Here is a 72,089-nt window from a genome sequence, read left to right on the forward strand (position 1 = left end):
TGACAGGTATTGACATCCAGGACAATGCTGAATTGATGCAAGGTGCCGGCGGAGATAGCGAATTGGACGCGGCTCGTATTGCTGAACAAATCAGAAACAAGATCATGGACTACCAAGAGACATTCTTTGTTCTAGAAAAGGTAATTCAGCTTTAACCCTAAAAAGACTGGGGGGGGCCTAAAAGGCCCCCCCCTCGACATTTCGCGCGATTACTCTGCAACACGCAATGCTCTCGCCGCTTTGCTCTATGACTTTTTTCTTTCAAGTTTCCCGCACATTTTGACACCAAATTTGTGACGCCCGGGGGTACGATTCTGAAGTTACATAACATTTTGTACATGCATGTGAGGCCGAAAATGGCTCAAAAATGTGATTTTGTGTACAAAGTCAATGCAAATTGAGTTTTTTCACATGGTTCATATAAATATGCTTATTTTTACTCTCAATGGCTAAAATCAATTTGTTTTAGGAGTATTATGCTTCAAAAAGTGTCTGCCACAAATTTTGTTTAAAAAACAAAAACAAAAGGTCAAAAAAACAAAGAAATACATAAGAAATTCATGAAACAATAAAATAGATAAGAAATTAATTTTGATACCGAATTTTTTTTCAAGTGCATTTGCTAAGAATGCCACAAAGAATAATTAGACCAAAAATGAGCACTTTTGGAGCTTTATTTACTGATTTAGATCAAAGAGTCTGATTTCTCGCGTAAATTAGCAGAATTAATCAAAATAAAATAAAAGAAGACTATTTTGGAAAATTTGAATATACTATCTTGTAGATTACATCGCACACTACCATTGTGCAAATTTTCGCGGCGAAATCTTAAGGGGGGGCCCTTTAGGCCCCCCCCCCCCCCCCCCAGTCTTTCGAGCTACCAAAATAGCCCAGTCTTTTTAGGGTTAAAGGGACTTTACAGTACTGGTTGAGGTAAGGATTCAGGTTTATAACATTCCTAAGTGAAATAATGAGAAACCTCTTATGAAGTATGAAAGAGCATGTAATTTTAAGAAAGATTCAATGTTTATTTGATGAAAATTGGTTTTTAAATGGCTGAGATATCCAAAAAAGTGATAATAATAAAAGGCGACAGGCCACGCCTTTTATTAGGATCTCTTTGTTTCACCTTGTTTTTGGATATCTCAGCCATTCCAAAACCGATTTTCATCAAATAAACTTTTGATACCCCTTAGAATTGCATGCTCTTTGACATCTCATAGAGTGGTTTCTGAATATCTCGCAAAACGTTTAAAGCTAAATCCTCACCTCAACCAGAACTGTACAGCCCCTTTAAGCAGCCCTAAGGTAATCCAGGTTTCATTGGAGATCACTGTGGTCAATATGATTATGTATTGGAAGTTATGAATTGCAGATGTTGCAGGCCAGAATGCCCCAGACACTTTAATTTCACATACTGTGGTATTTGTTGGAATCTGATTGATGTATGTTGAATGTCTGTAGATCAGCCAAACATTTTTGCGAAAGTTGCCTGATTTTTTTGTTCTGTTTTATTTTATTTATTTTTTTGCACAATTTTGAGAGGAGTACGACTGCCAAAGTTTTGTGTGAATATGCATTCGTACTTCTTTCATACTATCTATACCCATTGTGGTGAACTCAACAGACTTTCATGTGCATCTCTCGCGTTGTTGCAATAAAGAGAATAGATCAGGTGAATAACCTGACTTTTGTTGCCTTCGTTAATCTCTTGTGGTATTCAAACGGACAAATTCAACAACAGTGTCGGTTACCCTGTAGACGAAACAGACAAGAAAGGCATTCATGAAATAACACAAATACTGTAGAATGCTACACGAATAAACATACTCAACTTCTTCACCTCTACTGATGAATGACAAAAATAAGTTTCTTCTCTCATTTTTTATACTGATGCTTTCCACAATGTATTTACAGTGTATAATACAGTGTATTTATAGTCAAAGTTGTCTCTACAACAAAGAGAGTAAAACCAGAAATGCTTTGAGATTGAGGTGTGATATGAAAAATATAGATTTTCCATTTTGCATGTGCATGTAAAGAAAGAATAACAGATTATACCAGTGTGATGTTTTACTTCAAACATTGTTAGCCTTTCTACACTCTGTCTGAGATGCTGAGATTTATCAGTGAAAATAAACTCAAACAATGAGCTGAATTAATAGCAATTCAGATATAAACCAACTCTCCATTCGAACAGTTCTGAACGTTACTTCAACATATGTATGTGTCATTATGAGATACTCTATGTGATACTAATAGCACTATCGTGACAATACTGTCAAACTCCTAACTTCAAGTCTACGCATGTGCCTCATCACCAGGAATGTTGGTTAAAATGTCACTCCGCCACTGGCATTGTGCGCGGAACCGTTTCTATGACATCAAGCAAACATTAATGTAGTTCCTACTAGAACGTACCTTATTTTTGGTGACCTATGTACGGTAAACAGCAATGTACCTCCAACCAAATCATACACATTATTGTGCTACAACCTTCATCATCCTGATAACCTTTCACACTAAATCAAACTTGTTTTCAATTTGAGAATAACAGCACTTGAATTCTCACATTCACCTCCATGTCAATCATCCACTAACTGAACAACATGTATAAATCTACGCTCGCTGCACTACTACTGACTGCACTATGTTCTGTAAGTCAATGTGCCAACTATGATACAATAACCAGTGAATAATTATCATCTTATCAGTGTGATAAAAACATTCCACAAGCTTTCATACTGCAGTTGTATTACCTTAAAGTGTAGGGTGAAATCCTCAGGAATCTATGGAATCTGAAAGTCATATCGAGCGAAAAACTGCTACGGACAACTCTGTCAATTAGCAAACTGCTGTCAGACAATCATGTGTGCGACTCATGAATGATTCTACTCGCTTTTTTCTTGACCAGTCGCTCTATTAAGTCAATTACAATGTGTATCGTACCCACAATAAAAAAGACCTGGTATCGCAAATGAAAGTGTCATATCATGACACCCATTAAAAGAAAATGTGACGTTTGGAGATGCCATGGGAAATTTTTTGTACAGCTTCATTTCACATGACTGAAGCGAAGAATCTGTGATGTGACATGCTCACAAATTTGTTTAGACAAAATGTTTGACAAAAGACCAACATCTTTAGACATGTTATTGTATGGTCATTTCGACAATATGCAAAATATGTGTGTCTACTCTGCAGTGCCCCAAACCGGTGATTGCAGCTGTACACGGTGGGTGTCTCGGAGGAGGCATGTGTATGATTTCAGGCTGTGACATCAGGGTGTGTACAGAAGATGCATGGTTCCAAGTAAAGGTCAGTGCACTTTCCCTCAACCATTCATTCCCATTAAAACAACAATATTGATGCTCATTACTTCAGGCTTTTCCACAAAAAAAAAAGAAGAAGTTTTGTGTGTTTGTTTGTTTTAATGATAATCATAGCAGTGAAGTAGAAGCAATTAGTACAAAGGTTGAAATAGATAAATAAAAAGTAACTTCAATTGCTTGTACATGCTTCAATTGTGCAAATTAATGCCAAGCAAATGGCATCAAAGATATGACTGTTTCATCTGCACTTAACAAGTCAAATATGATGTCACTCTGGGATAGTCAAAATTTCTTTGTTTTTGTTATCTTAATTATATGTCAGAGTAACTTTTGCATTTGATGGATAAACAGATGTCACTGTCAACTTAAGCATGATTCCCAACGTGTGTGTGGGTGTGTTCATTTGTGTAATCTATGGCAGGAGACTGACTTAGGCCTTGCAGCTGATGTAGGCGTCCTTCAGTGGCTTCCTCACAAGACGGGCAATGACAGTCTCCTGAGGGAGCTGTGCTTTACGGCTCGGAGGTTTGACGCCAAGGAGGCCCGGGAGATCGGCCTCGTCAGGTGAGGAAAGGATGCCCCAAAGGTCACTGCTCTTATTATAATGTTACCACTACTTTCACTAAAGCCTTCTAAACATGAAAAGCTGTACAGTGCACTCCCCTTATAGCAAACACGGTTATAATGAAATTTTGTTACAGTAGAATAAAAATTCGGGTTCCAAAATTACTACCTATATAATATCGTTACACACTATATTTCTTCAGTTATAACCAAATATCAGTGTTTTGATTTTGAAAAAAAACTACAATGTCACAAAGACTTTGTTATGATGCGAGTCAACTGGGAGACATTGCTGACAGCTGTGGGCTGGCAAGTCGTTGAAAGGGACAATGAAATCAATCAATGCTCAGTACAGGGGAAGGTGCAATCCATTTTCATTTGTTGATTATATTAGTATTTTATTAATGATTGACTAATGATTTCACAGGCAGAATCTTGTTGTTGCAAAATCAAAGTGTCCTCAAAGGGTTTAATATATCCAAGTAATTTCAAGGAAACTAGTAGAAAGAGTATTATATGATATGGCACATATTTAGATATGTTCATTTGGCCACATTTATGTTGAGGGTATTATGAATGAACACAAGTCAACATGCATTCTCATTGCATAGTTCCTGTACGCAGAATGATGTAACATGCACCATGAAGAAGGTCAGAATGAGAGTGACATATATTCAAGTAATTTCTGGTTTTGAAAGGGATGATTATGCAAAGTAATTAAAGGGATGGCATGGTATTTGTTCAGATGAGGATTCAGCTTTTGATTTTTTTTGTGAGGTATGTATAAACTACTTATGAAATGTTAAGGCACATACAACTCTTAGAGGAATTCAAAGTTTATTTTATGAAAATGGGTTTTAAAACGGTTGAGATATCCAAAACCAAAGTATAACAGTGCTACTCCACCTTTAGAATCGCTTTGCTTTCGGATATCACAGCCATTTCAAGACCGATTTTTCATGAAATAAACTTTGAATTCCTCTTAGAATTGAGAGGTTTCTCATTCTCTCACAAACAGTTGGAAACCTGAAGCTTCATCTCAACCAAAGTTATACCATTCCTTTAATTTTTTATTATTATTATTATTTGTTTTTTTGCAACAGTTTGACTGACAGTTTCATGTAGTTAGGGTGCTGAGAAAGTGAAGTGCATGAGTGATAAACATGAAATACAGGTTATGGATGATTTTGTTCCATTCTGTGTAGTCGTGTGTACTCGGACCATGAGGCAATGCTGGGTGGGGCCATGGAGTTAGCTGCAGACATTGCCAGCAAGAGCCCGGTTGCTGTGCAGGGTACAAAGGTCAACCTGAACTACAGCCGTGATCACAGCATCGCAGACAGCTTTGACTATGCAGTGAGTTTGTCATTCGTGAACAGTACCGCTTTACACTGGAACATCAAGTGCTGTATACTGTATACACCATATATTTCGCTAGTCTGAATTTTCGCGAACCAAGACTTCCCGACAATTTCGCGAGTGGTTAAATTCACAATCGTGGAGTATAGTACTGAACAGAGAAATGTATACGTGCTTGTCACATTCATATTAGACCCGTTTACAGTGCGGGACTGGGCCGCGGCCGAGCCCGCTTTCATTTCAGTGTAAACGCGCAAAAGGCCAAATGCGGGCCAAAATTGGCCGCGCATTTGGCCACGCTCTGCAGGTGGTCTCGTGGCCGCGATTTTTCCTTCGGCAAAGGCCTTTGCCCGAATGGCGACTTTGTCGCCACGGAATCCAGTTGGCAAAGGGTCTGAAAACCAGACTATACCAAATTGCGTTTGTTAACAAGCAGAGCGCCACTACGACAAAATATTGAAAGGTTATATATGTTTATTGTAGAAAATGTATAAAATACCATTATTGCATCAAAATACCTCTTTTTAGCCCTCAAAATACTGCACTGTTGTTTACAAAGTTGGAATCTCTGTGTTTGCTCTATTGTTGATTTTGAAACCTTTTTGGAAGTTGATATTAGTTGAATATCAATGTGAATGAAGCAAGGCACGTGTTGATTGACATTCAACTCCTATACATCACCTGTTAGATTTAGAGGAATGTTAGAACATGTGGTCCTCAGGAGTGTTAGATTTTATGACATTCCTTCTCCCCCCCCCCCCCCCCCATCTCCCATCCCAGGAAAAAAAAAACAGAGAAAAAGAAATCCACAAAGGCAGACCATTATTATAATTTCCTTTGTATGCCTGTGATCTCAGACATCATATGTTATGTCAGATTGTGCAGTGACATTAATGTGAATGTCACGTCTTGTTGGAGCCTTCAAATCTGTGTTTTTCAAATCACTTAACTGTCACCTTAAAATTCTTGTGTGCTGTAACATTTTAGAGAAACTGGTTTGAATAGGCAATTATAAAAATGCGAGTGAGTTGTGGATTGTGTGCCGTAAAGGCTTGCTGCAAACATTCAGATTTGAAAGGGGTATGTTGAAAGTGGAACATTTTGTTATACTGAAGACCTGGACAATATGATGCGGAAATGTGGCATCTAGTCCTCTTTTATCTTATTTTATTTTCTCTTTTTCATTTACAGGCAACTTGGAATGCTGCCAGACTTCAGACCAACGATATTATGAAGGGCGTGATGGCAAGCATGACGAAATCAAAGGCAGAATTTTCCAAGTTGTAATATTATCCATGCAACTGAAATATCAAAATTATCTGTTTTCCATTGAAGAGCCTATCATTCATCATTTGTAAACCTCTTGACAGTTTGCAAGGGAAAGTTTCATTGAGTAGGTTTTATGTGTGTATATAAGTAATGCTGGTCCATTCCACAGTGCTCTGTTTGTCTTAAAAGGTACACAGACCAGGGATTCTGGAGGGCGCTGTTGAATAGTGTGATTGTTGCCTCCATCTTCATTATGAAAATCATTGATGTAATGCTAGCTAACTGTAAATCAAAACAGATCACATTTTGCAAGCAGGTTTCTACTGCTTGTTAGCAAGCAAACTGTCTTTGAAGGATCTCTATGTAGCAGGTGGAACCAGCCAAGGAAAACCAGTCAAACAAGAGATAACAAACTGAGATTGATATTAGTTCGGCCATTTTCGACATACAGTAGGGATTGGTTTATTCTGACGTTGAAAATATGCCAGATGCGTAAGCATGGCTCCATACAACAGTGCCCTCCTGAATCCTGAATCTGTATATCCCTAAAGTTACACACATGGGACTTATTCCTGCATGGTGAGATCGAGATTGCTTGAGCTCTTGTAGGAAAGACATGGAGAAAGAGAGAGAGAGAGAGAGAGAGAGTGAGTGAGTGAGAAAGAGATTGTTCGGACAAATAGAAGGAAGCCTGGAAGGCTTGGCGTTAAAGAAACAAAAAAACCCTGTGTGAAGTCGATTTCAGACATAGAAATTCATTTTTAGACAACAGAAGTCCGTAATCAATATACGAAGATTGCAAATCTTTCTCCATACCAGTATTTGGTGAATTGGAAAAGTGTAGTACGAAAAGGATATGTGTTTTGCATTAAAACCCTCATGAAAATTAACCTCATACTTGATTGCATTCAGGGCATACAAGTGGGCATTAAAAAAAAAGAAGTGCTTTATATTTGTAGACTGACATTGTATTAGTTTCAGGAATAAAGTGACTAAGAGTCACTTGAAGCTTCAAGGATTTTAAAGGGTGTGTACAGTTCTGGTCGAGGTGAGGATTTAGCTTTTAACGTTTTCCGAGATATTCAGAAACCACTCTATAAGATGTCAAAGAGCATGCAATTCTAAAGGATATCCAAAAACAAGGTGAAACAAAGAGATCCTAATAAAGTTGTGGCCTGTCGCCTTTTATTGTTATCACTTTTTTGGATATCTCAGCCATTTGAAAACCAAATTTCATCAAATAAACGTTGAATCCTTCTTAAAATTACATGCTCTTTCATATTTCATAAGAGGTTTCTCATTATCTCACTTAAGAATGTTCAAAACATGAATCCCCACCTCAACCAGTACTGTACAGTCCCTTTAAGCTCATTTCCAATGGATAAAAGATTTCCATGTCCATTGTAAGTCCCTGTCTTGTAAAATGCAGATGCATGTATTCAAACGATTTCTTATATCTCAAATGCAAAGGGCCACTGGTAAAGAAGGCAAAGTAATTACCGAGATACATGGGTGACTTTTGTTTTATTTCATTTTATTTTATCTTATTTCATTTTAACACTGAGTGTCCAATGCATACAACAGATGCCTGCTCTTCCATTACATTTGTCTGACAGTCAACTGTAACTGTATAGGTTGCATGGAGCAAGCTTGTACATGTAGGACATGTATTATGAGCTTACTCTGTGAATATTTCTTATACCATCATAAACTATGGATTTCATTTTTCTGTTGAGGTTGTTTATGGCTTCGGTCAATCTGATATGCATGTTGATGAGAGAGAATGGGATTTATATCGATTGAGATGATCACAGTAAAATACTGAAACAGCCGTTGGAAGATAATGTCATTTCAGGCAATTCTCTCTTACAGCAAATTAATATGTGTACCAGCTGATTGAGATATGATAGGTATGGCCTCTGTGATGGATGGCAGTCAAACGTGTTACAGTACAAGTGTATTGATTCAGTGCAATGCTGCTTGAATGTTATTCAAAGATGAAATCTAATAAAATTCATTAAAAAAAAACCAACAAGTTATTCACTAGTTTTGACTCATGGACTGTCTACATAAGTGTGTAGTATGCTGGTTGTAGTGGGGATGTGAGTTGCATAAGAGTACCGACATTCATCCTTCATCCTCGGGGGAAATGAATGAAAGCGGTAAAAGTTCAGTTGATATACATGTACAATTTTGTGTATGTGTTAAGTTCATAGCGGCCACGAAAAAAGTGGCTGATGTAGACAAGTGGCCAGCTATTGACCGATTCTGTGACGCGCTAAGTGTATTTTTAGCATAGGCGCAGCCATAGTGGGTGTATCAGCAGACCCCCCCCCCTCCGCACTCCCCCACCCCTCTCCCTACATTAGCACGCGCGCAGAATGAAAAACTGCTTTAGCCAATGGGCGTCTCATACTGAGTGCGCGAATGCTTGCTAAGTGCGCGAACCTTTGTTACAAGTGCGTGATAAACATGTTGCCCCGGGGTGGGGGAGAGCAGGGGGGGTCGCTGATACACCCACTATGGCTGCGCCCTGTGCCGTAAAATGTCTGCTGCCCTCAACGAACCCGAATCAGTCAATAGACAGGGTTGTTAACATGGCTTTTCTCGGGGGGATTGTGCTTAGTGGCCACATATGGCAGGTGGTTGCTATAGTCGGGTTTGATATGATAATGACCATTTGATTACCTTTGACTTCCCAACTGTGGTAATACGTGTATGTGGACTCCAACTTGAAAGTCATTTGAATATGAGTTTACCTATCTTCTACATGTTGCTCCCATTATAACGAACATGGATATCATGAAATCTGGTTACAATGAAGTAAAATTCAGACTTCAACATTATCCGCTCTATGTATTTTTACTGTTTATTTATTCGGTTATGACGAAATTTCGATATAACGAAAGAAAACTGCCGGTCCCAAGGACGCAAGTTATAATGGGAGACCACTGTACATGTAGAACTTTTTGAACTTGAGCCTAATGTAGCTCAAGTGTTTATTCCTACCATCTATTAAATATTTTGTTTAACATAATAGTGGTCATCCAAGCCAAGACTATACAACAAAGAAAATTATTATCACAATGATTGTCCACAGATTTGTTTTGTCCTGTAAGATGCCATCTCCCAAATTTCCCGATTTGTTTCAACAGCAAAAAAAAAAAAAAAAATGAAGAAGAAAAAAAAAAGAATCCCTTGTACATACATTTATCATTGATTCAGAAAGATAAGGATGTTAACACCTTAGGGTGAGTGTAGCCTTAACACCCTATCTTTCTCAACCTATGACATATTCAAAGTGTTTACAAAATGTAAATTGTAGTGTTTCATACCAGCAATTGACACTTGACACACGGAAAAATTCATATCATAATCATTTTATTTATATTATGTACAAATAAAACATACACATACTGCCATGTAATAGAGAATTTTCAGATATTTTGACTAAAATAGACATTAAGGTTTTACTACAACCTCAATATGAATGTTCCTTCCTAAGTGCAAATTTATAGCTGATGACATTTTCCCACAATCACAAAAGCCTTAGTTAGATGCTTGTGTGTGTGTGCCAGTGTGTGTGTGTTCACAAAGTACACAATGATTATGACAGTGTGTGTCGGGGCAAGGTTACACCACAACCAAGATAGTATACATGTACTGTGAAGGTTACTGTGTGCGCATACACACACACACACACACTCACACACAGTGAATGATAAATATTTGTAAATCGACTTGAAAGATCTGTTGCTTCATGGTGCAGTCTTAAGGTGCTACCATCAAGGAACTGCTCCTTACAGCTTTGGGAACATGCTGTATGTATATCCAGTCATGAAATAATTCACTTGTTCCATTTTTGGCAGCACTACTCTCTCGCATTACTTCAGTACAATGCAGTGAAAAAAAAAAGAAATCTGTCCATAGTATCAACTGCAATCGTCCTTTCCCTGCTGTCCAACAGACTGATGCACATGGTCATTGGTAGTTGCTGGCTTAGAATGCACTGCCACTGGTGAGTGCGGGAGTTTCATTACGCTCCATCGTCAATGGCCATTACCGATGCATAGTCCTTGTACAAGATGTATCCTTTCTCGGGATCCACAGCAGCTGACAGCATTTCTTCCAACTCCTCTTGGGTGAATGGCTCCCCTGAAAAAAAGAGTTCCACATAGTTTTAAAAACTTGACCTTAATAACATGGCCATTCAATTATCACAGTGGTAGAGGGTATCAGAGGAACTACCAATAGGTACAATGTAAAACATTAAACACTTTGAAAAAATGTAGCTTTCACGGTCCAAGATGCTAAGAAAATACAGAGGGAATACAAGCCTGTTTCTGTTTCGACATCTAATGAAGTTTAAACTCTAGAAACAAGAGCAGCCAATATATTGCATTTTAAAAGCTAAACATTCCCAAAAAGGACAAAAATAAAACAATATCGAAAGAAATGGTGGCCACTTCATTTGTACATAATGTAATTGATAATCGAATAGCTGTCTTGCAAAGTAAATATGCTATCCAAACACTTTTTGGCGGGGCTCTGTGGCAAATATGAAGTACCGGTAATGGGAAACTCTCCAAACTTTATTTGACTGTTTCTTTAAACTGCACTCCAGCTGAAATTTCTTCACAAGAATATATTTAGTCAGCAGCATTCATGATCAGCAGGGGCATAAGTCCAAGGGTATGTTCACGGAGAGTTACTGTTACACAACTCCTTTACAGATTCTGAAGAGAGCTCAACCCTCAAATGAGTCATTGATAGTTCTAACTTTGAAATTGATCCATTCACTATCAACAAACCTTCTTCTGACATCAGCTTGTTCATCTCATCTACCGTCAGGTGACCCTTCTTCTCCACATCCAGAACTTCAAAAGCCTTGATCAGCTGATCCTCTGGAGCTGGCTTGAACCTTTGAACAGAGAGAGCCAGAGATATCATATGAATATGAAACAACATTCTTGAAAGTCATCCCACATGGTGGGCTCACCTCATTTGTATTCTCCGTTATGAAAGTACAAGTACATGTATTAGCAGCCACTGTGTTGTGGAATCATCGACAGGGAATCTATGGATGAATGCCAATTTACTTCAACAAAATGAAGAATTAGGACATAATGTGGATTTAAACAAATTAACCTTGGGCTTAGGTGGAAGGGAAAATCACGATTCTTATTCATTCCTCAGGATTTTTTGTTAACTCCAGCAAATTAGCTGATTAGTAGAAAAAATATTGATATGGTATGCAGTTTCAAATGTAACAGGAAAAATGTGAAGTTGCATTACAGAGAATATTCTATTGCACACAACTAAATGCTACAAAGATATTGTCATGTACAGCTGTATGTCACAGCACACATTTCTTCATTGTTTGTGGGATTTTGGCAAGATCACCACAGCGGCCTTCTACACACATTCCACTCGCAAAAGAGAATGTAATCAGTACAATAGCTGATAGGATTGAGTTACTGACAACATTGTTACCTTACATCTGGATCCTCAAAAGAAAAAATATGGTACATTTCATAATTTGTTTAATATTGATATGTGACTGATGCAGCTTTGCTAAAGGCAAGATGAGATCTAAGATGAAGTCAATGTAAAATGCATGTAATCTTATTCCTTTTCATCAGAGTAAATGGAAGAAGCTGCTCTTAAAACTATGTTCCATTTACTCACTTCCTCTCCATGAGAACTGTTGTCATAATCGGCTTGAACCGGTCAAACCTGATGTACCCCGTGGGCTCTTCCTCCTCCATTTCTGCTAAGAGGTCATGAAGCTCTCCTTCACTTGGACAACAGCCCAGAGACCTGATTATCGTCCCTATCTCCCTGTGAACATATAAGGAATAAACACATTCAATCATAATTCATCAGTTTGTAAAAAATAAATAGTCTTGAGTAAAAACAAAAATTATAAAAATGTCTCAAATTGCAAAATGTCAAGAGTTTGATACTCAGAAACTGATAACGCCACAATGCCCTTCCTACTAACACAGTTCTATTACCACCTTGTAACACAGTTCAAAGATTGTTTCATAGCAAAATGAAATAAAAATTTCTCTAGCTACAAAATATGACATGTACCAGGTATGACTTTTACTATCTTAATCAGCATGGCATACACAGGCCTAGAAAAATAATGTATTTGTTCATTATCACAATAAGTCTTTTTTAAAATTTTGTTCACAAATTGCAAACTTCATAACATAAAACAAGATAAATCAAGCGCAATCAATGGTACAGTGTACTGAAGAAATATATATTATCAAAGTTACAATGTGTCAAGTAATTTCATTCATTCTGTCTCTTGCAAGAAGCAAGTAGCTAGGAAAATTTGCTATAAATGTCAATTCAGGTGATCTAGAATTATTTACCTGACATCCACTGTCTTGTTGGACTCGTGATCAAAGATATCGAATGCATCTGTTATCTTTTTTTGAATGTCTGCTAACAAGGATTCTGTAGAGGGTAAAGACACATATAGATAAGAGAGATACTCAAACATGAATTTTCAAACAGGTTTTTCTTCCAAACACATGAGAAATCAGTGGATATTTATATGCATCAATAATCTTGACGTGATGAAAAGCCAGTGTTTGTGAAAAATCTACAGATCATTTTCTACAAAGCTACATGTATACGTATAGAATGTTGGACACCAAAAGCTTGTGAATCCACCCAAAATCCAACAAGGTCCTCCTAAAGGGCACATGCATACAGTTCAAAGATATGCCATTTTTTTTTCAGTTTTCACAGGCAAAAAAAGAAAAAAGAAAAAAATGCACTCAATATGAAAATTGATACTGTGTATGAGGACCCGCTATACACACATGCGTACCCATACCATATGATATACTGTACATACAGTTAAACTCGCATAAGTCGATCTTCTCGGAACTGAGCAAAACACATCGACTTAGGCGAGTTTCGACTTGTGCGAAGTCGAAAAAATCGACTTACAGTTACACCACGCATACACGTGTATAATGTACAAAGTACATGTATGTTGTCTACTTTGGAGCTGAGAGCTGGAGCGGTGTGCCCGATATTTGCCCTTCAGCAAGACGCTTTATCCACATTGAATATTACCATTATTCATTTCCAAAATTAAGAGCAAACATCTGACATTTATTCTAGCATCTTATGGAGCCGATTGTTACCGCTGTTCATTTCCAAAACTGAAGGCAAACATCGGGCTTTTTTGTTGTTATTGGCACGGCATGCTTTTTTGGTGACCCCGGTCGCATATTAACCATTCGCGAAATCGTGATACGATTCGCGAAAAGACTCCGCTAAGTATATAAGGCATATAGATCGCTACACTCGGCAGAGGCGATACGTCGTCCTTTCACCAGGTCTGGGTAACGGAAACCAAAATCTCGCGTGAGTTCTTGCGTTACTATCGTTAATGTCAACGAAACATCGTTAATTTGCGCTTGGGATCGTTACTCATCGTTACTACAAACGTTAATTTTCCCGATCGTTAGTTTGCGTTAATAACGATTCAGGTGAAACCGCTTGCGTAAATGAAACGTTAATGTTCTTAACGCAAAGTTTCTTTTGGTATATACTGTATGTGAACAAAAACTGACGTCTCATGATTTTGACAATGATTTATTACACAATAAAATCTTATTCGACTTAGGCAAGGTGAATTCAATGGTTTTTCCGTGAAAGTGTTCTTGGAATTTCATCGACTTAGGCGAGTATTCGACTTAAAAAATTCGACTTGTGAGTGAATTAATACACGTAAGTCAATGGGAAAAATCGGGACTTTTTAAAATCTTTGACTTGCGCGATTATTCGACATATGCGACGTCGACTTAGGCGAGTTTAACTGTATTTTAAAGGACTAGTCCTACTTCAAATAAGGCGTTAATATAATAATTCAAAATACTGTTGCCTTTCTTCAAAAACGAAACATTATAGAGGGTAGAATTTCTACTTCTAGTGTAGAATTTTCCCCTCCCTGGTGTTACTACACTCCATATATTGTCTAGGCCCACTGCAGTAAGTCTTCTACTCATCGACCACCTATTTTTAGATCAACCACCCTCGGGCAATGGCTTTCTTGCATATAAAATCAAAAGTACAAGTGGGACGGGTTGCAATATGCTGAAATATACGACCATAAACTACAAATCAACAGAAATGAGGAGAGTTCATGTAGATAACCATAGGAAACAGGAGGAAAAAGAATTGAAGAAAATCCTCATTATTTTATAAATTATAGCCCCTACACATAACAGTGATGTCAACATGTCTTTGGGCTTCACTAGATTTACGTGCTTCATCAAATATGGAAAAAAGACGGTCGGTTGAAATGATAAACTTATACCGACGCACAGTAAAAAATGTCACTTGCGTTTGTCACCGAGAATTCCGCCTGTACGATACCAGTCAACAATGAATCTGAGCCTGTGATATGAATCTGGGGTGTCGCTATTTATACAGCGACTGGGCTGTGTATAAAATCTATGAAAATCTATGGAAGATTCTGAACGCAGGCTGAGCCTCTGTATTCAGATCCAGGTTTAGTCCTTGAGATGAGCTGGGTCATGACCAGGTGGCGTGGCGTCGAACTTAAATTTAATGGGTTCATTGTCCCAGAATTTATCCAAACCAACTTCAAAACTGAAGACACTGGGTGCATCTATTAAATTTCTTGGTAAACTATTCCACGGTTTCCTGATACGCATGTAAAATGTGTTTTTTCTTAGTGAAATTAGTGAAATGAAATTAAGGTGAAACTGAGGAATATTTTCAAAGATACAACCTTACAAGGACAAGGTATTTAAAAAGCAGTCGATGAGTAGGTCCAACCAGACTCTCTAGTTAGACTTAGACCCTATTGGGACGTTACCTAGAGCTCTATCTTGATTACTACAGTACAGTAATGACAATCCACAGTGATGAAAGCTCTTCCATTAACTAGATTGGGGTAAATTACAGAATACCGGCAACCAATCACGGAGATTTATAATGTGAAACTGTGGTTACAGCATGTCTCACTTTTCTCAGCACAACACACTCACTACATCACTGTCGATTCTAGTAAGTGGGGGGATTCTACTGTACCAAACTGCAAAAGAGCGAGCGACTACATCACTGTCGATTCTAGAAAATGGGGGGATTCTACTGTATTAGTGCCTATGTAGTATTACCAAACTGCAAAAGAGTTTGACCGAAAGATCAGTCTGTATCTGTCCGTCGGGGAATGTTCCGCGGAGACTGCGTCTGGCTTCACGGATCCCCTCCGTATACGGAGGACAGCGTTAGTGGCAAAATATAAATGAGTCCTCCGGACAGACGGATCTTTCTGTCTACAAAAGAGTGAGCGATAACACTAATTAACAGCTACAGTCATCACCTAAAATTACGCATAACCATACATCGACGTATAGTTTAACTCCTTCATTTGGAAATGCACATTTGGGTGATGGTAGGGGAGAAAATATAACAATACAGTATGTATTCAATTTGGCAGAAAATAGCATGCTTACCAGCACTTTCCTTCTCATCTGCTTGCGAAGCCATGATTGTTGACAGTCGTTGCTTAGCGCGTACCGCCTGTACATATGTGTGTACAGTAACGGAGTGGGTATGCAAGATCAAGATGTAGTGATCCCAGGCAGCAGAGCGGTGTATGCTGCCCTCATGTGTTTAGAGGGGTGGAGCGTGATATTCCAAGAATATCAACGTAACACATGATGATTGAGAATACAGGGCCCGCGAAACGTTTTTCAGTGTGTGTGTGTGTGTGTGTGTGTGTGTGGGGGGGGGGGGGGGGGGGGGGGGGGGGGGGGTTGGGGGTGGAGGTGGGGGGAGGTGTCAAGGTCAAGACCCCCCCCCCCCCCCCGGAATCTTTGGAAATTCAAAATCATGGATGTTGTGATTTTTTTCCCCGATTTTTTTCTCATCGTTTGTTTTTTTTTTACGAACCAAAAGTGTGTGTGTGGGTGTGTGTGTGTGGGGGGGGGGGGGGGGGCGGCGGCTGCAGCCCCCTCTGCGGCCCCTGTTGTATACCAAAATTAAGTTGACAAGTCACTGCTCGTATATAATACAATGTATTTAGATATATTAATCCCACTGAGCAGATATTACAGAAGTAGGCAATGGGTGAATCTCTTGTAGCGATAAAAAAGGAAACATTGTAGCATTGTTTGATGTATACAGTGAGTTGAAAAATATACATATATAAATATATATATGAGTTGCCAGTAGGCAGAATATTAAAATGCAGCTGTACTTGTCAATAATCTAGATAAGCCAAATATACTAGTAGAGCTCTGTCAATTTACTTTCCTCAAAATTAGAGTTCAAAATCAATCAACAATTTTACCTAAATAACTTCACCAGCGGCAAGCGATTCATCAGTCAGAAGACACTATCATGGGGGTCTTACTGAGGAGATACATTGTAACAGAATAAGATAATGGGCAAATTAATCTAATGGTTTTTTTTTTCATGTAACATACAACAAGAGAGAGAAGAAAATACATCAGCCAGTTTCACCAGGGAATGACCTCAAACCTTGAGTGACAGTAATTATGAAAAGAAAAGACCATTGGATAACAACAGTGCGTCTTTCCGCTTTTTATGTAGAAATTTTATTGAAATCGGGCCAGGATGCACTAGACCTTCAATAACATTTAGTCCATCAGTCAAAACCACAAACAAAAATGATTTATGGGGCAGTCTAATCTATGAACTAAGGACAGTCATGTTAGATAGACAGGTTTGGAGGTGCAACTTTGTTTATGGACCCCGAGTTGGCATAGGCCGAAGCTAATATACATGCCCTCGAATTAGTAAGTAATCTATAGGCAAAGAAAAATATTGTATATATATCTTAAACCTAAAACAGGTTATTTTATTAAAATGACTCTCCCCAATTTATATCTCGCGCCGTCAGTCTGTACCCATTGCATTATTACGGAGCAGCAGATGCTATTCATTATTACTGAGTAGTTCTTTCTATAAACGCGAACCAGATTATAAATGATTTGTATTAAAATGTATTTGTGACGCTCATACTATAGCAATATGAATCTTAGGAGGGGTGCAGGATTGTACCTGCTAGGCCTATATATTAAAGGAAATAATTATGATATTTAGAATTTTGTTTGTGCACAAACCATCAGTTGAAGATCTGAGAGTCTCACATACCATACATTGACAGTATAACCTCAGCTATTATATTTCCGATACCAGCTTAGTTGCAGCTGTATCACCAGTGGATGTAAACATGTACATTTTGATCCCATATATTTTATTCTTCTACAGGCCCTGTGTCAGATCATTGTCAAACTTCTGTTTCTCTGTTCATCTATAAAGAATCATAGAATGCCATGCTCAGTTACTTGGAATGCGTGATTCACTCTGCTTCTCCATCATCTCGTATGCCTTTCTTCAATCTTCTCATCGCCCTGCTACATATTTATCCCGATTAATTTTCTTTTCTGAGTCCACTTTATCGTGCGTAGGACGTCCCCGGTTGTAGTCATGGAAGATCTTTGATAGGACACAAATAAAATTAGGAATATCATAATCTGTCCATTTAAACTATTATTGGCATAGGTCATTACTGTCAATGTCATGACAATATCAGATCGGCGCACAATGTCTTTGTCATAAAAAAAAAAACTAAACTAGAAAAGCACTCTGAGAGCAGACCTCCGCAGAGCAGCTACTTTCCACTGATGATCTTGCTCTTCCAAAAGAGATTTTTCTCCTCTCCACCACTGGGGAATTTGAAGCTCTTTGGGCTCTTCCATAGAGATCAGTGATTTCCACCCATAGGTATACAGTACATGCTGAAATATTTCCCAATATAGAAGCTTTTGTTACGTCATAAACCCTCAGCTGCGCGGCGCGCCTCGCCCTCGCAGAAACTAGAACACGCACTTTAGTGCGCGTTTGAAAACCTCAAAAATGCACAGCTTGAACTCCAAAGTTCAATTGACCCCACCTGTCAAAATATCAAAAATCCTTCATAAATTCCCCCAAAATTATCGGATCACTACCAAAATTTAATAATTTGTTATTTGTGTCATTCTCAACCTTTCCCGTAAATCATTCATCCAAATCCGTTAAAGGGTGTGTACAGTTCTGGTCGAGGTGAGGATTTAGCTTTTAACGTTTTGCGAGATGTCAGAAACGCACTCTTTACACTCGATCTGTGAAACAGGAGACTACCAACCTGTGGCAGGCCCCGGGAGTGGATGGATGGTTGTCGGCCCCCTTCTCTCAGGAGGAGTTAGCTAATGCTTTAGCCCTACTTAGGAGTGGAAAGGCCCAAGGTCCGGACAACATCCCACCGGAATTCCTTATTCATTGCGGGATCATCCTTATTCATTGCGGGATCAAATGTCAGAAGTGGTTAACAGATTTCTATTCTTGCTGTTTCACCAACCAAGTCATCCCTAAGATATGGAGAAAAGCCACTGTAATTGCTCTCCCAAAACCAAACAAACCAGTTGATGACCCCAAGAGCTACAGACCAATCTCCCTTCTCTGTGTCCCTTACAAGCTTCTGGAACGTCTCCTTCTGGCAAGGATAGAACCTGTGGTTGACCAACAATTACCAGATGAACAAGCGGGCTTCCGCCATGGTCGGAGTACAGTCCACCAAATTGTCAAGCCGACCAATGACATCGAAGACAGCTTCGAGAAGAATCACAAAGCCGGCGCCATCTTTGTCGACCTCACTGCAGCCTATGACACTGTGTGGCACCAGGGTCTGACTCTGAAATTATTAAAGACAATCCCTGATCGCCACATGGTGAGGTTCCTCTGCAACATGCCTATGACACTGTGTGGCACCAGGGTCTGACTCTGAAATTATTAAAGACAATCCCTGATCGCCACATGGTGAGGTTCCTCTGCAACATTCTAGCCAACAGGAGGTTCGTTCTGAAGACTAGTGATGGACAGTCCAGCAGACCACGCCAACTGCGGAATGGAGTTCCTCAAGGCTCTGTACTATCCCCCTTGCTCTTCAACATATACATCAGTGACATCCCCTTCACACCCTCACGACAGTATGGCTATGCAGATGACCTTGCCCTTCTTCACTCTGACAGAGCCTGGTCAAATGTAGAGAATACCTTCACTGCAGATATGTCGCAAATCGCGAAGTACTTCAGGATCTGGAGACTCAAGATTAGCATGTCCAAGACAACGGTAACAGCCTTCCACCTGAACACCAAGGAGGCTAATCGGCAACTCAGTGTCATTCTTGATGGAACACCTCTTCCATACAATGTTACACATTTTACCTTGGAGTGGAGTTGGATATATAGGCAGCTGACCTACAAGGAACAACTCAAGGCCATAAGTGGAAAAGTGTCTTCACGGAACAACCTCCTTCGCCGACTTGCAGGCTCAAAATAGGGTGCCAGTGCAACCACTCTCCGCACTAGTGTGCTAGCACTGGTATACAGTGCCGCGGAATACGCCTCCCCTGCGTGGTGTGGGAGCTCTCACACCAAGAAACTTAACTCAGTTCTGAATGACACCATGAGATTAATTACAGGATGTCTCCGGCCTACACCAACAGAATTCCTACCTGTTCTCTCAGGCATCGCTCCCGCTCCCATGCGCCGAGAACATCACGCACATAGGCTGGTCACCAAGGCCTCCAGCAACCCGGACGACCTCCTCCACGACGTAGTTGAGGGCTCTGTAACTCTGGGTCAGCGGCATCAGCGACTGAAGTCTCGCCACACTTTCTCCCGCCATGCAGCAACGCTGAGAGGATCAGACTTCAACATCTGCCAGACATGGAGAACAAGCTGGGAAGACACCCAACGACCTGCCCAACTCGTTGTCACGCCCAATACGTCTGTCCCCCCAGGAACAAACCTCCCAAAGAGTGAGTGGGTACGTGTCTCTAAATCGGATTCGAACGGGAGTTGGGCGTTTCAATGCAGCCATGCATCGTTGGGGGCTACGCCCGTCAGCAGCTTGCCAGTGTGGTGGACCAACAACAGACTGCTCAACACATCTTGAGTGAGTGCCCTGATCTCCGCCCCCAGGCTGACAACATGGACCTGACACACCCTACTCCACAGACTGTAACTTGGCTACAACAACAGTTACTGATGGACATTATTTAGCTGCTGCTGCCTCATAAGCAAGAAGAAGAAGAACCACTCTATAGGCGCGGTCAGATTGTCAAAAGATCGAGTTAACATTGCGATCTTTAAGATCTCGAAGTTTTGCCAGTGGGACCGCAAACTTCCCGCGAAACTTCCCACTCCAACTAGGGATCCTTCCCTTACTCCCTACCCGTCAAACTTCCGTTTGCGGGCGGTGTCTCCGGAGCTCGAGGCCATTGTCATGTACAGATGTGCATTGTTACGTCACAATCACTAGCCGTCGGACGGCTCGCTCTTTCTTCTTTCTGGCGCGCGCGTACCAATGACCCAAACTTCTTGATCCAAGTTTGGCTGCTTGTGTGACCCGCATGACAAAAGATCGCGAAGACTTCAAAAATCGGTTTTGAAACGGCTGAGATATCCAAAAATAAGGTGAAACAAAGAGATCCTAATAAAAGGCGTGGCCTGTCGCCTTTTATTATTATCACTTTTTTGGATATCTCAGCCATTTGAAAACCAATTTTCATCAAGTAAAACGTTGAATCCTTTTTAAAATTACATGCTCTTTCATATTTCATAAGAGGTTTCTCATTATCTCACTTAGGAATGTTCTCACTTAGTAATGTTCAAGACATTAATCCCACCTCAACCAGTAGGCCTACTGTACAGTCCCTTTTTGATAATTTGAGTTATTTTGCACACGGAAAAACAAACAAACAACGGTAACGAAAACATAACCTCCTCCCTTGGCGGAGGTAACTAGGGACTGAGTGATTGAGTGACTGCGAAATTTGTTTATATCTCATGTAATGCTGTAACTAGAAAAAAACGGGCTTCAAACGTTTGATGCGTTCCATTATTATTTTCTTGATACACGAACCATATACTAGTAACCTTTCTTGCACGAGTTTCTTTTACAAGGCCCTACTGATTGGGTTTGGTTTTTGTCATTAAGGATGCCATCGACAAGAGGGGGCGCCCTAACTTTACTCAGTAATCATATCTCGGCGCACGCGCGGCGGCGGCGTACGTCTGGCCACGCCAGCGTGCCCTTACATAAATCTCTTATCCTACCGTTGATTGGACAAAAAATAAAAAGTAATTAACCCTAAAATGTTCGTGAATTTTCAGAAATTCCGACTATCAAAGGATCATAATAACTTGTCTTCATTTCAGAATATTTTTATATGAAAAAAAATCCTAATTTAGTGAAATATCTCATTAGTATAGTACAGATTAATTATTATGTCTGTCACCCATTGTCGAAAAAATTGTACCCGTATCCAATCACAATCGAGTTCTAAACCAAGCGTTTCAATCGCCCTCCATTTCTATAAAGCACGTTGGACAACTCGAGGTGGTCCCATAAATTATCGTGCTTGTGGAGGTTGGACCTAATTTTTTGTATCGTGCATCATCGGTATTTCTTCAAAATGAGTTCCGTAGAACCATCAAAATTAAAAGTAGCAGAACTCCGCGCTGAACTTCAGCAGCGTGGCCTTGATTCAAAGGGCGTGAAAGCTGTGCTTATCGAACGATTGGAACAGGCCCTGATCGCCGAATCGCAAGCAGGAGCGGCCGCCGATGAGCCCGAAGCTGAGGGATTGGGTGACGACAACTTCGGAGACACTGGAGTTGAACTTGCCCAGGAAGCTCTGCCGGAAGCTGAACAAGGATTTGGGGAAGATTTCCAGCAAGATGACTATGGTTTCTCTGCAGATGGAGATGGCAATATGCAGGAGGATGATTTGCTACAAGGTTTAAACTTATTTTCTTTTTTAGTAGGATTTTCTGTAACGCTAGCAAAGAGATTTTTCTCCTCCCCACCACTAGAGGGCGGACTCTAGAATGGAGTCAGTGATTTCATGGGGGCCGCCATTGTACCACTTAGTAATGGCGGACTTTGCGTACTTAACGTCAATTACCGTATGATCGCCACTTGTGTGTAATTAATATCAGTTCGGGAAACCCACTCACAAGGGGGGCCCCTCTTTGTAACCCGTCCCCCTTATAAGTAACCCCCGGGGCACCCCTTATAAGGAGTCTCCACGATTTTTTGCAATGCAACGCGAAAATGAAAGGACTGCGGCAATTCGCTTGATTATTTCCATAAAGCTTCACAAGTTTCCTAGTTACTCACGAAATTTGAGCAAAATCGGTTCGAGGCATCATATCTAAAATCACGTACTCGGTCGCCACGTCTGCACTCAAGCATTGCCGCGCCGCCGCGCCTGGCGACACTCACGCCAGTAATCGCTCGCATTTCAGCATTCGCATGGGTCGTTGACATCGCATTTAAATCCATGATTTTAGATATGATGCCTTGAACCGATTTTGCTCCAATTTCGTGAGTAACTAGGAAACTTGTGAAGCTTTATGCACATAATCAAGCGAATTGCCGCAGTCCTTTCATTTTCGCGTTGCATTGCAAAAAAGCGTGGAGACTCCTTATAAGGGGTGCCCCGGGGGTTACTTATAAGGGGGACGGGGTTACTTATAAGGGGGACGGGTTACTTAGGCCAAGTAAAAAAAGAAACCAGTTTCTCGTCCTCGCGCGCATCGATTTTGGCCGCCGCATCGATTTTTTTACTATTTACTATTTTCAAAATGGCGCTGAAAATACCAAGAAATTCATAATTCTCGTCCCAGCCCGCTCCCCGCCAGCATCGATTTTCAGTTGCCGCATCGTCTTTTTTGATATTTACTATTTTTTCGGCCGCCGAAAAAAAAAAAAGATCGACAATTCACCTACCAATCGTGACGTCTCATTTCTAATTTTTACGCCTTGCGTCCTCTACTTAGCTGTAGACTGTAGTACAGCTGTAGCTTCTGTGTGTAGTGCGTATGTAATAACGCATGCATTTCACACTGCGAGCTCGGCCGATCGGCAAGAAGGAATGACCCACAAAGCAGTCGAACTGCACTGTAGTTGGATGGGCGGCGCGGCGGGCCGGCCTACTGGGCTGTGATGTACAGCGCACTCGGTACGTCGTGAACGCGATAGCGGCAACATTTTTGCGAACAATCGCTGATATTCCACGCATATTTCGCGCGTTGTTCGTATTTTTCCCCGTTTCTGATATTTTAAGCGGATGAATTGTACTGTACAAATGCTTGTGAGGATTGTACGGTATCGAGTTTGTATACATTTTCATGTCATTGTGACTATGTGCATGTGTGTGCAGTGTCGGAAGGTACGGTGCCAGCAGGGAGGTCCACACCTCCCTGGTGCCAGTGCAGTGGCCGTGCCGCACCGTATATCGGCAAAGTGTGCGTGTTTTGTAGCTGTCCAGGGTCCCCATCCCCTGGTCTGTCACGGCGATACATTCTATTTTGAAGAGAAAATGAATGCGCTTTTCCAGCAAATGTAGAATGATTAAATGGGTGTATCTACAAAATAAATAACTTTTCCACGGATTCTGGTTTGTCTCGTATTTCTGCGGGATACTTTTCTTCACGATGTAAATTCACGGACACAGCCATGAGTGGTATCATCTGTAGTGTGTACTGTTATACAATCATTCATCATCCAAATAATGAGTGATTATCAAATGTCTTTTTAGAACATGAAGAAACATCTTTAAACGTTTAATGCTAGAATGCCATATCAGTATCATTTTGACATCCATCTGCAATTGTACAAGCCAGTTTCCAGTTGAATGTGCTACAATTGTACTGTGAAGAACTGCAGATATACACACCCGCTGTGTGGACACAAAAAGTCACAAACACCAATAAATAAAGCAGTGTTTTGAATATCATGGAATTTATTTCTGTCGTACATTTGTTGAAAGACATGTTTTATACCTGTTTCAATTAATAGCACAATACATCAGAATTGCAAGTACACTGGTATCAGAAAAGCCATTACAACGCTAAATACCAGTATTAAGATGGTCATTTTCCCTTGACATCTGTAGTGGAAAGAAAAATCAAATGTATTTCTGCATGCATGAAGTTTCATTTCAAGTATGGCACATATATCTATTTGTTTGAAAATGCACAGAGTGCAGGCAAGACGTACACTTGGGACCTGGTCTCGTAACACAGCTACCAGAGTGATATTTCATTTCATAAATTGAATATAGAAAATTGTAAAGCCCTCTCTCGTTACCTTTCTCAGAATTACCGGACGAGAAACACATATTACTTTCATTTTGACGATCCTTGAAAAAATAGTAAGATATCAAATAGTAAGGACCTCCCTCATCGCCTTGCTCAAAAAACCCGGACGAGAAACTACTTTCTTTTTTTACTTGGCCTTATAAGGAGGGGCTCCCCTTGTGAGTGGGTTTCCCGAACTGATATGCACTTCTGGGTGGGCGAACTAATATCGGCACTGAATTAGTTCGCCACCCATAGCCTGCCACATATTATTAGCGTGTGTGTTATAACAGTTACACACACTTCAATGAAGGAGGCATTGTCGGTCACCGCGTTTGAAAACCTCCCTCAGTCTGCAACCTGAAATCCATTTTAATCAGAAACATCCTCGCATTAAAAATGGTTTGAACACCTCTTACATATGGTAAAATATATTTTGATTACAATTATTTGAGTTTTTACAGAGGAAAAAGGTGAATTACGAATGTATTTTGAGAGTGATGAAAATCCGTCGCCCAAGGTCATCTCCGATCGCCGCGCGCGTTACATGCGATGTGAATGTCTGGCGACCTTACCGCAATGGCGACCATACAGTAAGTGACGTTAGTATACATTTCTACAGCGCGTATTACGCAAACTGAAGTTTTACGCAAGTACGCACTTGATTTTGGCTGCTCCTCGGTTGCTCGTTTGCTAGCGTGTTAGCACGAGGGGTGAGCCTACCTCCTCGTTGCATCCAATGCTCCCCTTGCGCTCACAAAACAATGGTACAGGGCGTATGAAGACCCCGCACTCTAGCAGTCACGGAGGAAAATCTCTTTGAACGTTAGTTAGTCCAACAACTCAGTTCGGGCAACCTCAGAATTCAGAAGTTTTCCGATATCGGCAGTCCTGGCCAAAGCCTGCCGTAGAGCGCGCTCAATACTTCCGAATTCGGAAGTGTCCGATGTGGTAGCGGCCGTCGGCAATGCACGCTTTCATATTGCTACATAGCACTCGTGCGAGGCAGGAAGACTGACGGCGCAAAGCAAGGAAAAATCAGAGAAATTCATATCAAAATCAACATGTTTTTTTCGAATTTTACATACCTTGAACTTTGAAGTGTGGATTGTGGAATATCTGTCAAACTTGTAGGGTGAGTTGCTTTGAAAGCAGTTTAGAATTGTGATTATGGGTGAGAGTGGTTAGTTAGGTAAGAAGAAGCGTGCTGGTGTTAGCCAATGCGTGCCGAAAGCCGTTGCGAAAATCTACGAAAACTTCCGAATTCGGAAGTTTAACTTCCGAATTCGGAGGTTGCCCGAACTGAACTCCGAGGTTGCCCGAACTGAACTCCAGAGTCCAGCCGTAATGCCTTGGCGTCAATTAAATTGTCATATTAACGATTGTCACATTCATCATTGCCTCCGCCAAGGGAGGAGGTTATGTTTTTGTTACCATTGGTTTGTTTGTTTGTTAGTTTGTCCGTGTGCAAAATAACTCAAAAAGTTGTGCACGGATTTGGGTGAAACTTGCAGGGAAGGTTGAGAATGACACAAGTAACAAATGATTAAATTTTGGTAGTGATCCGTGAATTTTGGGGGAATTTATGAAGGATTGCATTGCGCCACGAAATGAACATTTCGTCGATGAAATGATCATTTTGTCAAAGAAGACAACATTTCGTCGGACGAAATGTTCATTCGTTACGAAATGTTCACTTCCTAACAAGATGGTCATTTCGTCGTTTCGTCGATGAAATGACTGATTTTGTAACGAAATACTTTGTAGGCCATGCGACACTTGGCGCCCCATATGGCAGCAGCCTGTCGCCCATAATTTGTCCATAACACCGTCAAAAATTCAACTACCGGCTACATGTAGAATTAGAAACGATAGTATGCCTTTGCGTGCGATTGAATTTTGGCAAGGGAGGTCCAACCTTGTTGTTTAGATAGCTGTGCACTCTGCACTCCAGGCAAGCCACACACACATGTGCCTTTGACTTTACGCACACACATATACAGCCAACTACACATCCACAAGCATGCTTTGCATGTGGTTGTATCCACATGGTCTTGCTTAATGACTTTGGTAGTTTGATACAGCCATACTCGTACACACACTGAGCCAGCATGTTTGTCTCTGCATTTGGATGCATGCCATATGGTGTGAAACTGAGAGGCTGTAAAAGACATGCACCAGGCCAAGGTTTGACTTCCTGTGCCAAAATTTAACTGAGCGCAAAAGCATACATTTCAAATGTAGCCGGCGATCAAACCTTGGTGGTGTGGGCGGCATATTTACATCACACACTACCATCACAATGGAAACGGCCTCATCTGACATCCAAAAAGCCATTGAAAGAAATTTCATTGGTGGCAAGACAATCTGCCTACTTGGCTATGCAAATGCGTATGCTCACATTGAGAAGAATGTGTGTACTTCGATTCTCCACAAACGAGATAGACAGGTCGGAAGGACATGTAGTGCCGTAAATGAAATTTTGGTACCCTGGCGTTCCAAATAGAAATTTTCCATTTTATTGATTTTTTTTTTTCAATTTACCGGTAATTTTTTGTTTATTGTACTATTTTTAATGCGTTCTGACCCAATATTCACACTTTTATCTCCTTGAAATGCATGGTCAAATTCTTACCAAACCCAGCTTGTATTTTGCTAGGATGATAGAATAAGTATTTGCACAAATGAACACTACATTTTATGCCCCACTTGAGGGGCCCCGGCCCAGCCAGGGAGCCCAGAGTCCTATAACTAGAGAATCTTTAAAAAATCTGACTATGAAAGCAGAAATACTTAAAATACAGAGTACATTTGTGAGTGAACTTCAAGTTTGTTTATGGCAGATCCAGGTGGCCCTCTGGGGCCATGACCAAATTGGGGATCAATTTTCATCTTCTTTCTGGAAACACATGGTCAAGTTTGCTACAAATTTGACAGGTATAATTGCAAATGTAATAGAATTATATGCAAATGGACACCATGTCCTCCTGGAGTCCCCCAAGTTTGCTGTTTTTCATGGGGAATACTTGGCAAGAATGTGTTGAAAGTGAACTTGTGATACTCCGGAGAGTGCAAGACCCCTGGATCTTGTTTTTTTGTTAAGACAGATTTTAAATCGAACAAAGTTGTGATCAAGGGGGACTTATGATTGCTTACATCAGTCGCTGCTCATGTACTGTATACGCTATAATTTTCGCGTACATAAATTTTCGCGAATTGCCGCTGTCACACATTTTCGCGAGTGGTTAAATTCGCGATTGGGGGACCAGAGAAAATATGAAGTGGCAAAGAAAGTGTGAATTTTCAACGATACTAGCAAATAAAAATGATACTAGTTATACACTGCATGAAAAAAAAAAACTTACCAAACTCTGCAAACTAGTAAGTTAGAATTCAACATTTTTGAAGTGGTTAAGTCCATTGCGCTAGATTTCTGACGAGTGGTCCCCTTGCGATAATGGATTGGCTCTCTACAGTGTTTGTAAGTAGACGTGGACGAGCGTAAACAAGCTTAGCCAGTATGGTCTGTTCGGTAAGCCGTGACATGGTATACTAGTACTGAAATGTTCGTATCATCAAAGCAAGGGATTCATTTTGGAAGGTAATATTTTCGCGTGTTGTTAATTTCGCGAATAGCTCCCGACTCGCGAAATTCGCGAAAATAAAACCCCCGCGAAATATATAGCGTATACAGTACTACAGGATCCAGATTGGACTCAATCTCTAATAGTACTAGTATTCACCAGGCGCAGCTACATGTAGGTATAGCTGAATGTGTGCATATTAAACCAGTGCTACGGAGTAGGAAGGAAATTAAAGAAAATTTATGGTTAAATGGACAAGCATGAAGCCACTGTAAGCAAATGAAGTTATCTAGAATGTCATGATGCAAGAAAAATGAGGTTATTTTCTTTGTGGTGGTGTGTGATGTACATTGCATTTTGACATGGCTGTATCCAGGTACATTTGTATGTACCAAGTACACTATGGATGCACATGCGTGTGGCTGAATGGTAAAGACATGCTTGTTGCAGTGAACACTGCCTATATGAATAATGTCCAGTGAATCTGCACTAGAGGTTTAGTTGATAACCTGTGACTTGAGAAAACTGATTAAACTAGTGAATGATGCCGACCCCTCATGGTTCACCCCAGGTGACTAGCTAGTCTGCAAATGGTATCAACCAGGCACATTGTGCCACATGCTTGAATAAACGAGTTAAACTGATTGGTGCAGTGTGAACAAGTATCAAATACAGTGCTAGATCCCTGGACCAATGTACTGTAACTTTGAGAGATCTAGAAATATGTTCTGCTGTAAGAAATCATCCGATATGCAGCCAATTTCAATGTGATCATGAAAGAATGATCAACTAAATTTGGATGATCTACAAAAATTAGGTTAGCTAAAAGCTGTAGATCAGCAGCTGCACTTATCAGTCGGCCATGCCACTCTGTACATGTATGTGAAGCGAAAATGCACGACCTGGCCCAGCACCAGTGATGCTAATTCATCTTCGACAATTTCCCAAAGCTGGTAGTGGTGGTGTAGGTACATACCTACTATGAAAATAACAATTCTATCCTTGCTTGGTTATTACTTTGTCACCTGCTTTCCAATCCTTGATGAGTTGGATACAAAGTGCTTGCTACTAATGCTAGTTGTCTTACAGTACTGGGTTGCTGTGAAATTTGATTGAGGAGTATAGTACATTGTAAGTGTAGTGAAGTGAATCAAGATAAATCTAACCCTTGCCCACATAGTTGGCTTCTGATAGACTAAGTCTACCAGCTAGTTAACACTTGGGAGGCAAATAGAGTGACAGCAACCAAAGCAAACAACGAGTAAAAAAAAAAAAAGAGATGAGACTGAATAGAGCAACTATGATAATGACAGCTATAACCTGCTCTAATGAGGCTGCTGAAAGAAAGTACAATGAAATGGTGCTGTTCGTTATTCCAAAGGTTCGCTATTCCGAAGGTCCGTTGTCTGAAGATTCGTTAATCCGAAACACAAATTCCCTATACCTAGAGGTTCGTTGATTCGAAAATGAAAAAGGGTTCGTTAATCCGAACATTTGTGGCGTTATTCCAAAGGTTCGTTATTCCGAAGATTTGTTAGTCTGAAAATGAAATTCAGAATAACGAACCTTCGTAATAATGAATCTTCGGATTGAAGAGCCTTTCGGAATAACAAACCTTCGGAATAACAAGCTGTAACCCAATGAAACATGATACATGAAAATGGCAGAAGGAAACACATGTTGCTGGCAAGACATAATGCCCAGGGCTTGTCTGTCATGGGCCTTTTGGGGTCAGCAAAAGTTGCATATAATTGTTCTGGAGGAGGATGTTGCAGGAGAGAGGAGGGGATACATAGAAGGAAGACCTGAACTTGCATACCCAATTTGGTGCTTTTATGGGCAGGGGGTTAGCCATGATGTGTGCAGCTGTATCAAGTAGTAGGAATAGGAAGTATAGCACAACAAACAAGGACATCATTTACAGTGTTCAAGGGGGAATGTTACATATAACCATATTACCATGCCTTCTTTGTCAGGACAGGGATTGAGAATCATTGATCGCTTCCTAAGTATTTCCTTAAAAACTCAAATTGAAGCAAACATATTCTGCATTGATTAACTCTTTCAGGGGGTGATGATGTTGAAGGAGGCGAAGGAGATGACCAGCTCTTGCAGGACCTGGACATTCCCCCTACCATGGAACAGCAGGAAATGCAAGCCGAAGCCCAGGAGCCTGCTCAGGAGGCTGAGCAAGAAATTCCTCCAGCAGAGCAGCAGCAGCAGCCAGATGGTGGGGCAGAGGCACAGCCAGAAAGTATGGACCAAGAACAAGCACCAGCTGGACAGGCAGAAGAGACCAGTGAAAAACCAGCAGAAGGTAGTGACCTGTTTTTATGTGTTTGAAATTGCATGCATGTACATGTCTGTATGCCAGTCCGTTTAGATCAAGACATCCATGTGTTAGATATGCATGTAGAATTGATCAGTTGAATCATCAAGAGGGTATGGCGCAAGAGTAAAAATTAGTCACACAGATGTACAAGTTCAGAAAAATGTTCAGCTGTTATTCCGTGAGTGCCCTTTTATAGAATAAGTTGACAAGTTTTACAGTTGATTATTATTTTTTTTCTTTTTCTTTGTTTTCCTTGAAATACTAATGCTTATTGTGAGTTGTGGTGAATTTGTAAAATGAATTTAAGGCTTTTTCATTTGATTTTATCCTACCAAGAATAAATTCTGTGTGGAAATCACCTAGACACACCATTGTGTTGAGTATTCATCACAAAATATTAAACTTATGTGATTTTGCATTTTCTCACAGCAGCAGATGAAAAGAAGGAGGAAGAAGACAAGGAGAGAAAGAGAGACATGGAAAACAGGAATAGGGATCGCAGAGTTCCAGGAAGAGACAGGTCGCCAAGAAGGAGGTAAATTTTACATTGTATTTCTTTTTCGACAAGTCAAAGTGCTCTAACAGGACCCCTTGGGTTGGGTAACTCATTATAGGCAGTTGGTGCTGTCCCTTTTGAGGCAACGCTGAGCCACAGAAATTCGGATTAATTTTTCCTTCTCTGCCATCCCTCCAACAGGGTTCTCGCCAGGAATTTCTTCACGCTTGTCGGCATTTATGCGCGCTGTTCTGGGGGTGGGTACGGGAGGGGGGTTCCCCCTCCCGCGCGAAGCGCGGAAGCCTTCGCTAATGCTCAATACAACACAGATAAATCGCCGCTGAAATGCCACTAAATGCGACATTTTCACGGAGATGTAATGAACGTTGTGAGGGGCATATTCTCACAGAAACAATGCAGAAACTCCATACCTTTTTTAGCGGCAGTTTCTAAATAGAGAAGTAGTTGCCGATGGTGGAGGTTACGATTTCTTTTAGGCCTTTCCTGTTTCACTGTTGCAATAATTAGCCGCCTCTGCATCGCAACAACGCGCGCCGTGTTGCTTTCTCGCCGTCTGCTCGACCACGTGGTAGGCCTATTGCATGCAGATGCGCGAGAAGCGATCGAGAACTTTCGGGACATCGTTGCACTTTCCTTTCTGGGTATACTGCGGTTGTTTGGCCATGACATCAAAGAGATATCATACAAAAATGTAATGATGGTCATTATTCCGAAGGTTTGTTTAATCATAAAATGAAACGATTCATTACTGAGTACTTCGAAGGTTTGTAATCGAAAACAACAACAACACCAAAGGTCGGTACTACAGATGAATGTTCAAAATAAAACTGATTTCGTTCGAAGATGAACAAGCATTTTTTCTTTATTATTTTCCGATCAACGAACCTTCAGAAAGGAATCTATCATCTATCATCGTTATTGCTTCAGAATAACAAACCTTCAGAATAAGAAAACACCCTTTTGGGGCCGTTTTTGTATTCCGAAATTATACTGGCAAAACATTCGAAATAACAAAACTGATTTCGTTTGGATATAAACGAATATTTTCTCCTTTATAATTTTTCTATTAACGATCATTCAGAATTAAGCATGTAGAGTATTATTTTGCCATTATTCTTTCGGAGTAACGAACCCTGAGGGTAAGAAAACTGTAACCGTTTTCATTTCTTCTTTATCGTTTTCCGATTAACGATCGTTCAGAATTAAGAATCTAAAGTATTATATCGTTATTCTTTCGCAGTAACGAACCTTCAGAGTAAAAGAAAACTGTAACCGTTTTGGGGCCGTCGTTTTATTCTGAAATTTCACTGACGAAAACGTTCGAAATAACAAAACTGATTTCGTTGTGAAATGAACGGACATTTTTTAAAATCATTTTTGGATTAACGAACCTTCAGAATAAGGAATATAGCATTATTTTTTCATTAATCTGTCGGAGTAACGAACCCTAAGAGTAAGAAAAGTGCAAACTGTTTTTTAGCAGTTTTATTCCAAATTTCACCGGCAAAACGTTCGAAATGACGCACTGATTTCGTTTTGAAATTTACGGACATTTTTCTTTATTCAATTTTCGGTTAACGAACCTTCAGAAAAAAGAATCTATTATTATTTCATCATTACTACTTCTGTCGGAATAACAGACCCTTATAGAGTACGAAAACACGCTGTTTTGTGCCGTCGTTTTATTCCGAAATTTCACTGACAGAAACGTTCGAAATAACAAAACTGATTTCGTTGTGAAATGAATGGACATTTTTTCTTAATCATTTTTTGGATTAAAGAACCTTCAGAATAAAGAATCTAGCATCATTTTATCATTAATCTGTCGGAGTAACGAACCCTCAGAGTAAGAAAACTGCAACTGTTTTGGGGCAGTCGTTTTATTCCAAAATTTCACTGGCAAAACGTTTGAAATGACGCACTGATTTCGTTTTGAAATTTACGGACATTTTTCTTTATTCAATTTTCGGTTAACGAACCTTCAGAATAAAGAATCTACAATTTATTATTTCATCGTTACTACTTCTGTCGGAATAACTGACCCTTAGAGTACGAAAACACGCTGTTTTGTGCCGTCGTTTTATTCCGAAATTTCACTGGCAGAACGTTCGAAATAACAAAACTGATTTCGTCGTGAAATGAACGGACATTTTTTCTTAATCATTTTTGGATTAACGAACCTTCAGAACAAAGAATCTAGCATCATTTTATCATTAATCTGTCGGAGTAACGAAAAAAAAAAAGAATCTTGGTGGCGATAACTGATGCTGGTGTAGAGAAAAACAAAGACAGCTCGCTCAAAAGATGCTTCCTTCTTTCAGTTTATTTTCTCCCCAGTCATTCCTATCGTTCTCCTCCCATGAACCCCTGCCATGCAGGGACGATGAACAAAACAAAATGTTACCGATGCTGCAATGCAAAAAAAAAAAAAAAAAAAAGAAACACGTCCTCAAAGCAAATTATCTACACTTTTCAAGTTGAACAAATTGGTGTTCGTAATGAAGAATAAAAAAAGGCACGACCTCAAGCAGTGGGGAAACTTGATATCATGGCTCGTGGAAATTTCCATGAAATTTCCACGAAAGCGGTGTCAGATAAAGAATGTCGCGCGTACTGCCACCTTGCTTCAGTGGTCGTAAACAGCGTGTACATAGCATGTAAACCAACTGGGAACATTGATGAATGATCATCATTTATTTTCTGCCCGTGAAGGCCCCCTAACCCACCTTTTTACAAACCAAGCCAGAAGCACGTGGAGCATTACGTATACGTTGAACTTGAAAGACCATCATGACAGAATTACTATAAATTTCGGCCCGGAGAAGGAAAATGGAATATTCACGAATGACGTTTACAAATCCATAGATATTGAAAAGGCTAAAATGGAACGCATGGCTTTTTAGATTTAAAAAAAAAAATAACCCACTGAAACTACCAAAACCTAAATAACAATTTGCATTTGCTTACTCCATCGCACATTCTTTTTTCTTTTCTTTTTTTAACGAAAAATGGAGTTAATTTTCTCTCTGCGGCAATGCTTTGAACGCATCTAATTTTGCGTCATTGCCGATGGCCAGCTTCCTAAAGAATTGATACGAATCCTTTCAAATATACGAAACAAAGTCTAAAGATCCTGGATCCTGGCTGTGAATTTCGGTGGTATTATAAATCCTGCTCACTATCAAAATCTAATCATCTGTTCCTTGCACCATTTTACCAACCAACTGTTCCTGAAAATTTCATCCTAATCTGTTCCCAAATTTTGACTTATTTTGCGAATAGAGAGACAGACAGGCAGACAAGCTAACAAACAAACCAAAGCAGCCAAAAAAATAAATACAACCTTTGGTGGAGGGGGCATGCATTTCATATCGTTTGTTTTTGCGTAACCCGACAACAAGCGTGACAACAAGCGAGCACGTGTCAGCCTTCCTCAGCCTCCTTCAATTCGGCCTCCGACCCTCTCTTTCCGTCCTCTCTCTCCCTCTCACCATGGACCCTACCCATGCTCTCACAATACACTGTACCGTTGTACATGCAGGAGGCTGTAAGTGGCCGGCTGGATGCTTGTGCATGTGTGTGTGGATCCCAAATCAGAGCGCATGTGAGTGAGGAAGTGTGTGATGTGGTGTGTATCAGCAGGGAGGTGAGACCTCCCTGGTATCAGCTAGTACGTCGCTCTGTTGAGCCGCGTTGTTGTGATCGGTGCGGTGACTGCGTGGGTAAATTTTTTGCGCTTGTATAAGTATGTAAACTGCTGCTGCTTTCATCATCTAGCTTCTTTTCTAGCCAGATAATGAAGACTGAAAAAGGCGAGAAATTGGTCCGAACTTAGCTCGTCAAGCAAGGTACCCTTGTCGGCAAGTTCACGCGTGGTGTTACCCTTGTCGGCAAGTTTTACCCTTGTCGGCAATTGCTTCTTCAAACCGCACGCTTGTCGGGGCCGACAAGGGTGATATACGCTGGCGAGATCCCTGCTCCAACCCAAAGGATGTCAGAGGCATTATTAGTTCATGACAAGAGTGGAATATTTATTCCTCAGCCCAAAGAGTGACAGAGCTATTCTGTTATCAATTTGTTAATTTGTTCCATCAAGGTCTTACTATCCCGAGTTGAGAAGAAAACGTTCAGTTGATTTTGATGGGCTGGCACAGGAATTCTACCTTTAGTCTTCGGAAGAAAGCCTCCACCCTGAAAGTTGCTGGAGGCATTTCTCAGTCATGTTAAGTGTGGAGCATTTATTTCTTTGCCCAAAGGTTGACAGAGGAAGTATGTATTCAGGTTGTTTGTCCACACAAACCAGACCTTGTTGCCATGCGTTACAAGAAGCCATTCAGTGGATTACGGTAAAGGACCAAGGATTATTAAATTTTGGATGAAAATGACATTTTTCAACAGTAACTGCGTACTGTGTTTTTTTTTTTTAAAATCACATGCATTTCAATTTCACAAATTTCATGAGAACCAAGATTCACGAAATTAGAATGCTTACGACAGTTCTTGTCTGCACAATATGCATTGAATGCCAGTGGCAATTTGAGACAATTTCATGGAAAAAGGCCGTCAGCTCCAATTTGCATAAATTTCATGCCACAAATATTTCTTGCTTTACAGGATAGGAATTTTCAGTTGTAAGATTATAATATGGTAAAAATGAATTAGCAGGTATCTACATGAAATGACAGTGATGGAAGAAAAGGTCAAAGCTCCCTGTACTTGTTGATATTTTAACTTTTAGAGGCATTTCCAGCATTTATTTAAACTTGTAAAATAAGTTAATGGACAGGATAGAAGTAAATTGAAAGGTTGAGTTCTTGACATAATTTTGCCTCAGAAATTAATTACCAGCCGCAAGTGTAGTGTGAAATGTTCAGTGGTGGTATAAGTTTCTAGACAAGAGTAGAATTAAAGGGACAGTCATTTATGAAAGATAGTGGTATGTTAAGGTCAGAGGTCACTGCACTGTGCTTTCAAAAATTTTGTCAACCCATAACTTCAGTTAGGAATATCCAGTGATATTAGCTGGTTAAGGAGGACGGAAATGTATTGATTGCCAGAAATGACAGGTGAAAGGTCAAGACTGAAAGTCTCCAAGCTTGGTTGCAATATCCTTTTGGCCATGAATTCATCTTGTTAAATCCAATGATGTCATTTTGTAGAACAGAAATAGGTTGTAACATATTTCTTTTGTGCAGAGAGGTTATTCGGTAAGGTTAATCCTTGGTCAGGGGACAAGATAATTAATTTCATCAAAATGTAAATGCAGGGCCATGATTAATGTACATGGCAGATATAATGATAGCATCAGGTGCAGTGGCACCGCAGTCGACCGCAGGAAGTAGAATTGCTTGTTTCCTTTTTCCATTCAAATGCATTTGCCACTCATTATACCAATAATTAATGTAATTTACTGCTTTTGACCTTCAAAAGTGCTGATGTTCAGAGAAAAGATTAGAATATACACATACCTTCGCAAATCAGTTACCTACAGAACTGAGAGCCCTGTAGGGGAATTTGCCTTTGGTATACAAGTGGACTCTGTGGATCTTGTCTTTATATCATTGCCCTACAGTGACACCATAAACTATTGTATTCTTATCCAGTGACGACAGCACCTGGATTTAACCAAAACTTCACAAATTTGTAGCTTTTGCGTGGATTGTCCTATTTTCCTCAAGTTTCGCTGACAATATACTCACAATATATCATTTCCATGTTTAACCTTTCCCTTTAACTTAGTGCTTTCTGGTGTGTTCATGTACCAGCTAAAAATAGGAGAGGAGTTGTAGCGGATACAATGTAGTTGGCAACTTGCCAAGTGGGTTTTCCCTAGTGAGAACAATGTCAAGTGCCATGTACTTTCAGTTCCTCTTCATAAAAGGAAACAGGAAGAGGTGATTATATTGTTTGCCAGTACTATGCCCACTGTATGCTGGCAGGGTTGGCAGCGTTATTTTAATGCATTGCTGGTCACATAGACATTGTACTGATTGCTCACATATTTCTTTGCATGTGCAGAACCCCACCACCTGTGGTCATGGAGGAGGATGATGATATTCCAGACACACAGTGTGTTCTCAGCAAGTGTAAGTTTGTTATCAGTTTTCCCTAGAATGTGAAATGTGAAATCAACCTTTCAGTGATAAGAATAAATGAGAGAAATTGAGGAAGTAATGTGCTACTCAAGTATGATATTCAGGTGCAATGTGAGAGCATTCACAGTGTGTTGAATTGCCATGAAGAGTTAGGGGTGACCGGTCATGCAGCGTGGATTGTGCATGTACCATGCTTGTGTGTGCTGTAGGCAGTGTCACCTAAAGAGTTGTTTATTGTATCCCTTGATTATGTGTAGAGGAGGATACTTTGGATTCAGTACTATTATGCTGATGCGAGCACGTTTCCTGACAGATTTTATTGTCCCCGCCGAACGAGTTCAAGCAGGGGACTATGAAACGGGCTCTGTACGTGTGTGTGTCCTTGTGTATGTGTGTATGTGTGTGCGTCCGTGTGATCAAAATGTTCAATTTGCTACTTCTCTGTCATTTATGAGCCAATTTTGATTCTGTTTGCTTTATATGATAGCACTACATGGGAGCTTTGAAACTTGTACACAGAATTTCAGTTGTGACGTTTGACCTTGACCTTTGACCTATATTGTACATTTTGCTACAAAATGCTACTCCTTCGCCATTTCTAATCCGATTTCGATTCCGTTTTGCTTTATGTGATGGCACTAGGTGAGGGCTTCAAAACTTCTACACAGAATTTTGACCTTTGACTTCTTTGACCTTTGACCTTGATTTTTGACCTGTATTGTACATTTTGCTACAAAATGGTGCTCCTTCGCCATTTCTAACCCGATTTCGATTCCGTTTGCTTTATGTGATGGCACTAGGTGAGGGCTTCAAAACTTCTACACAGAATTTTAACCTTTGACTTCTTTGACCTTTGACCTTGATTTTTGACCTATATTGAACATTGGCTACAAAATGCTACTCCTTCGCCATTTCTAACCCGATTTCGATTCCGTTTGCTTTATGTGATGGCACTTGGTGAGAGCTTCAAAACTTCTACACAGAATTTTGACCTTTGACTTCTTTGACCTTTGACCTTGATTTTTGACCTATATTGTACATTTTGCTACGAAATGCTACTTCCGGTGGGGACACATAGTACGCACCGCGTAATTTCTACTTTTCCTTGTTCAAATTTACTGTGGAAGTGTATCATATGAAAATAATTTTTGGTGGTAGCACCCTTGCTTTTTCCTTCTTTATACTTGTAAAAATTGGGGTTTTCTTTTTAGGATCTGCCTTTCTATCCTCTTTTAGCCACATTTCTAGATAGTATTTTGTTTATTTCATGATCGATTTTCTTAAAAATTTTTGTAGAGGGGTGTCATGGTGATGCTAAGACCCCTTATTTTTTATTTGTTTATTTATTTTATATGCACCCATTGTTCTCCCTTTTTTGGAGTCAAAGGTTATATTTTGGAAGGTGTCTGGTGTATGGTCTTTCGGCTGCATTTCATGATGGATCCTAACTTGCTGCCTATAACTTTTGGTGGTAGCGCCCTCGCTTGTTCTGGCTTTATACACTATGGTTGATTTTTAATGGTCTCTCTGTCTACAATCCGCTGGCCACATTTCGTACAGAGGAGTCGGGTTTATCACCATCAAATCTTGACCTGTACTAGTTTTGGTCATGCTGCCCCCAGTGATCCGCCTTTTGTTAGGTCAAAGACCGTCATTGTTATGTTTCATGTGTGTGCTCTAGCATCCACATTTCATGATACATTTTATTCCAAAACTCATATGGACGTGCATCATAGTGAATTCAGACCCCAATTGTTTCTGGTAACTGTGTTCCCGAGTCAAAGGTCATGTTTTGGTGGCTGTTTTGTGTGTGCCATACAGATGGCACTTCATGATGGATTTTGTTAATTTTTTTTTTTATATTCAGGTGTAAGATGTTCATATCTAGACTCCTGCTTTTTGGTCATGCTGCCCTCAGTGGTTTATCTTTAGTGGGATCACAGGTTATGTTTTGGTTGCTGACTTGTATACACCCTACCAGCCACATTTTTTTTTTTTTACTTTTTTGTTTTCTTGGCAAGTAAGGTCTGTCATTGTAAACCCAACCCCCATAGTTAAAGACCAGGGAGATATTTCCATTGTGTGACAATGGATATTTCCAGGTTTGGAAATGTGTTTTCTTCAAAATGGGCGTCATGATTTAGATTTTTGATATTTGCCTGTGTGTTGTTTTCTATTGCAAAGCAATACTCAATTGTATTTCGATCAAGAGCGATGTAAATGCCATTTATTGTAAACACTATTCATATGTATTTATGTTTTTATATATACTGTAGATTTTGCTAAATTATTTTTTTTTTTTTCTCCCCTATAGATTTGTCTGATCTGAACATGAAAGTTGGGAAAGATGGCTACAATGCTTGTCCTCTCAGCATGGAAGGCTTTGCCTACATGTGGGCTGGAGTGAAGGCTACTCATGGAGCCAAAAAGGGCAAAGTGGCATTCGAGTGCAAGGTAGATAACAAAACAATAACAAGATTTAAGTCACAAATGGGGAAAATCCCCCCCATAAAAAACAAAACGAAACAAAACACCGAAACTCAACATCATTAACTTTACTCAACCTCATAATCTGTTTGCTGCTGCAGTTCGCGTAATGAAATTGTCAGTCAACATGTAGAAAACAAGCTGCATGCTTGTGATGGTCAAAACAAGCTGCATTGCTTGTGATGGTCAAAACAAGCTGCATTGCTTGTGATGGTCAGAACAAGCTGCATTGCTTGTGATGGTCAAAACAAGCTGCATTGCTTGTGATGGTCAGAACAAGCTGCATTGCTTGTGATGGTCAAAACAAGCTGCATTGCTTGTGATGGTCATTCTGTATCCACTGATGAAACCTACACTGCCAGTTCTGCTTCTGATTGAGCACTCAATCAAAAGATGAAGATAAGAACTAGTGTTTGTTATCTGAGGATTAAGTGAGGAAGAATTTAGGCATCAAGCAAAAAATGTTTTATTATTCTATTTACTTATTTATATTCTCTCCCCCCCCCCCCTCCCCCGATGTTTAGGCATTATTAACCTGTTAAGATTTTGTTGTAACACGCATTTCCCGTAGAAACCTGCCCAAGTATTCTCCGAACTAGTCTTCATTGTGTGAGGGAGAAGGTAGTTACAGGCCTGTATATGGTTCTGGCATTATTTCTGGAAGTGTTGTTTTCTGACAAAAATGTTCCTTTGAAACATGTCTGTCCATCTTCCAACCTCTAAATAAAGGTAGAACATGATGTGATTAATCATTGTAACATATTTATTTTTACTTTTCAGCTGGAAACCCATGCTGACGTTCGACATCTGCCCCCTGAAGAGACCAATCGCCATGTTGTCCGTGTTGGCTGGTCCACGGACCCTACATCACTGCAGCTTGGTCAGTACCTGCATTCTCTCTTGAATAGTGTGCTCAGCTCTAAGACTGTAGTATTATATCTATCAATCTAAACATATATAACTAATTTAAATATTGTAAAGCTTGTGAATGCATCTGGTTGTTGAACACTAACATGTAAAATGCATAACTTCTTGAGACTTTGCCAGGTCAGTCAATGTTTCTGCACTCAGGGTGCTGCACACATTGGAGATCTCGTTCAGGATTAAACAAGTCACACTTTATTTAATCTTGCACTATGCTACACTAAGTTTAGACAAATTATAACCAAGGGTCACATGCTTGGACTTACACACACATCAAATGATAAGTGAAGCTACCTGGTGCTTTCTTTTTAACATGAGAAACCAATTTACCATTATACAGTATGTATATCAGTTGATAGATTTGAATGTGTTTACCAAATGAGGCAAGAGTTTGAGTGGAAAAGAAATGTGAAAATTGTATTTGTCTTTTGTGCATATTCAGATGTTCCTCCAACAATTCTTTGTGCACCATCGGGTAAACCCCCTGTGTGCCATGTTATTCAACTGCAACACTAGTGATTTTGGAAAACAAACTTCTTTTATTGAAGTGTTTAAAGGAAAGATACAGTACAGCAAAGATGTAGAGAAACTTGCAAGCTATACAATGATGTAACTTACATGACAGAGCTATGGCTATTTCAAAGCATTGATTGGTGTGTGCAATTGAGCAAAATATGCAAAGTTTCAAGCCGTTGATAGAGTCAGGCATGCGAACACGGCGCACAAAGAGTTCATATGTAATTTTTATTTAATTTCAATGCTTTGTAGGAGAGGAAGCCTTCTCATATGGCTATGGTGGCACTGGAAAGGCATCGGTAAACTGCAAGTTCGAAAACTTCGGAGAAAAGTTTGGTGAAGGAGACGTCATTGGAACCTTTGTGGTATGGATAGTAATTCATTCTATAATATCAATAATGATTTTTGTGGGTAAATGTAAATAATCACTTCAAAGACATGATTTTAATTCCCTCTAATTAATGGGCAAGGATTTTAAGTTTCCTGTAATTTCTTATTAGAGTCGTGGGCAAATTTATCTCTTAAATTCTTATTTCAGTCATTTCAAAGCAGCATTTTCTTCTGCATTTCTTGTGGTTATCAAACACACACAGATTACACATTGTAAGGAGACATGTATAGTTGTGGCAATAATTAAAAAAAAATCTCTGTATGAGCATTTCGGAGAGTGAGTTTAAATGTTGTAAAATAATGATTATCTGTGTGAGTGACTCTGCATACCATTTTCGTTCCAGGACTTTGAAGGTGAGAAGACCACCATTTCATACACCAAGAATGGCAAAGATCTTGGTGTTGCTTTCACAGTCGAAGACCTTGGAGAAGAAGCTCTCTACCCACACCTGATGGTGAAGAACACCTCCATTGAAGTCAACTTTGGTCAGAAGGTATGGAACGTTTAAGGTACCTCCTCCTTAAATCTACTTTATCCTGACAGTTCGTTGGCTCAGGGTGTTATATGGGAACAGGATATGTTTGTTACCTAGTAGGAAGTTTGTAAAGACTGGCTTGGTGATTATGTGACAATAACAAAGAAGCGTTCCTCCGGTTATGGTTTATGTGTTTGACATGACCCAACATTTGCATTTCTGCTTACTTCCGCTGTTTTATTGGAACTTTTCTGTAGAGTTGTTTTGATTTTTTTTTTTTCACGGAGCTCTCTTCAACAACATGTTTCCATTCTATTAACATTTTTAAATACTGTTTGAGAGACTGATATGACCGTAAGCCTTAGCAATTTTTTACCCTCATTTGCTTCTGGATAGTGAGCTTCAAGTTTGGCATGTATGCACTCATTCATTCTTTTTGATGACACTCCTCCACTGATGATACCAACACTGCCAGTTCTGCTTCTGATATGAGCACTCAATTTTATGAAGAGACTGAACTAGTGTTTTAATCTGAGGAAGAGTTCAAGGTTTCTGCGAGTATGTTATGAAACTGGATAGGATGAAATGGATGTGAAAAAAAAAAAAAAAAAAACCACATTTATACAAGCATTTCCTGCTTTTCATTTCCATCCTCACCATTGATGATGTGTAGGAGGAGCCGTGGTTTCCTCTGAAAGAAGGCTTCACACTCATAGGTCAGCTGCCTGCAGAAGACACTGTCCGAGGCCCAAAACCACCAGCAACCAAGGCCGAGTGTGAGGTGAGACTAGGAGCTTTGTTGACTCTTCTAACCTGAGCCTTTTGACACTTTGTGTTTCTGTCCCCGTACTCTGTGTTTATGGTGTTCCTCTGTTTTGTGGAAGTTTGCGTGTGCATGCAGCCTCGTGTGTGATTTGTCTGTCCCATTTTGTTCAAATTACAAGTTTCAAAGGTCATTGTTATTTGGCATAGCCTAATAAAGGTACACACACACACTGCCAGTTTTACTTCGAGTAGAGAATTCAATAAATAAGGTGAAGAGATCGAACATATGATTTGAATCGAGATCTTAGTTGTACGCCAGCTGTGAGGCGCAACTTTGTTTATGGAACCCGAGTTGGCATCGGCTGAAGCAAGTACATATTATAGCAAGTACATGCCCTCGAATAAGTAGTAGTAGTAGCTGTGTGACAAATGAGTTCTGAAAAACAGGTGTATAGTGTGACTGACAACAGGATTGACATGACTGTGATTCTGGAATGTGGCTGTGGTGCATCATGACAAAATATGATCATTTACTGTATACGCTATAATTTTCGCGTACATAAATTTTCGCGAATTGCCGCTGTCACACATTTTCGCGAGTGGTTAAATTCGCGATTGGGGGACCAGAGAAAATATGAAGTGGCAAAGAAAGTGTGAATTTTCAACTTACTAGCAAATAAGAATGTAGACAGAAAGATCCGTCTGTCCGGAGGACTCTTTTGTATTTTGTCATTAACGCTGTCCTCCGTATACGGAGGGGATCCGTGAAGCCAGACGCAGTCTCCGCGTAACATTCCCCGACGGACAGATACAGACCGATCTTTCGGTCAAATAAGAATGATACTAGTTATACACTGCATGAAAAAAACTTACCAAACTCTGCAAACTAGTAAGTTAGAATTCAACATTTTTGAAGTGGTTAAGTCCATCGCGCTAGATTTCTGACGAGTGGTCCCCTTGCGAAAATGGGTTGGCTCTCTACAGTATTCGTAAGTAGACGTGGACGTGCGTAAACAAGCTTAGCCAGTATGGTCTGTTCGGTAAGCCGTGACATGGTATACTAGTACTGAAATGTTCGTATCATCAAGGCAAGGGATTCATTTTGGAAGGTAATATTTTCGCGTGTTGTTAATTTCGCGAATAGCTCCCGACTCGCGAAATTCGCGAAAATAAAACCCACGCGAAATATATAGCGTATACAGTACTCAGTTTTGTTCTTTATTTGAAATAAGACTGTAAGGTATTTGCACTATTCATGGCTGATTAATAATATTTGGTGCTACTGGCATTTGATTCTTACATTTTTTTCTTTTTTTATTGGAATGCGTCTCCGCTGATGATACCAACACTGCCAGTTCTGCTTCTGATTGAGCACTCAATTTTATGAAGAGACTGAACTAGTGTTTTAATCTGAGGAAGAGCTTAAGGTTTCTGCCAGTATGTTATGAAACTGGATATGATGGAATAGATGTGAAAAACAATGGTGACTGACAACACATTATGCAGTGGTCTGTGACTGTGGAATATGGCTTTAATGCATTGTGACAAAATATGATCAATTATCAGTCTTCATCTTGACTTTATACAAGATTGTTTGGTATTTCCTTTATCTATGGCTAATCAATCCACTTGGGTGCTAGTGGCATTTCATGACTCATCCCTTTATATCACTAATGTAAGTTAGGCTTACCTGATGGCTCTAACCAACACCTTTATTCATGTGCACTCTACAAGGAGCTCATTGACAGAAATAGAAAAGTGTGATGGATTTTATTAACTTGACCCTCAACACATCCTCAGAATCTATAGGTCATTTCAATGGGAAGTTGTTTTATTGTGTGTTATTGTTTGTGTTAGTGTGTATATGTGTTGGTTTACGAGGTTTAACTGGGCATCTTAACGGATCACAACAGAACTAAAATGAAATGTCTCCAATCCTCCAGACAAATTTTCACATCTCTGCTGGACTCAATCTTGATGAGGCGTACTTTACTTCATTGTCACATAGTGCTAGTGTGAACTCATTTTGACTAAACATGTACATGTTGCCCCATCTCTTAGACCATGCAATCAAAGCTTGATTTGATGAGAAAATTTCTTCATTATTTTGAGTATTTTAAAGGATGTTGGGGATGGGAGTGAGGGGAATGGGGCAGGCATTTGCCAACAAAGAATAAAATAACCAGTGTCATCTGGTCAAAAATTTTAAGCCTGTGCTTCGTCTCAGAGGACTCGACTAACCATGTAAGGATTGGTCATAGCGCACAGTTCATATTCACAGAGCATCAGCACCACAACGCACTGACGGTATTTCCAAGCTACGCCAAGTCATCAGAGCACGCTGTTATTTAATCACTGATTTCTTCTGAGCGCAAGCATCCTCTTCTTTCACCAAGAACAAGTGAATGACCAGTATCGGGTCGTGAGGATCACTGATGCCATCCTTGATAAATTTCCATTGAACTTTCTTAACACTCGCTCGATGTGCCACCCACTCACAACATTCATCATTGATGTCACTGTTGGGGATGAGTCAATGTTGCCAGGCTCCACCTGGTTCCAGCCAAGTCTTGTCATTCCTACCAGGGTCCCGTTGCCGTGCTCCTGGGCCTTCTGGATGAATGGAACCCAGCCATTATTCCCACGAAGCATATTGTAGAGGGCGAGGGAGTCCAAGACACCTTTGTGACAGTTGCCAGAATGGCCAGGCTATTGAGGGGAAGGGTGATCTCTGTTTTGAGTGAGTTTAATTTCCTGCCCATTTTTATTGTGGGTTTGCTTAAATGATGTAGCACAAGGCAGTCTGAAGTGATAATTCAGAATATTCGTGGGTGGCAAGTGCCTTACAAAACATGTGAGATATTTGTGAAACACAAAGTATCCTGTGTGGATTGGCATTAGTTGCTGCTTTAGGCATAAGTAACCACAAGATGGTCATTCAAAGAATGCATACTCATCAGAGCATGCTATAAATGAGCCACCAACTTTTTTTCAAATTAATGGCTTCATTTTAAAAGTGTCTTTTTCTCTCTTTTTTTTTCAGTAAGAGGCAAGTCGAAGCTTTCTCAATTTCTCAAAATGCCAGCATGTGTTCTGACAGACAATTTTGTTCTAATTAGCATAAATGATGTCATGCAAGGTGACTTATATATCTCTAGGCTTTTAAGTGGTCTATCCAGAAATTCACAGATTTGTTCTTCTATAAGTGAATGGGATGATGGCAGGAACTCTCTATGAACAATTTCTAAATTATAGTTTTTTTCCCTTCCACGTTTTAGACACTGCCAAAGATGTCACAGATATTGCAAAATATTTGCCAATATCTAGCAGATGTACCATGATGAACCAGGTGTGCATCAGTTTTGTTATTGTTTTGACTTCCAATTTTTGTGTACATGTAAAATATGGTAGCAGCCAAAAATTTCTTTGTAGGAAATGCTACATTCACATAGTATTCTAATTGAAACATTTAGTATCAGTTTTTGTATCATGGACAGGTAGCACACATGATCTTGCTTTAGCCATTTTTAGATGAAAATGGATGTCACTACTACTGCTATAAATGCAATGTATTTACTATAAATTAAAACAAGCACATGCAGGTAAAAAGCATTTTTATTTACATTTTTATTCATTTTCAAGATAGAGATTAAAAAAAAAGAAGAGTAAATTTAGATTTAACTGCACATTATTACTTAGTGAGCTCTAGTTAAACATCACTTCCACGTGAATGAGAAATGAGGGGTTGATGCAGTGTGAACGTTGGATACCAATTTCTCTCACAGGCTCCCATGTACCCAACACAGCTCCCTCAAGACTGCATTGGCTGCAGTCTGAATAACCTTCTTGAAGTGCGACTGAACAGCCTGTACAGAACTTCTCTAGACACCAAAGAATCTCCAAATCAGAGTCCCAAAATTAGTGACTTAAGAGCCCGTCTTGAAGGGACAGGCATACGCAAGGCAGAGAAAAACTCTGTCTGTGCAGGAAATGCAGAAGGCCGTAAACGAAGTTGGGAAACGGGGAAAACAGAGGGAGTGTTAGAAACCCTGGTGTCAAGCCTGTCTGCGTTGAATGAGAACCTGACATCAATCGATGATAAACTGAAAGCTGCTCTGCAGCTTGGTGGGGACAGAGAAGAGATGCATGGCCAGCAAAGCGAGCAAAAACTGGGCAAGAGCAACTGCTCTGTGGTGACGCAGCTTGAGAGAGGTTCACAGAGCCTTAGAAGATCCATGCCACCATCCGTAACTGGCTGCAACCTATTTGCGCAATGCAATAATGAGGACACTAGTACACCTGTTGTCCGATCTCCAACCCCAACATTTATTTCTCTAGAACAAACCCCCAAGCATGACCCTGTAGTTGATGAGTCCAGCTCTGTCGTTGGTTCCTCGGTAAGAGTTTGTCAGTCCAGTCAGCTTTCGGGTGAATACAGTTCCCCACAATTGCTCTCCTCTGCCAGGAAAGCTGCGCCAGAGCTATCCAAAGCCGAGGCGCTGAAAATATCTCGCACCAGTGCCAACTACAAGATTTGTGCTCTGCGCATGGCGAGAAAGCTCCTCCAAAAGAACAGTGGGGATTCCGCCCCTGGTGACACCGAGGCAAAAATGAAGGAAATACGGCATCACATTTTTAGTTTGTACACAATACCTGCCAGAGAAGAGGGGATGGTGTGGAAGTCTTGTGAAGACGTCATTAGGTTTTCTTTCCCAGTTGATGTGGACAGACAGCCTCTTACTGGTGGTATACACCAGTGCCCAAAGCTGGTTACATCTAGGGGGAGAATCCAGTGAGGGAGGCAATAGGTGTTGAGGTCCAACTGATTGTATCTAGATAGATCTAGATAACCAGATGTATCTAGATTGTATGTAGATATTAATTTGCACGGCTTAATAAGGCTTGATGATGATGTGTGCATTTATAGGCTTGCAAAAGACCAAATGGGAATGCATTGATCTACAAATGCGTTTTACAACAATTACGGAACCCCACCCCCCCCCCCCCCAAAAAAAAAAAAGAGGAAAAAAATAAATGAATAACCATATGTGTTACATCCTCAAGCGTAATAAGTAAAGACCATGAATGTTGGTACAACTTCTGTATGATAACATTACATGTGATAAAGTCACAGATGGTAAACTTTTCTCTCGTACCATATGCTAGTTCATGATGAAAGTTGATAGAAAGTAGGATGGCTTGCTAATGCTTGCAATTGCTCAATAAAGAAGGAAAACAAGAATTAGAATGTGTTGCCTTTCTTATGTATCTACTGAAATGAAAAATGAAAAGGTCAGGGTACTGGTAAGGTAACAAAAATGTCATTTACAAGTTCTTGAGTGAAAGAGGAAGTATTTACGGAGTAGAATCATGTTTCCTTTATGATTGTGGGTATCACACAGTGTGCTTGTCTTGAAGCACAACAGAATAACAATGTCAAAGAAGCGATGGCTGGTGCAGTGGTGGGCGGATGTTTGGTACATGCGTGATAATATTACTACTTGAGTTGTATAGTGTCTGTGTTCTTAAGTTCCCTCATAAAATAAGTATGTCGAAAAGTGTGGTGGTTACACAATTATATTGAGGACGTAACCTTCAAGCTGTTGAAGTTATGGGGTTAGGTGCTCATGATGAACAGATGGAATTGTTATTTTTGTACATTTAAAAGAAGTTTGCATGTGTTTTGATACGCTTTCAGAATGTTGTTGGCTTGTTTATATAAATTTACTTACATGAATCCTTTCCATATTTGTTTTCTGAGATGAAATCTGTTACTATCACCTACCCACTTCTTTCTGTGATTTCTTTGAAATGTGCTGTTTTGCTTGTAGTACCCATTCATGTCTTGTCCTTTTGGAATGTGCTGTTTTGCTTGTAGTGTGATGTAAATAGCAGATTCAAAGTTTTGTGTTGTGTATGTATTTATTGTATGTATTGTATTTATAATGAGCTCTATGTGAGATACTATGTAGCCATATGTCATCAAGGGGGACAATATGGTCAGGGATGTGTTGACCTAGACACTCTTGTATGTGATGGTTTTTCATTGTCTAAGTGTGCATGGTCTGTGCATCGATTGCAGTAACTTGTCGTTTGCATTGCCTTGATGGAAAGATGTAAATGTTTTGTTTGTGTGTGTATGTTAGTGTTGATGTTAAGAAGTTGTATTTGCTTTTTTCTCAATTAATTTATTGTGTTGCTTGAAAATATTACCCTGCCAGAGATGAGTTGAGAATTGTCAAGTTATTTATTCAAACCAAGTTCATAGAATAAATTCTGTTCTGCTGTGAAATCTTAGTGTCACATATTCTGTCCAGTGTCTTGTGCCGTTAAATTGTTAAAGAGATGTATCTTTAATATAAGATTTTTAGGTATGCCTTGATGTCTCTATAAGGAACAGAATGGGGGTTAATATAAGAATGAACAGTTTATTTGTGCATGCTTTCTCCTGTTCCAAGTATCACAGCAAAAAAATACAATTCTTTTAAATATCAGAGACTCGGCATTGATGCCACAAATATATTCATTTCACATTTCTTTGGCAAGTCGAGATGAAATTATTGAAAGCCTTTTCTGCAATCGTCAAATTACCAATGCTTTAATCTGTCCCCGGTTTGTGGAGTAGATGTCTTTCATGAGCATGTCGAGTTTCAACTTCTGCAAGCAAGGTAGGTTTGTGACATTGTTTATATCATGCATTACCATTTGTTGCCATGACAAAATAAAAAGACTACTCTTTGTAGAACAAGGAGGGGAGCTGATAGCTGTGCAAAGTTTATTGATTTCATACATTAAGTCTACCCTTGGTTCTCAACAAATATTCTGAACTTGGACTATGTGCTATTTCTCTTACAGTTGCTGATGATGGTTGGCTTGCCCGGCTCCGGCAAGACCACCTGGGCTATCAATGCCTGCAAGGAGATGACTGACAAGAAATACTACATCCTGGGCACCAACCTCATCATGGACAAGATGAAGGTATGCAAAAAGACTTTCAGCAGGTTAAGAACCTAGCAGCAATTCATAGCTAGGAGAAACATAAAAGACTTCATGGCTATGGTTGCAATTTTGTATTTGATCAATGTGTTCACAAGGTTTATGGGGAGAGTGGGATGTTTTTGCGTATCTCAAAACTGGTTGGTCACTTGACAGAGCAATATTTTGAGATTATGTTTATTTGCACTTTTTAATGTAATGCTCAAAATCCTAGATAGTGAAATCACATGCATGGATATTTTTGTTATCTCTCTGTATGTTTGTGTTACATGGTGGAGATTGATTTCGCCCAAGAGACTTATTGACCAGCTTTGTCTGATAGAGGAATCATGTATTCTGTGATGATACCAACACTGCCAGTTCTGCTTCTGATTGAGCACTCATACATGTGAAGAGACTGAACAAGTGTTTTTATCTGAGAATTACCCGATGATACAGAGATGTATGTGCGCTGGTATGTCCTTTAGATATTAAAGAAAATGTACTACCATTTTTAGAAAGCTGGGCAGAGTCGTGGGGCATTCGCATGGAAGATCTGTGAGTTGCTTTGTCTGAAAGCCCATATGATTTCATGTTTCGTGTTCTGAAGAGCTGTACACCCCACAGAGATTAGTACTGGTATTCAGAAGTCTGATCATTGGTTGTATGTTTTTAATTGTACTGATGAATTGTGATATTGTATTTGCTACTGTTTGTGTTTGTTGCAGGTGATGGGCCTTCGCCGTCAGCGCAACTATGCGGGACGATGGGACAAACTCATGGACCTGGCCACCAAGTGCTTGAATAGGTTCTTTGAAGTCGCTGCTCGCAAGCGGCGCAACTACATCCTGGACCAGGTATGTGAGCCCCGCCACCAAGTGGGAGCTCCTTCTAATAACACCTTAACGACAATGAGTCTTGCACAACATTGGCCCAAAAGTATAAATTGTTCTGATCCTATTTTGCTGCATTTTGAAACATCCAGACAGAAAACTCCACTTCTCTGTCAGCATGTCAGGTGCTGCTGCTTCTGCTTCAAAGCAAGTCCTGTAGATTAATGTCTATGTATGTATGTATGTATGTATGTACGTATTAAGCATTGGCACTGTGTGATTATGTGTAATTGAATACGAGGTGGAAGGAGTCTGGGTTGCCTTGGAGGGAGGGGGAGGGATCTTTGTGTGCCGTGATTGTTGGAAGATTCACTGCAAAGTCACAAAAAGTTATAATTTGCGTAGGATGGATCTGAAAGGTACTGCATAGTTTTTGATTGTGAGTAAAGATTTTGAGAAAAAGATAAAGGAAAAAAGGGATTGTAGAGTTAGTATTTGACTACTGGACCAGTCCCTCATTGTCCAGTGCACTGCTGCCATGCCATTGGTGGTTCAGACATCATATGCTAATGAGTGTGTCTATGAAAATGGCAAAAGCACATTGAAAATGCCATAATTTTGGTAAATGACGGCAAGATTGTTTCTGTGAAATGGATAAACATCAGTTGAGAGAGCCCTCAAATGTGTTCACCTGTAGCTCAGTCATGGAAGTCTTCAGTAGTCGTTAAAAAGTAAAAAACAAAAGAAAATGAAAGTGCATATTATGACGCTATTGATATGTAATGATAGTTGTATGATTGATGTTGTAATGTTTCTGAGAAGTAACCAAGAAGCAAGTTTGTCTTTCGAGGTAGCACTGACGATGTGACATTAAAGCAACCATCACCCATAGAGAAGAACATGATCGGGCAAAAGAAACAAATATGCAATATACTTCCAATGCTATGCAGTACCATTGTTTATCATAGTGTTTTTGAGTAATTGTCACATTTCCCTGAACTCAAACGCTCTGTTTTGGTAGTATTGGTGACACACATAAAAGGCAACGTAACATAATTAGGATTTTTTTTTTTTTTTTTTTTTTGTGGTAATCAGAATTATCTGTCATTCAGTGCACTCAAGAGCACTGACAGAAGAGCATATTTGATTCATTACTATTATGTGAACAACAGATCTCTCAGATACATGTTTTGTTATCTGATTTGCTTTTTTTCTGTTGCATTTCTCCTATGCTTCAGGAGCCATCAGTGAAGAGGATGTAATGATTCTTGATTTATATTGTCACATTTAGAACTCGACGTAAACTGATATTTGCGTCATTGTAAACAGGCATACACAACGAATGGGTGACAGTGGCAAATTTATCATTGATCAGGTTGTAAACTGATATTTGGGACACTGTAAACGAGCATATACAACGAACTGATGACAATGGCAAATTTGACATTGATCACGTTGTAGACTTATATTTGGGTCAGTGTAAACGAGCAAAATAACAGATTGGTGAAAATGACACATTTATCATTGATAAGGTTATTTGACTCTAATGGGAAGTAACTCTTAATTGGCATTGTATTTGCCACATTAGTACATCTGATGCTTCAAAAGACTGGCATGTCAATGAAAATATTACTTCAGAAGAATCGTGCTCTCCTGATTTTAGTATTCGCAGTTTGAAACTGTGGATATATGTTGGTGGCATATTGAAAGTTACAATGATATTGGAGCCAAGAAAATCCTGATGCTGTAAATCTAAATGCAGATGGAAGATGTCCTAGCCCACCTACACCCACTGAAATTAAACTTAATGAGATATGAATGCAAAATGACACTCTTTGATGAAGAGGTGTAACTAGAAGGTGACTTATATAAAAGCAAATGAGAACAAAAGATGCAGCCTGGAGGAAAGGATGACCATGAGCAAGATATATCAGTTCGGAAAACAGACATGTTTATATTTGTGCAGTGCCTTGCTGGTTTGACGTGTAATCTTCCTCTCTGTGCATGTGTAGCATTCTTTGTATTGCATTGCTATCATCAGCTTGTGATAATTACGACTTTATTTCTTTTGTTGTGTCATGTCATTAGAATAAACCTGTTTTAATTGGAGAGCATTATGAGCTGTAATTCAGTAGTTTTAAGTGTATGTAGGCAGTTGACATCATAATATATGTGATCAGATGATGATGCAGAGCAGTAGAACCTGACACTCAGAGAAGTGAGAGCTAATTAGAAAGATGTTCAATGCAGCAAAGATAAAACCAAAGTAATCTGGCAGAAGCCTCAGTTTGTGCAGGACTTATTACCAACCTTCTCTTTCAGGTGCAGGCAGGTATGTATGGGGGAAGTGGACACCTTGTTCTGTTGAAATGTCGTGTAAATATGCCTACCAATGAGTAACATGTTGTGTGGACTTCTCATTGCAGAGAATGGAATGAACAGGCGGCTTTGATAGCCCATGTGGAATCACAAATAATCATTTGCATACACTGTTATTCTCTCCTGCTCCATTGCTGCTGTCAGACAAATGTGTATCCCTCGGCAAGAAGAAGAAAAATGCGCCCCTTTGAGGGTTTCAGCACCAAAGCAATCGTATTAGTTCCCACAGACGAAGAATTTAAGAAGCGAGTGGAAAAACGCACAAAAGAAGAAGGCAAGGACGTCCCGGACCATGCAGTGAATGAGATGAAAGGTAGGGATCCAATGCCAGCCATGGCAAAAAATGTAATCACCCATCGTCTTAATCTCTTGTAGAACTCCTAGACTTGTAACACGTGTAAGTAAGGTGTAGAGTTGGCAGAGTGTAGCTGTAAGCTGTAGTGTTAAGCACCAAAAAGAATGTTGAAATGCGACACTTCTGGTTTTCTAATGCAGCTTTCCTTTTACTACTAATCCTCACTATTAACCCCGTTAGCCAACTTTGAGCTGCCCGAGAAGGGTGTGCTCTTTGACGAGGTGGAGTATGTTGAGCTGAAGGAAGAGGAGGCCAGGCCCCTGGTGGACCGCTACCGCAAAGAAGGCAGGGATGCAGGTGGGCTGAAGCCCCGCTTTGACAGGCGCCCCGGCGGACGCGACTTCAGGGGCGGCTATGACCGTGGCGGCTATGATCGCGGAGGCTACGACCGTGGCGGCTACCGCCGTGACGATCGCAGGGGAGGCGGATACCACAGTGGCTACCGTCCCGGAGGATACGATCGTGGCGACAGGCGTGGAGGTTACGGTGGAGGGAGTGGATACCGTGGAGGCTATCGTGATGGAGGTATTTTCTAGCTGATATTGCATTGCTTGCTTATAATCCCACTGAAGAATGTATGGATTTGAATGCCTATTCATCCTCAAGTTTTGATGTTTGGGCGTGGTGCACTTGAGCAAAGGCAAAGCTGGCCAACTGGCTTTTATTGTGTGGAAAATTAAAGCCCATCCTCTTAGTTTGTAGACGGCAGATATTAGTTGATATTATTTTTCTCAATTTGTTTCTATAAATGTTTTTCACAAAATTTCCTACAGCAATTCAATGAAAAGGGTGAGCATGGCCAATAGCGTCCATAAAAAAAGGTAGGTCAGCACATGCTTCACTGAAAAAAAAAAAATCAGTCTGTATCTCATCAAATCGGATCCTCACAAGGAGTTGTCTTGTGTTTGAATTGATGTAGATTTGTCTCCTGCCCAAAAGGAAAAGAAATAGGTCTCATATTGTATGGACTTGATTTGAGGTGTGAGATGAGTATTTACATTACCTGAAAATTGATTTTTGAAACATTTCTTCGCTTGCACTTTTCATTTTCTTATCAGGTTGGAATCGTGGAGGCAGTGGTGGTGGTTATGGAGGTGGCTACGGCGGCCGTGGCGGTGGCAACTATGGGGGTGGTGGCTATGGCGGAGGTAGCTATGGAGGCAGTGGTGGCTACAACAGTGGTGGTGGCTATGGCAGCAGTGGCGGCTATGGTGGTGGCTACAGTAGCAACCGTGGTAGTGGAGGAAGCAGCTATAGCAGCAACCGTGGTGGCAGCAACTACAGCAGCCGCGGTGGTGGAAGTTACAGCAGTGGGGGCAGCAATTACAACAGAAGTGGCAGCTCTAGCTACAGCAGTGGCAGCCAGAGCAGTGGAGGTTACGGCAATCGCCAGAACCAGGGCTCGTACAACAAGTATGGCAACCAGGTGAGTGCATACAGTTTAGTTGCTTATAGAGATTGCCAAGAATCGTAAGGCTACTGTAGATATCTTTACATCTCATCTGAGGGGAAATTTTTGCAACTGATAGTAGCCATGTGAGATATCTGAGCACACTTTGATTCAGTTAGATTTGACAAACCCCTATGAAGTATTATGAGATGGCAAGTTTTGCCTCCAATTTGTTTGGCTCAGAAGTTAGTGCAGCAAATACCAGCAAACATAAATGACTAAAGAGTGCGACTCTTATGTAGAATCTCTGACAAGGTGCTGTTTAGAGAAGCAATTCTGATGAAAGAGATTATGATGACCAAATTAAACCTACTAAATATGAATAGTGTTATCTTAGGTTGTATGTGTAAGCAGTGTAAGCAACCATAAGCAGTGTGTTTACGCTCTCTTCTGTCTATGTTACAGTCCAGCTACAACCAGAATCGCCAGTCAGGCTACAACCAGCAGTCCTCTTATGGTGGTGGCAGCAGTAGCAACTATGGCTCCAACCAGGGTTACAACAGCGGCAGCAACGTGCAGAGCTATGGCAGCTCCTCTGGATATGGCAGCAGTGGCAGCTCTGGCTACAACCAGGGCAGCTCCTACAACCAGGGGCAGCAGCAGCAGCAGCAAGGAGGCTACAACCAGCAACAGTCATCGTACACGAACCAGCAGTACCAGCAGTACCAGCAATACTACCAGCAGAATCCGCAGTATGCCCAGCAGTACGCCCAGTACTACAGCAACTATGGAAACTACGGCAACTCTGGCACCTCTCAGTAGGAATGAGGTCCCCCTGAGTTATGTCTCGAGATCCGGTCAATATTGACTGCGTTGTAAGGGAGGACACAAGTTGCTTGATTTATCCTTTCTCACCTAGGGACATATGTCTTTTAAGATTTCTCCAATATGGTTGCTCCTTTGAGAGTAATGAGGGGTGAGTGGTGTTTTGGTTTCCTCGTAGAGCAGTTTTATGCGAGAAGTGCGACATAGCCGTCAGGGTTTTCCAGAGCACCTCGCGTTGACGAGAGTAAATGTGATCAGTTTATTTTTATGGAATTTCAGGTTATTGCATGTGGGGTATTTTACCAGTAAGTTGTATATATTGTGAGATTTGTGTTATTGTTTTTTGTTTTTTTTTTACCTAGATGAAGAACATTTTGATATGAAGAGAGGGGACAGAACCTTTTGTGTTTTCTTATTTCATTTTACATTGTATTGTACATAGAACATTAACCCCTGCCACATTTACAAAATTAAGGGAAGGGTTTATTTTTAACTGTTTTGACTCTAGAAGCAGGCAACATTGATTGAATTGCATGTTCAACGTATATCATTTCTCTAAAATGGAAATGTGAAAAAAATAACTGATGGAGAAATACATGTATAGAATTGTTGGAATAGGATAATGATGTATATATATATAATCATCTCGAGTTACATGAATTTCTTTCTGCCCTGCATGCAGGAAATCGACACTTATTTTGTGAAAAAGCTTAGAAGTCTAAACCCTGCCTAAACTCTTTTATCTGGCAGTAAACATGTATCCATTGATACACAAATAAAACGGTGGATCAGTATTTCGCCCTCCTTCTTTGAAATCTGTTTTGGCAATTTCATTTCATGTATATATGGTCCAACAGTTTTGATGGCATAGTTTGGTTTTAGAAGTAAACAACATTCCATAGTGGATTGTGTTGACCATCCAAATTAACGTCATATGCCTTAGTTACGACGGTCTTGGTGTTCAGTATCAAAACACATATGAGTGTCATTCATATTTGGGCATGAATTTTAGTGGTGATGTAGGAATGCTATAGATTTGCGTTTTTGATCAATTGCATCTCTATTTTAGGAGGATCTGTTGCCATGTTTTAACCTGTGTATGATTAACAGCTGTATTTAAGTGTTGAAAAATCATGTAATGTTTGAATCCAGCTATGCATACTACCATTTGACATTTCTCAAACGTGACCACATGAGCTGCCCTATTTGAAACAATTGCAGGTCGTCAATTTCAAAACACATTACAAATGGTACCCAATATATGCAGACGTTGGAAATCTCACAGTAAAACTGAACTTGGTTGTGCATTCTTTCCCACTGAAAATGACACTTTCCTGTATTATATAAACACACATGAAAAAAAAGAACGAAAAAAGACCAACAACTACAGAAACAAACATTCTCTTGCTTGTCCAGTTCTGATACTATAGACCAGGACCTATTTGGAACATGGTACATGTTAAATTTCCAGAATTGGAATGTTAATTTAGAGGATAGCATGATGTGTGGAAATAGCAGTTGGATCTTTCTGTCAGTCTGTCATCTGTGTACAGTTATTGGATTGGATACGTGTCTCAGGATTTGAGTGTATTGAATGTAATGGCATCTCCATCAGTGAGAAGTTGTATTAAATAAAAAGAAATGTAGATGTTCGCACAACCATTTTTCTATTCTTTTGATTATTTGTTTTTGTTCTGTATTGAGGTGGAAGTTTAATTTTATAATGATAATGTTGATAATGATTATGATGATAATGATAATAATAATGATAATAATAATAATAATAATAATTATTATTATTATTATTATTATTATTATTATTATTATCATCATCATTAGTAGTAGTAGTAGTAGTAGTACTAGTACTACTACTACTACTACTATTAAGACAACTGGGGTGTGTGTACAGTGCACTCCCATTAAAACGAAGTCTTAGGGACTTGCAGTTTTATTTCTTTTTACTGAAATTTTGTTATAATCGGAATAAAATATAATAAAAAGCATTGAGCTGATATGTTGCAGCCTGTATTTTACTTATTATAACTGGAATATTGTTATAACCGTGCCCGTTATAACGGGAGTGCATTCTAATGAAATTCTTATTCCAACAAAGTTTAAATTCAGGCCCCAAAATTACCATCCATGTATTATCTCAATGCAATGTACAGTTTACCCAAGACTTTGTTACAGTGGGAGTGCTTGTAGTTAGGAGTATCGTAGAGGAGGTGATTAACCAATATCGGGCCAACGCATCATGTGTGTAAACAAACACCCAAGTGGTCCAGCACCGTTTGTGCACACACGCCAACAAAAACAACTCTCCAAACAATCCCTCTTCATTAGCAAACAATGAGAAAAACATAGACAAGTTATACAGTAATTGTATATCATTTTAAAGAGGAAAAAAAATCTCTTTAATATGGTATATAACATGCTGCCCTTCAATGCATAGTACAGTTATAGTACTCGGCTGAAATGAATGACGTCATTCATATGTCATTTCATTCACTACGGGATATTCTGTATGTGGCCCCTGCGACGTTGGGACGAGCTACGGAATATCCCGTAGATGGCCCGATATGGGTTAACAGTTAGTGTGAATGGTGTGTGTATATGATGTGTGTGAATGTTTTCACCACTTCTTTTGTTCAGCATAAAAAAGGATTGTATAGTTTGGTTGAGAAGGGAATTCAGGTTCTAACTTTTTGTAAGATAATTAAAAACCACCTTTATGAAAGAGCATACAATTCTAATCGGAATTGAAAGTTCGTTTGATGAAAGTCAGTTTTGAAATGGATGAGATATTGAAAAACAAAGAGATCCAAATAAAAGGTGGGACTCGCCTGTTTCAAGAACTACTATGGTTTAATATGTTTGCTTTTTATATATATATATATATATATATATATATATATATATATATATATATATATATATCACAGTCATTTCAACACTGATTTTCATTACATAAACTTTGAATTCCTCTTAGAATTGTATGCTCTTTGATATTTCATATAAGTGGTTTCTAATTATCTTGGGAAAAAGTTAAAACCTGAATCCCAATTTCAATCAAAAATACAAACTCCCTTTAAATGAGCTGTCAGTCAGCAACATCATTTGCGCATTAAGTGACAAATTTATTGTCTTTTGTGACAACTGCTGCTTTTGTACTCTAGCAGGGAAAAAAGAAACTTCAGTCATTTGTGATGTGTGAATCACTGGAGTTTGTCATAATTGTTCAGAAATATAGGCTGCAGAGGGTGTCCACTACAGTGTACTATGCTTGAATGCCTGCATAATGTGTGAGGGTGGATGTGTCTGGGGTTTTCTTGTGTGTGTGTGTCTTCCACAGTAGTGTAAGAATGGAAGTGAATAGAAGTTATTTGGAAAAATAATATTTATTCACTGCATATAGTAATTTCCATTCGAGTGAATAGATTTTGAAAAAAAAAAAAAAAAAATGTGTAGGCAAGTGCATGTGAGAATGGGTTCGCACACACCATATCCCATACAATCAATAAGCCAGTCCACTGTTGCCAGTGGTTTGCAATAACCGCAGGACTACAATTTTACAGACTTTTCAAAATCATTCATGAATTAAATTAAAAAAAGAAAATATATATATATATAGACATATCGTAATGAAAAGAGCAGTTGAATAAAAGGCATGCATGAGGCGATAATATACATGTACCAGGAAGTGTCGCATGAGAATAGGTATCACTATAACATTTGTACTTTTGAATCCATATCTGCCGATCTACGTGATTTCTCGTAGTCTACGCGAACGCCGCAACCACCGACTCGGGGGATATCGTAATCCGTAGCGGATCCGTGTATAACTTGGACAGTAACGTCACTTTTAGATCTTTTCGTAGCCCATGAACTCTAACATTCCTATAATCCACAGTTCTTGCCCCACTTTCCGTCACTATGTTTTGGATTTGGGTTCACATCAGTTCTTGGGTTCATATCACAAAATAGTATCCAAAATGGCCACCACAATGGTTATACACTGTACATGTATATGCTAAGATATCCCAATAATGTATGACTCAAAGGATGTTTTCTCGCATATTGGAAAGGTTGATATCGAAGGAATGGTATAGTCGTGGTTGAGATTGTGGATTCAGATTTTGACTTTTTGCGAGATGAATTACAAACCTGTTATGTGAATATGAAAGATCATACAATTCTAAGAGAAATTCAAAGTTATATGATGAAAATCAGTTTTGAATGACAGAAATATATAAAAAAAAAAAAGATAAATAAGCAAAGTGGTCCTAATAAAATGTGGGTCCCACCTTTTATTAGGACCACTTTGTGTTATGATATCTCAGCCATTTCAAAAACGAATTTTCACAAAATAAACTTTGAATTCCTCCTAGAATTATACATGTACTGTATTTCATAAGAGGCTGCTCAATATCTCACACACACACAAGTTTGAACCCTGGAGCCCCATCTCAACCAAAACTGTATCATCCTCTCTAGTGATGAAAGTCTGACACTTATTCGAACACAAAGACAATTATATTATGACTGATGGTTTGATTATGCAAAAGAAGAAAAATAAATAAAACAAACTTTAAAAGGTGGCTTAAATAGCGGCCGCTAATCAGAGCAGAATATACCCTCATCACCCAATCCTTCACGTTCCATTTACAATCCATACTGCTTCTACTCAATACACTAACTCACTGTATTGTCTACCCATCATTACAGCGACCACCGGCTGTATTAGCCTATACAAAACCACAGGTCGACAACGAAATATGTATAATTACTCCAGGTTCATGCTTACTATAGATGCTTGTCTACCTCTGCAAAGACACATTTGAGCAGAACACGCAAGGGTCACAAATCGGACTGCTTTGTGTTCACCTGGAATCCATTTTGCAGAGCTGGTAGAGCCAACTGATGGTAAAACATGCCTCTATACCACGACCACTACTCCGTTATCCTCAACAAAATTCATCCAGGCTGACAACAAAATAATGATGTACCCCATGTTCATGTCAATCCCGTCAATCCCGAAAAAGAAGAAGAAGAACCAACTGCGAAACTGCTGTATGTGACACGCAAAGTACATTCTTCACTGTACATTCTTCAACTTAATAAGAAAATCCAAAGTACATTCTCCAGCAGACATGCATTTTGCTGTCGAGACGATAAAATTGACATAATCATCAGAACACAGTCATAATAAAAAAATAGCTGGTCCGGGTGCCAAAGCCAGATTTTGAGCCTAACCTTATTCTGCCAAAAAAAAAAAATGTTCTCTGATGGTTTTGCTCTGATTTGATGGTATTAAATCCGAATTTGGATGATGCAACTCTTGTATCGTTATGAGATATTCGGGATGATATTTCCATGATTTTCCTAGAAATATGAAAAGTTGTGAAAATGTAATGTATTTTGCCCTAATATGTTGAGAGTGCTGGCTCCGAATCTGAAATTTTTAACTCTTGCATCCTTGAGGATTTTGCAAGATGGCTGGGACGGTTCTTGTTTCACATGTCAAATTCATGATCTGTATACAGTATCATCTGTTTCTTGTCATGTTAAAACATTGGTAAAATAATGTACTTATAAAACCTAATTCATGCAAAGGCAAAATGACAAGAAAATACCCCCAAAAAAAGCAATTTATCTTTTATCTTGGCGCCTCACTGTCCGACAGGCAGCAGCTTCCTTTGAAAATGATCGCAGGGCCCACCTCAATAGAAAAAGACAATGGAGAAAAAACCCAACACCCAACACCAACCAACCAAATCCCATGCAACTGCTATAACCTTTCATTTATAGTTTGATTCCTCTTGATTCTTCCCATTATTATACGTATACATGTACCACAGTGACTAATCAGTAAAGGAATGTTACTTTATTCTAATTTTGTGCAGACATGGTTAATATGCAGTACTGAGGCCCACCTTAGGCACAGTCGTGTTAGTGTCTTTGGAGTAAATGATGGGGCATTTGCCCTTGTTATTATGTTAGAGAGATTGGTGGGGAGCTTACTTTAGTCGACAAATCTGTATTTGATTCTTTTTTCTTTCAAAAGTGGCACCCGGCCGTTATCTCAAATTATTGTGAATGCTTCTTCCCTGTTATTGTGTGATTTCAATAATGTAATTATTATTTCATAGAACGTAATCTATTTCAATGGCTCTTGTTATGGTCGGACTCCACTGCATATGCAGGGAGACATTTTCGTTGTGTTGTGTTGTGTTGTGTTGTGTTGTATTGTATTGTATTGTATTGTATTGTGTTGTCTTGGTTGTGTGTTCATTTATGCTCCATTGAGCATTATACTTTCACAGGTATGATATGTAGTTTGTTTCATGGCAAATATTATAGTTTTCAATAAAAACAGAAATACAAAAAAAAAAAAAAAAACCCTGCTATAACCTTGTCCGCCTATCCCGCATTGGACTCGTCAGTCGCCTACAAGCCCGCAGCAGACGTGGACTTCATTCTCTAAAATCTTCGTTCGCGAACATGGCGAAGCAAAGCCATACTTCGGGCCCCAGTCACATAGGATATACACGCCGGCATGATCCGGGGATCGCCGTGTAGATCCTTGAGGATCCGTGTTTATATGTGACTGGGGCTATACTACTAAACAAAAACAACTTAAAGGGATTGTACAGTATTAACAGTATTGGTGGAGATAAAGATTGGGCTTTAACTTTTTTGCGAGATACCAAGAAAACAATTATGGAATAGTACAGAGCATACCATTTTAAGAGGAATTCAAAGTTTATTTGATGAAAATCGGGTTTGGCATAGGCCTAGCCGAAACATCCAAAAACAAAGTAAAACAAAACGATCGTTATAAAATGTGGGTCCCACACTTTATTAGGATTACTCTGTTTTGGATAGCCTATATATCTCGGCCATTTCAAAATCAATTTTCATCAAATAAACGGTGAAATCCTCATGGAATTACATGCTCTTTCATATTTCATAAGAGGTTTCTCACTATCTCAACAAAAATGATAAAAACCTGAAGTTAGGTCTCAACCAAAACTATGGGATCCCTTTAAAATGTATTCAAACCAATATTTGTTAGTTTCACAACTCATGTAAAGCTGTAAGGCACGGGTCACAAGATGGTTAAGTTGTATAACGTTTTCTGTTAAAAAAGAAAAGAAACGAAAATCGTCACACCAAACATGTTTTGAGTGCAAACGGTATAAAATAATGAAGGCTAATGTTAACTGACATGAGGTAACTATTGTATTAAATGATAATTTGTTTCTTTGGATTGTACTGAGGTCAAATACATGTAAGCCGTACGATTTATACTCAGTTTCATGAAAGTAAATAATATTACTTGTAAGATAGTCATGTTTGACAAGCCGCAAAATGTTACGCACGTGTTTTGTTAAAGCTCAAGTCCCCATTCCACTGACCATCGGAGAATCATCTGATCCCCAAGATGCCAAAATTTCGGCGTTCCGATAAGTTCTGATGAAATCTGATCCGACGAGCTCCAGAGACTCGCATCAGGGCTCACCGAGGGTGATACCAATGCCAAAAAATAATTAAAGCCCCAAAGCCGAACCAAGACTAACTGTCAAATCGTCGAAAATTCAACAGATTGTCAAAGGACGTTGGCTGGACACGCCCGATAGTCGAACAACACATCGGACTGACACGACACTTATCGGAATGACTCGATATTTATCCGACACTGACTGAACTTGCGACTGGAAATGGCTACCGATGGCGAACTAATACCCCCATTCGACAGGGATTTTTCTCATTGGTCAGTACTGGTCGGCAGCAAAGTTTGTTGCTTCCGGCCAGCCAATGAAGTGTATCGGATCGCAGTCTGATGAGTCTGAATTGTGTTGGTCGACTATCAGCTCAGTGTCAGAAACGTTGCTCGTGATCCTCGTCGGACGATATTACATCATCGGATCATCACCCGACATGTCTGAGAATCTGAGAAATTGACCCTGTCACAGATATATGAAAGGTCGTCACAGGTTTTTTTTTTTCCTTTCTTATATATACCTGTGACGACCTTTCATATATCTGTGACAGGGTCAATTTCGTAACATGTTCTTCCACGGAAATCCATACGAATGAGTGATATGCATGTATAACGATAACCGGGTATGCTTTACATTTTTGAAACACATACTTTCGTTGTTCCTGTACTCCCATTCCACAGAGCTTCTCTCTCTCTCTCTCTCTCTCTCTCTCTCTCTCTCATCGGTCACTCATCGGAAACAAACTTTTGTTCTTCCGGCCACCAACTGAAGTGTATCAGATCGCAGTCTGATGAATCCGGCTGCGTATGTATAAATATCGATCAAAGACATAATAACATGTCCGCTATTTCTTCTGCTCAAACGGTATACTTTTGATGTCTTTTACCCTCTTCTATTTCACTTTTACCAAGTATCGTCGATCTGGTGGGACGGGGGAAGGGAGGGGCAGGTGATGGAGAGGATAGGGGTCTCCATGCGAGCCATTGTATTCGACTGACCTATATACACAACAAATGGCCATATAAATCGTTTCTTTGTTGGATGAACCGAGCACCAAATATAAGCCCCAAACCACGCAGACAATTCGGAAGTACGCTGTACATCGAGAACAAAAGCTATTTCAGTAAAGCCACTCCTCTTTTGGTGTATCACATGCTGTTCGACTTATTCATTGCTGTACATTTACAGTGTTTACAATTTATGTTCGTCAAGGAGCATTATTCTTTTTAAAGAATTGCTCTGGTAATTCCATGGGATTGAAATGCTATTGTGGGGTCTAAATCAAAACCTGAGACAACTGCAGCTTCAAAGCACTTCAGGATGTTAAATTTCGTCACATGACGAGACCATAATGTTGAAGTGAAAGACTGCATGTATCCCATATTGTACATATCAATTGGAAAGTGATGAAAAGTTTTGACAAACACTCAGGAAGTTTTGAAAGTCTTTTTGTTTCAAAATATGATCTGAAGATGAGACCATTTGAGAAGAAAAGTTAGAGAATGCATGAACTCCATAAATATCAAGTGGAAAGTGCTCAAAAGATTGAATGGGCAGTCACGCAATTTTAAAAGGCTTTTTGTTCTTAACAGTATTATACATCTGTAAGATAAGACCATTTGGACAGGGAACTTAACAACTGCACCCCATACACCAAGTGGGAAGTGGTCAAAAGTTTGGATGAGGAGTCATACAATGTAGAAAGTCTTTTTGTTTTTAACAGTATACTTATGAAAGATGAGACCATTTGGGTAGGGAAATTATTAACTGCGTCCAATATTGATATCAAAGTGAAAGTGATCGAAAGTTTGGATGTGTAGTCAAGCAGTATTGAAAGTTTTTTAAACAGTATATCTGTAAGATGAAACCCGTGCTAATATGTTGAAAGAACTTGTTTGTGTAATGATTAACAGAGGTTGTATATTGTGTTACTTGGAAACCATATAGGATGTTCCAAGATCTATAGTGGAATGAACATTGTGCAAAACAAAAAGCATTGCAATGATCTCAGTCAACAGACATAATATCCTTCAAATTCTTCGTTTTTTCTTTCTTATATATACCTGTGACGACCTTTCATATAATTATCTGTGACAGGGTCAATTTCTCAGATTTTTTTTTCTGGTCAAATATCCATCAGCATTTCATAATACATGTAACTGGTGTCTTACAATACAGTCCAAACATGTAACATGTTCTTCCACGGAAATCCATACGAATGAGTGATATGCATGTATAACGATGACCGGGTACGCTTTACATTTTTGAAACACATACTTTCGTTGTTCCTGTACTCCCATTCCACAGAGCTTCTCTCTCTCTCTCTCTCATCGGTCACTCATCGGAAACAAACTTTTGTTCTTCCGGCCACCAACTGAAGTGTATCAGATCGCAGTCTGATGAATCCGGCTTGTGTTGGTCGACTATCAGGTCAGTGTCAGACATGTCGGGTGATGATCCGATGATGTAATATCGTCCGACGAGGATCACGAGCAACGTTTCTGACACTGAGCTGATAGTCGACCAACACAATTCAGACTCATCAGACTGCGATCTGATACACTTCAGTTGGTGGCCGGAAGATCAAAAGTATACCGTTTGAGCAGAAGAAATAGCGGACATGTTATTATGTCTTTGATCGATATTTATACATAGAGTGATTATGTGAGCCATGCATGCTATGTCAGGTTTCAACCCAAGGTAACTTAGTAATTCCTATATTTTCATTTCATTTCATTTATTTCCGCTTTTGTACACCAGTATTCATTTGTTAATGAAGTTTCAATTGCATTAAAAAGAATTCACCATGTCAAGTATGATGGTGGAATTATGAGATGCGCAAAAATAGACTCATTGAAATAATCCCGAAACAAAATATGTAATTATCTATAACCATTTGTAATTACGTTGAAACGAAAATTAACATACATTACGAGCAATTGAATACACAAGAAAAATTGAATCCTCATCACAAGAAACAGGAGAACAATCATGAAACTTTCTATTTGGCTATTCATCAAGTTGTAGCTTAAAAGGATCCTATAGTTTGGTTGAGACATAACTTCAGGATTTTTTCATTTTTTGGTGAGATAGTGAGAAACCTCCTATGAAATATGAAAGAGCATGTAATTCCATGAGGATTTCAACGTTTATTTGATGAAAATTGATTTTGAAATGGCTGAGATATCCAAAACAGAACAATCCAAATAAAGTGTGGGACCCACATTTTATTACAATCGCTTTGTTTTACTTTGTTTTTGGATATTTCAGCTATTCCAAACCCGATTTTCATCAAATAAACTTTGAATTCCTCTTAAAATGGTATGCTCTGTACTATTTCAAAAGTGTTTTCTTGGTATCTCGCAAAAAAGTTAAAGCCCAATTTTCATCTCCCCCAATACTGCACCATCCCTTTAAGGGGGATGGCTAGTAAGTGATCAGTGGGAATCCAAGTGAATGCTGGGGGACAATTGTTCCAATCCTTGTGGGATTCATTGAAGAGTACATTAGATATCTATTGTTGTGTGAAAATTATTTGATTCAGAATGGTCTTTTATGGTCTTAAGAGATTTTGTCAAATTATTCCATTAAATTGTACCTTCGTAAAATACTGACAACTGCGTATACGAGATGGGCAATTTACTGGGAGATGGATAGTCTTAGCATTTCTGGTGCACTCTCAATGGATTTAGGGCAAAATATAAGTGAATATATAAATATAAATATAAATCAGGAAGAAGGTCATCAAGTTTGTATAGAAACATTGCAGACTGCAATGAAACTAAATTTCGGATATATTATCGATTTTAGAAGCAGAGATAAAGTAATGGGGAAAGACAAGATGAATTGGTTATTGAGTGTATTCCTCGTTTTTGTAACTTGCGATTTTGATCAATAGCTTTACTAGAAATTAAGCTCAACATTACTTTGCAGTAATCAACATGCGATTAGATCAAGTGTGGTGATAGTACAACACTTTTAGAACATTAACTTAGAGAGGTGCTTTAATTCAATCAAAACCTATACATTTAGGTATGATATTGGTTATCTGATAAATTATTATGTTGATTCCCAGATGATCTTTCATTATTTACTCCTTAAGAAATGTTTGCTTTCGTATGTTCATAACATAATTTCAAATTGTGTTATAGTTTGGAAGCCGATATTTGATATAGGCCTATAATAGATGTATTTACAATCAATTGTTAGCTTCCATCCAATCACTGATATTGTTTAATTGACTATTTACAAATTCAAATAATTCACTTTAATGTGAGCCTACAAACTACACAGCATGGCTTACCTGCAAATAAAATGTAACTTAAATGTAATATTAGGGAGTTTTCGCAAGCACGACGTGGCCGGGAGTTGAGCGTGCCGTTTGCAAAATTTGCTCCTGCGCAATGATCACATCCGAGAAACGTCCCGTCCTGGAGAAAACGAGCACAGTACTCGGCAAAAATAGCGTTCGGTCCTGATGTTAGGCAGGAGTTAGCCAGCAAGCCAGCCAGCCCCTAACCATCAAACCCTAACCCTAACCCTAACCCTAACCCTAACCCTAACCCTAACCCTAACCCCAACCCCAACCCTAACCCTAACCCCAACCCTAACCCTAACCCTAACCATAAACCCTAACCCAACGTTTTTCCCATAGGTTTAATACGCGCCATGCCCCAATCTGTACCGTCTTTAAAAAAACGCTAACAGGAAAGCGAAACTCCCTCGATATGGGGACGGGCGTCCGAGTACGAGGATGGTTACAGCTGATTGCTTCCGTGTATTCTCGGTCATCCCGTCGCGTAGCGAAAACTCCCTATTGATCATTCGAAGTGCAAAGCAAAGACATTTGAGATGGTCAAATTGTTTAACCCTTTGTGCGCCTTTGTGTTTAACCCTTTGTGTATTTGTATCGATGTATCTGAAAGACTTACACTGACTTCCGATTCGTAAATGAATATTGTTTAAGATTCTGTTGATTATATACAAGTCACTCATCGGTCAAACCTCCAGGTACGTATCCAAATGTATTATTAGTATTTAAATCTCATAGACACACTCACAATTTGCAGTTCTAAGGACACTCTTCTCTTACAAATTCCAACATGTAAAACAAAAGTAACATTGGGAGATAGCATTTGACTGTGCAGGTCCAAAGCTCTGGAATGATCTACCATTAGAAGTCCGGAAATCCCCAATAAACACATCTTTTCATCTAACTGTTCATTATCATCAAGCACATCAGAAGCTTTTGCAGCGCAGAAGTATGTCTATAGGTTTTGCGCTTTACAAATTGATATAATTACATCATTATTAAAGAAGCTCGTGATAACGTCGCGTTTTGATGTCCATCTATATTCTGTGCATAGTCATTCCCTGCAAACGACAATCTGCAAAATCTGCTTCATAGAGATCTAGAGGATTGACTATCATTTAATTCAGTGCAATGTACTATCAATATTTTCCATTATTTTAGTACGGATGCATTTCGTGTGTGGGAAATTCTCAAAATCGCCATAAACGGTCTCATACGACTGCTCATCTACTGCCCGACAGTCCGTGAACTGATCATCGGACATTCTCTCGCAGAGACAGATGCAAGGACGCAGATCTAGCAACATTTTCTTCAGCTATCAATGTCTTCATTCGATTCACGTGAATAGTTGGTTGCCAGGTGTTTGTCTAGACAAGTCTCATCTGACATGCTCTCATAAAATGGCTCTTGCCGATAACCCGCGTCACCAGTCGAAAGCGAATACCGTACGACCACGTCTGCGATCGAACTTTCGCATAGAATCCTTCTCGACGTCTCTTTCGCATAGAATCCTTCTCGACGTCTCGGGCGTAGGGGGACTCGACTCGACGAAAACTTCATCAGTCGAGATCACGGCAATATCTTCATCTAACATGGTCGACTCGATGGCTCGATGACCAGCCATGTCTTCTTTAAAGTGGCGAAGCTTCCGTTTATAACTGGTGGCAAGCACAAGAACCATAGCCAAGACGCAGAACAGCGACATCAAACTGAATACAGCTATTGAAATTGTCATGCTGGCTGGACAGCCATCTAGTACATGTATTGGTGAAATCGGTTTAGGATTGATGGTCACTTCATTTTCTGAGACATCGGTGGTAGTGCCCTTGGTATTAACAATCGTTGATACGACCGGAAGTACGCGCAGTAGAGACACACTTCTCACCATCTCCCCGAGTAAGTTTGACGCCAGGCACTGTATCAAGGTGTTATCATCTTGGAGAGTAGGTAAAAGTGACGCATATATCGTTTGATTCTTATTCCCAGCATTGAGTTTCGTGATGCCATTAATGAAAGAAATAACGATGCCTTTATTGACAGATTCTAGGTCAATGCTGCAGCTGAATTTCGCAGTGTTACCTTCATAAACATGATTTATCAAGGGATCACTGCGAATGAGTGCTATTTGGTTTGTCTCGATAACGCAAGTAGAATTGATTTCCGAGCTAATGTTATCGCCTTGTAAACGGCAGATGTAATCATTGGCATTTTGGATACCAACACGAACACGGCTGATAATGCGATCGGCCAATACAATTTTTCGATCTTTAAAATAACAACAACAATACAATATCAGACGAAATCACGTCATTTCCACGAATAAGAGTAGCCGTGACCGTGGTAGCTTTCCACGAGCAATCGATTTCCACTTCGGCCGCCTGGTTGCCTAACGTCGGAAGTTCCTTAATGCTGTACAGAACTGCAGGTATTACTGTTGGATACTGCACAGTAAGAAAGACGGAGATGTTCAGAGATACAAAACCACATTGTCTATATCCACATTCATAATAACCCGAGTTGTCGATCCTCACGTTTGTTATGACCAAAACATAATATGATTCAGTCGTTTTATTAATCTCTATAACATTGTAATTTTGAGGGAGTTTGTCCTGCTTGAAGAGATGGCCGTCTTGGCTTAGGAATGTAAGACTGCTTTGGTGGAACCACACCAGTATTAAACTGTTCCTCTCACTGACATTACAGACCAGTCGAACGGTATCACCGACGATCGCTGTCGTGTTGACAGGTTCCTGCTCGAGAAAGATACCGGAAACACCATTTGGTCCCAGGCAGATGGTGACGAGACAGATCGTCACAGCGACGAAATTTCTCCTTCCAATAATGCGCTCTCCAATCACCTCCATACTTTGACCAAAAGATCGGTCTGTATCTGGTCCTGGTCGTCGGAGATAATTTTATGTTCCGCGGAGACTGTGTCTGGCTTCACAGATGCCCTACTATACAAAATTTGTCTCCGGAGGAGAAATAAAAGACTTCTCCGGACAGACGGATCTTTCTGTCTACTCCATATACTGCACTCCAAACAGAAAGCAACGGTCACTAGCGCCAGGATGAGGAACCTGCATGAGCGGTGGACTGTGGTGAAACTGGCAGGGCTGATAACTTCGACGCGACGGCAGCGTCTTAATAGAAACCGATGGCCGATAATATTCACACTTTATGTATTACATAGGGAACATTGCCAAGTCGCGTCAACCAGAATCATAATGTAGAGTCACGTGACAATTATCTCTATTACTCCTCCCATTCTGCAACTGGCAACATAGCCTCTAAAACGTGCACACACACACACACACACACACACACGTAGCCACTTATTTCATAGAACAGCAAAATCACTAGGATGAGGAATAATTCGTCAGAGATCAAAATAAGCACAATCACAGGCCAAGTGAGAGACAGAAAACGTTCTGAGGTATGAGAACCAAGAAATGTGTATTAAAGAAAGTATTAATCAAACAAGAATTAATTTGATGCTTCTTTATCATCACGTAAGGGAAAGGCTAGACTTTATTTTTGAATAAGATTGTAAATAGAGTGATTGCAAAGTGAGACATTTGTCCCTAAATCTGGTCTACTTCTCATGCTTTGTGATTACATCTGAAGATATGGTGCATTGTGTGTGTGTGTGTGTGTGTGTGTGTGTGTGTGTGTGTGTGTGTGTCGACAGGGAATAGACTTTGTTGGATTAATTGTCTTTGTTGGAGACATCAGAGCTTATATAGTGGCTGTGCAGTGCCCCTTCAAACTCATTAAGTTGTTTTGGCATTTATCGTGTCTGATATATTCCAAACGGTGATTCCAGTGCCGCCGTCTTCTTCTTCTTCTTCTTCTTATTATTATTATTATTCATATGCACCCCATGTTTATGATATAAACAATTACATGTATGTCACTTTGAGGTACAGCATTTGGCGCAAAGACTACATTTGCCAGCTAATGTGGGTATGTATTTGAAAATGCAGTCTGACCATTTACAACTTAAGGGAAAGCTTGGCTTATGGAAATAGATTAAAACAGAGACCAAAAAAAAAAAAAAAAAAAGCAAAGAAAAGAGGCAAAGGGCATTGCAAAGGAACAACATAGAACATCTTCTTGTGGTTGTAGTCACTTCAGAACGAACTGAATGTTTTAATATCACAAATCTTTACTGGCTGGCAGCAGTTGCTAGTCCCATTTAAGATAGTGCTGTCGTACTTCAAAGGTGACAACAGACAATACATAACTTCACATTTGACTGTATAAATAATAAGTTATATCTTAAGGATAAAGTTTAAAATGCATGACATTGCAAAGTCACATACATGTACTTGAAACATCACATCATGCATGTAATATCAATGAAAATATATGTATATGATTTCATTTTAAAATCACATTCACATTTGAACAATATTCACTTCTCGCACCAATGCAAGAGTCAACAGATAAGTACATTTTCTGACAAGACACCCAAAGCATTTTTTTTTATCATGATCTTATCCACTGACCATTGATGAACTGTTGCAGGAGTGCTGGCAAACCATAGAAGATAATTTACTCGCATAGAAAAGCGTATTATTGCACTACAGTGATTTTTACAACATCACTTCAGAACTAACTATTAGACGAGCAGAGTTCTGTTACATCGGTTCTGGAAACCTTTGGCAGAGTAAATGCTGCTCTT

The 72,089-nt window shown here is 39.6% G+C and overlaps 3 protein-coding genes across 4 annotated transcripts in view; 2 read left to right on the forward strand and 1 right to left on the reverse strand.

Annotated features, from left to right (window-relative positions):
- The window catches only part of LOC139719332 (delta(3,5)-Delta(2,4)-dienoyl-CoA isomerase, mitochondrial-like), a 9,520-nt gene extending 2,893 nt beyond the window's left edge, over positions 1–6,627 (forward strand). The window contains exons 3-7 of the mRNA XM_071630750.1: positions 7–140; positions 3,205–3,318; positions 3,754–3,896; positions 5,102–5,252; positions 6,447–6,627. Of these exons, the coding sequence (XP_071486851.1) occupies positions 7–140; positions 3,205–3,318; positions 3,754–3,896; positions 5,102–5,252; positions 6,447–6,542 (638 nt within the window). The 3' untranslated portion in view covers positions 6,543–6,627. The remainder of the gene's footprint in view (positions 1–6; positions 141–3,204; positions 3,319–3,753; positions 3,897–5,101; positions 5,253–6,446) is intronic.
- Positions 6,628–10,560: 3,933 nt separating this feature from the next.
- On the reverse strand, positions 10,561–16,092 carry LOC139719333 (dynein regulatory complex protein 8-like). The gene is made up of 5 exons (XM_071630751.1): positions 16,040–16,092; positions 12,911–12,995; positions 12,213–12,365; positions 11,336–11,445; positions 10,561–10,679 (listed from the first exon to the last, which is right to left on the reverse strand). Exons 1-5 carry the CDS (start codon positions 16,071–16,073, stop codon positions 10,561–10,563), a joined length of 501 nt encoding a protein of 166 aa, XP_071486852.1. The 5' UTR covers positions 16,074–16,092.
- A 5,880-nt stretch (positions 16,093–21,972) lies between these two features.
- Positions 21,973–56,239, forward strand: LOC139719380 (uncharacterized). 2 transcript variants are annotated; one of them, XM_071630798.1, is made up of 15 exons: positions 21,973–22,396; positions 30,395–30,643; positions 31,088–31,193; positions 37,194–37,261; positions 39,585–39,724; positions 40,538–40,637; positions 41,450–41,562; positions 41,932–42,081; positions 42,737–42,844; positions 49,684–49,806; positions 50,532–50,660; positions 53,160–53,328; positions 53,551–53,895; positions 54,429–54,796; positions 55,226–56,239. In XM_071630798.1, exons 1-15 carry the CDS (start codon positions 22,072–22,074, stop codon positions 55,580–55,582), a joined length of 2,850 nt encoding a protein of 949 aa, XP_071486899.1. In that variant the 5' UTR covers positions 21,973–22,071; the 3' UTR covers positions 55,583–56,239. The 2 variants fall into 2 exon arrangements, with proteins under 2 accessions (XP_071486899.1, XP_071486900.1); XM_071630799.1 differs by having other exon boundaries at positions 31,091–31,193.
- Positions 56,240–72,089: the final 15,850 nt, after the last annotated feature.

This window comes from Diadema antillarum, unplaced genomic scaffold, assembly GCF_040938485.1.
Source record: "Diadema antillarum isolate AM-2024a unplaced genomic scaffold, OU_Dant_1.0 scf00000109, whole genome shotgun sequence".
Taxonomy (NCBI): domain Eukaryota; kingdom Metazoa; phylum Echinodermata; class Echinoidea; order Diadematoida; family Diadematidae; genus Diadema; species Diadema antillarum.

Coding starts and splice junctions, on each gene's coding strand:
- LOC139719380 (XM_071630798.1), top strand. CDS start 22,072: ATGAGTTCCGTAGAACCATCAAAATTAAAAGTAGCAGAACTCCGCGCT. Junction 31,194..37,193: donor GACAGGTCGCCAAGAAGGAG/GTAAATTTTACA, acceptor TTGCATGTGCAG/AACCCCACCACCTGTGGTCA. Junction 53,896..54,428: donor TGGAGGCTATCGTGATGGAG/GTATTTTCTAGC, acceptor TTTTCTTATCAG/GTTGGAATCGTGGAGGCAGT.
- LOC139719333 (XM_071630751.1), bottom strand. CDS start 16,073: ATGGCTTCGCAAGCAGATGAGAAGGAAAGTGCTG. Junction 12,996..16,039: donor AGATGAGAAGGAAAGTGCTG/GTAAGCATGCTA, acceptor TACCCTCTACAG/AATCCTTGTTAGCAGACATT. Junction 12,366..12,910: donor AACAAGACAGTGGATGTCAG/GTAAATAATTCT, acceptor ATATGTTCACAG/GGAGATAGGGACGATAATCA.